This window comes from Rattus rattus, chromosome 7 (assembly GCF_011064425.1).
Source record: "Rattus rattus isolate New Zealand chromosome 7, Rrattus_CSIRO_v1, whole genome shotgun sequence".
Taxonomy (NCBI): Eukaryota; Metazoa; Chordata; class Mammalia; order Rodentia; family Muridae; genus Rattus; species Rattus rattus.
This window is the reverse complement of record NC_046160.1, coordinates 43,840,738-43,912,826: the sequence shown is the minus strand read 5'-3', so window position 1 is coordinate 43,912,826 and position 72,089 is coordinate 43,840,738. Positions and strand designations below refer to the sequence as shown.

The following is a 72,089-nucleotide window of genomic DNA, read 5'->3' as shown; positions in this document are numbered from 1 at the left end:
ATATGAACTTGGACCTGGTTGGGGGTCTCCAGTACAAGGTCTTGGGTAGAAAGTACAACTCCATCACTGCAAACTGGAAAGAAAAGGAAAGTGAAGGAATCATAGGGTCAGAGAGTGGGGAAGAGATTAGGGAAGAAAAGCAGAAGAGGAAGATAGGAGAGAAAAAAAAATAGAAATTCAGAGATTTTCATAACAGTTTTTTTATGGAAATGTTTAATAGAAGTACCGTCAAACATCATTGAACAAGCCAGGACAGGCACCTGCCCATGGGTTGGAACATGGTTGCCTGAACAAGGCCTGCATAAGATTAAGCTAATCAACTTTCTAGTATTGAGGTGTTGTAAGGGTCAGGAAGCCCAGAACTAATTGAGGAGTTATTGAAAGTTGATGGCTTCTGGGGGATGGAGAGTCAGTTTTCTTTAAAGATGAGGTCCTTCATTGGTAAGGAGTGTGGAGGTAGGAATGGACTCTGAAGTGTTTAGGGAGGAGGTGAATATGATCAAAATACATCATATGAAATTCTCAAAGAATTAATAAAAATATTGTATTAAAAATTATCAAGGTTGCCAGTAGGTTAATGGAATAGAGTATTAAGGACATTTGTGTTTGAGTGCTTTATATGATTAAGAAAACAGGCTGACCCTGCTCCTCAGTGCCTAGCAGGGAGTAGATTAATGTTTCTGTGGAGAGGAACATTAGACTTATGAGAAAATGAAGGGGCATATTAAGGAAAAACAGAGTGAGTGATTGGAAAAAGTCATTCAAGTTGATGCTCGTTTTTGCTTTGAAAGAGCACATAGGATCAAGAAAGTGAGATTATTTTCTAACATTCCTTTTGGAGCAGATTTATAATTATTGTATTTAAGAAATGTTTTTCAGCTAGTCCATGGATCTCCAAGGTGGTCGCACTCAGGCTGTGTTCTAGACAGGTAAGACCCGAATCTTGGTACAGAGGTTTCTAAGTGTATCTTTGATGGCAACTGCAGGGATAGTTGTGAACTTTGCCTCTGTAGACAGCAACCACTGGTGCAGGAAGATTGCCCAGCATCAGGAGCTGAGTCCCTACCATTGCGGTAAGTGCTGTGAGAGCTGCAACTGTTGGCTTCTGGCATATTCATGTGTATCTGCCCACCTACACTGGGAAACTATGTAGAAGGTTCTAACTAACAGTTCTCTTCTATAGAATGACTACGTGTTCACCACAAATCCAAAACTGTTATCCCAACAGCAACTTTAATTTCTTTGGCCCATAGGTGAGAAGGTAGGCTCACAACAGCTTTCTGTTTAGGGTACTGTAGGCTGATTCTAAGGTGTAGCTCTGTGAAAAGTTCCAGTTCCAGATCATTTTGGACACTGACAAAAGTCAGCTCCTTATGATGCTGGCTCTGAGCCTCGTTTTCTGTGGGCCAGTGTCTAGCCATCTAAGTTCTTCCAGGCCTCCCACACTCCTGGCTGGTGGGGCCCTATATCTTTAGCACCATATAGGGATTTGTGCTGTTTTAAAGCTCTGACCTAGTCTCCTGTCAAGGGATAGGAACATTTCTATCTGTGGGACTCTGTCAGATTTCCAGAGTCAGCTCTGTCAGTATGAGCTGACATAAGCATCAAATGAAGTCTATTACTTTCCCAGGGTCCAAACACATGTAAAGCCAATGGCAGGGGTAGAACAAGGATCAGAAGTCTGCCATGTCACCCAACTGCAGACGTAAGAGGTGGTTTCCACATAATCAATGATCTAATCAGCTTTTCATCTCACTAACTCAGTCTGTATTCAGTATGTGCAAAGAGTATGTTAGACTCCTGTCTGACTTTGAGATTAAAACAATGAAGGGCCTGAAATGATCATATAATTTGAATAAAAATTCAATAATCAGTGGTTACTTTCTGAGCTATAACCTATGCTATAGGATATATATATATATATATATATATATTTTTTTTTTTTTTGAATCTAGGTACGTGTCTTTCTAAGTGTATCCCTGATAATGAGAGATACAGGGATGAATGCAAACCTTGCCTCAATAGATAGAACTGCCAGTATATATATATATATATATATATATATATATACATGTATATATATGTATATATATGTGTGTGTGTGTATGTCTAGATGTATGTATATATGCATATATACATATGTATACACAATATATCATCTTCATTCATCCAACCTATGGGCTTCAGTGTAGAGATTTTTCTATGCAGTAATCCCTTCTCATCCTGGAATTCAGGGTTGCTGAGTTTTGAGCAGTCTAATGCTTTCTCCATGACATTTCTGACTCAAAGTACTTAACTTGGGGTTTTCCTCCTACCAACCAATCTAGCAAGCACTGACGGGCCCACCTGAAATACAGTGTGATACAATACAATGGTAAAGAATTGGTCTTTAGCATTGAGCTTCTCTCTACATAATACACTGTGATGTTTCATGTTGGTCCATGCCCTAAAAGCTAGTCACTTCCTAACACCATGGGGTTTTGCTGTATGTCTCTACTCATCAATTGAAGGAAACCCTAGTTTTCTTCATTTTCTGATTATGCTGGGTATGGTTAACTATGGTAGGGATACCTGTATAACCATTGTGAGAACATGCACTTTGTGAGAATGGGTATATACGTAGGAATATTAAGGTAGTCCATGTGGTAAACTCATGTTGTATAATCTGCTAAGAAAATCCCCCAAAGAGGTTATTCTAACGCACTCCTATTAAACTTGTGAGGGGTCCAGATCCTCTACTTCTTATGCAATATTTAACATTGCTAAATTTACTAATATTCATTGTTGTTACTTATTATTCAATTATACTGAATTGTAGTGATATCTTATTGAAACTTGAAAGGAATGGAAAGCTGGCTCAGCAGTTAAGGGGTAATGCTCTTCCACAGGACCTGGGGATAGTTCCAGCACTCACATGGCTGCTCGCAATCTCTGGTCCCAAGGAATCAGATATATTTTTCAGTTTCCAGAGGCATAAGGTATGCTTTTGATGTACAGACATACACATAAAAGCAACACACACACACACACACACACACACAAATAAAATTAAAAAATTAAAGTACATTCCCTTATTGAAGACAACAGCAATACATATTTTCATGTGCTTAATTGATATTCACATATCTATTTTTGGTGATGCATCAGCTCAAAGTTCTTTCTATTTAGAATAATCTTATCAAGTGGAAAAACTCATCTACATTGAAAACAAAAGAATATAAACATCTGTCAGATATTTACTGCTCAAATATTTACTCAATCAGATTTGCATTTTCTCAACATGATCATCCAGTCTTTTTTACTTATTGCTGTTGAATGTTTCATTATTTCTTTCTTTTATAGCACATGCTTTTGTGCACTCAAATAAATCATTGTCAAACCTCAAGGTTGTGGATCTTTTCTTATAAGTTTTCTTTACAAAGTCATTACTGTTTTGTTTCCTCATCCTTAGATGACAAAATGGCCCCTTTTCTTTTCGACTCACTTGGATGCCTTTGTGAAAAATCAATTTTATATATGCATATGGACATATATTTGGAGTCTATTAGTTCTGTGTGTATAATAGAGTCTTAAAGAACTATTTATCTAGATGACTTTTTCTCAATCAAAGGCCATGCTGATCATATTCTTAGAGATATTCAGTAAGGTTTGATATCAAGTACCATAAATATATCTCCATTGATATTTTTGTGAGATTAGTGTCATCTTTCTTGGTTGTTTGACATCTCTTTGTAAAGTTTAAAAGATATTTATTTTCCATAAGGAGTTGTGCTCAAATAACAGTCATGAATGCATTAGAACTCTGCAGACATACATTTCACATGCTTTACCAAGTTTCATCTAACTTTAATGAAAGGAGACCATTTGTACAGTAAATTTTTCTCATCACATAAAAGACCAATGCTTAATCAACACTAAGTTATTATTGCTAAGTTCCTTTCAGAAAATATCCTATGGATTTGGTAACCTGAACAGAAACACAACAGTATGAAACAGTGAGGGGTTTTTCTTTTTCTCTATGTCTTATTTAGCTATTTTATCTCACCAACAAAAAAATATGAAAAGGAAACAGAAGAAAACATAGGATAATCCATATTGTCGGAAATCCCAGATGATAAGCCCATTGTTCTAGATAACAGTAGATACTATATGGTTAATTAATTTGCACATTCCTATAGGAAGACAGCAATCTGAATATATAGACCTAATCAAATCCAGGGCAAATTGTAGATCAATACTGAGAGCAAATTATCTAATCCATGCCAGAACTGAAAGCAGCAGAATAGCTCACATGCTCATAGGAGAAGAAATGACTTCTCCAAAGCATTATTGCCATTATCACAGGCCCTGATCTAATATGCTAATGAAAAGCCAGGTCACAACAGCACTGGAACTAGTTAATATCCAAAAGATATCAGAAAGGAACAAACGATGAACTTCTAACAAATTTGCTTCCCGCAGCTGCCCACGCTCCTGTACATGAAGCTGCAAAGAGCCATATTCCACACTGTGTGCCCAATGGCAACAGCCACATGCTCAAACCAACAGTAAAATTCGTGGGTAACCTGTGGTGCTGTCACAGCAGGAGACTGTCTGGGAACTGTAAACTGCATCACATATAGTACAAAATTGGGTAAAAGAAGCTATGGTCTGTGTGCCAAATCAGAGGGTGGGAACATGGAAGGAAAGCATGAACAGGGGATTCCTATTGGCCTGAGAGTCTTGACAGGCATGTGCACATGCCCAAGGCAATGTGTGGAGGTGAAGACCAGCTGTTGGAAGCTGCCACACAAGATAATGTTGGATGCGCAGGGAAGCTCACGCCAAGTTGAGGTCTGGTATTCAGCATGACAAACTGAATCAATGCCCCTTCCTGTAACTCCATCAGCTCTTAAAAGGAGGCTAACTACATTTTCTATCCTTCAGAAAAAGGTTACCTTGTCTTAGTGTTTTGAGGGTTTGTTGTTGAACTTCATACCAAGACTGGGCAGGGTCAGTGAAGTGGGATATACACCTGAGGTTCTGGAGACAGAGGAAAGGTAATTTGTGCCTCTGGTTTCCTGCTATAGGCTTCATGGCTGAATTCTTTGGGAAACAGTGATATAAAATCCTAGTCTGTTGATTTCCCACTGTTGCACATCTGTGTTCTCTTTATGGCTATGGATGCTCCACAGGTGAAGTATTATTTCTACAGGTTTTAGTGACAGGTAACAAAAAATATTTAAGTATACAAAAGAAAGTTGTCTTCAAGTGTGTTGCTTACACAGGCAAACTTGTGGCCTCTTCCAAACCTGTTGCTGATTCTTTGCATTAGCATTTACACAAGCACTGGATAATTCTATGATATTTTTTGCATAATGTACATAAGTGACTTTACAATGACTAGCTTTATTTTCCAATATGAAATAAAGTTTGTTTATTTAAGATTGCTTATCCTTTGGTGGGATGATCCCAAACTCATAAGAGGGGATTTTGAAGGTTGAGAGTTTGTGAACCTCAGAATATGTATTACTTCTCCATTATTAAAAAGACAGCATTTTCCACGTTATTTTGTCATCAGAAATGAGCCCGTTACCTGGTCTCAAGCAAGGAAGGAGATGGACAGAGATGAGTGTTCAAGAGACTCTGGGAGTCCTGGGTAGCAGAGAACAAGACTTTGTCGGAATCTTTGTGCCCTGAAAGACCTTCTCGCTGTGGTTCCATCCAACACATCACCCATAGTCTACAGTACAGTTATTAATACAGTTGTACACAGTAAAGTTGGAAAGGAGGAGATGAGACGGGAGTCTGTAGCTTCAGGTCAGAGGGAAAACCCACTTGGAAAAAGAGCTACAGGAGCTTATGATGATGAAGCTCTGTAGCAAGGAGGATGCATGAGAACACTACAGGATGCATGCTGCTAACCTAGGTAGTCCAGGGATGGGGGCAGACTGATCAGAGTATGAGTTGGGGCTCACTGGATGGAATGTGGCAAGGGGCAAGAACAATTTCCTCATCTTCAAACCCGAGCAACAGAGGAGCCTGAGGAGACTATGTCACTTACTCCACATAACCTTGGCAATCCCTCTATTTTCAAGAATTACAAGTAACAGACAGGGGTAGGTAAACACCATACTCCCTCAAAGGCTGGGACCCAGATTCAACATGAAACCTCACACCTGCTAGAAAGATGTATTTTTTTCATGGAGATGTGTTTTCTGAAATCTCTAGGCTAGAATTCTTCTGTCTTAGCTTACTACAGGGAACATGAATGTCCAACCACATGTCCATCTTCTTATAAAGGAGAAACTCATGTCACAGGGTGGCAAAAAGCAGCAATGATCAAGCCGCCAAAATAACACAAGGAGAGCTGCATGTCACGCCACCAAACCCTGGGGGTCCTGGGTAGAGGATCACGGGGCTTTGTCAGAGCCTTTATGCTCTGAAAGACCTTCTGACTGTGGTTCCATTTACTGTGTGACACACAGTCTACAGTTCAGTTATTTAAAACACGTTTGCACAGTAAAGGCAGTAATTATATAACAATGCCCATAATGTCAATGACAGACTGCTAATTTTCTGCAAGTAGAAGTTACTTATTTTGGAAGAGCTTGCTTTTATTCTTCTGAGAAGAAAGAAAAGGGAAGTTTCCAGGACCCTGGAAAACAAGATGCACCATGTTCTGATTTTCTTAAATAATTTAACATGTGATAATATAAGCATATTGTTTTCAAAAATATTCCCTTGCACTTATGTTTGCAATTCACTGCCAGAGAGTTTCAAGATCTTGAAGGTTCCTATTTATTCATTTCCACCTCAGGGATGTGTTTTGAATATAAATTATATTTAAAATAATTTGTGAATAGGCTATGTGATTTTTGTTGTTGCTGTTCTTTGTAGATTGGCATTGTTCAAATGCAAAGTTGCTATTTAAGCTTTACGGTGCATTCTATGGGCTGAATTCAAGAGCTACCCACAGCATATGTTCCGAATGGGCTCACCCATCCCGCTTGCTTCTCCCCAGGGTTCCAGACTTAGGCTGAGGCACATGCTATGCATTTCCAGGTCGATTTATATGGCCTCATGCTCATCAGCATCTCTTCTGTTCAAAGCATTCCAGAGGTTGGATTTCCCTGCAGTATCAAAATCAGAATGCTTTGTTTAGTTGCAAGAGTATCTATAAGCTACCTACCCTGGCTAGTCATTCCAGGGCTGAGCTCCCCATGGATTGCTGTCAATGAGCAGTCCCGTCAGTGACGTATAGATCACCATCTGCTTATGCTTCCGCCCTCTCTTTAACATTCTATTTTCTTTTACTTTTCCAAGTTACATTTTTCCCTCTATGGAAAGATTCAGTTTTTGCTATATCCAGTATTTTCACTTGACAAATTTAACCGTGATTTATTTCCTCTGCTACATTCTCACAGGACTCACGGTCCAAAATTGCTAACGCTCTAGACTCTGTCACTCTCTGGCTCTGGTAGTACATGTGAATCTTTACCACTGTGCTGTGAGAAGAGGCTATCTTGCTGTAGATGCCTGATGTGACTTTAAAAGGATAGGCCTGGAGAATGCCACTGGGTTCATGTTTCAGCAAGGATTTTGACAAAATGGCTCGGAATATCTTTGATGTCCAGTTGGGGGTATGCGCACTGCCTGATGACATGTGAATAGCTTACCAAACACTCTGTAGAGATTTCCCCAGTGACTGAGGAAAAACTATGAGCTGCCTTGTGGAGTTGTGAGCAAAGACCAGGGATTTTCACAGGGTTCTCTCTGCTCAGAGGCTAGTGAAAGTCTCCAGCACTTGCTTCTCCTACGCTTTTATACCTGAGCTGTAAAGAACTCCAGATTCATTAACTGTGTCCCCATTCTACACATGGAAGTCTGGGAGGCGAGCCAACCAGGGTGATACTGCAAGGCAGCTCTGCCCTTTGTAGCACGTACAAATCACCACAGACTTCTTATTCTTCCATTCATTCAGCACTCCTCGCTGCAGTACAAATTGTCTGACCGACATACCCGTCAATGTGACACTTTCTCTGACCCTACTGATAATAACATTATCTTCATCAAACAGGGCAGAAGTTTTGAAAGTCTGCTCAGCAAACATTGAGATCCTGTTCTTCAAACAGACAGCTGGGTATTAGGCTGGAAGTAAAAGAATTAGAAAAGCAGACAGAGAGACTTCAAAATACCCGTGTTTGAGCACAGATTTATTTAATTGTCAGTTAAAACAACAACAGCAACCATCACCACCAAGCCAGAGGAACTTGGCTCCTGCCATTCAACCTGTGGTTTTCCTCCTGCCAGAGGATGGTAAGTTTGTGCCTAGAGGTCATAAGAAAGGCATTAGATTGAAGAGACCAGCTATGAAAATTCTTGGGTCACATAAAGGATGTCTGATGAAATCTAGAACAACTTTGTTCCTAGCTACCTTAGAGATGAAATTTAAAAAATTGTTGAAGATAAATCTCTTTTAAGTATATAATTGTGTGGTTAGACTTAGGTTGCATGGGTTCCTAAGGAGCAGTTCTGTTGTAGGAGAGTCTGGGTATCTTATTAGAAAGATAAAGGCTGAGTATGGTATGGTGGGAGTAGGACCTAGTGCAGCCTGGTGGGACACTGTGGGCTTCTTCAAAATACGTAAAGCAAAAATACCCTAGCCAGAGGCTCTATGTCCTGGTGCATATCTGACTAAAATAAGACTTGTGTTTTAAGGAGATATATGAACTACGAACTTATGTATTTATGTAACCTCTAGGCTGAATAAAAAACTTGGTTCAGGAAGGATCTCTAGATCTCAAAGACCCTTACAAGAAGCAGACCATCATTTTAAAATCGCACGGATATCCACCTTGCTTTGCTAAGCAACTAAATTAGCAGAAGTGGTCCTTGGGACCCTAAATTTCTCTTCTGCAATGTGTATAATAAGTCACACACCTTAAATGGGAGAGTCCTGCATTACTGTGGACTACTGGAGTCATTCACGGAAAATAAGCCAACACTCCACCTTAACAGATGGGATCACAGATGGGATCCCAGCTTCTATTTGTAATTCTTGAGATGTCTGCTTCCAGACTCTTAGGTGTCACACCTTAAGGAAGTACCAACAGTCCTGTGGAGTGCTGCCCCAGGAAGGAGTAGCTGTCCCACAAAAATGTAGTCTTCATCAAAGCCTCAGCTGAGCTCTCCACTGGTGACTAGTCCTACCAGGTAGCCACTGGGGAGGTATCATCCCAGATATGGCTAGCTGGACAGCCATGAGATGTCCCAGTCTGACATCTCTCTACAGATCATACTTCTTGGATGCAAAATAAAGATCAAGGTGAACTGATCTCCTGAGAATATTTTTATTACAGCTTTTGTTAGACACCCTTAATGTGAGGAGATTTTAGTCCTTAGAAGTCACATGTACTTGTTTTATTTTAAAACAATAAAAGGAAAGCTGCTAAGCAAGCCAAACTAAGATTTAAGATTAAAAGTATTAGGATTGTAGACATTTACAACTTCAGTTTATAACATACAGAAGAGAATCTTGCAATCTTGCAGGTAGATGTTTAGTGCTACAGCCTTTCTCAGGGCATGAGGTGTCAGTGGGGGAGGGAAACTGTTCAGAGACAGAACTTAATTCTTGAGATTATACTTTTCTAGGTGTTTGGGGGCTGGAATTACAATGATAGCACTGTGCACACTGAGAAAGAATAGTTCATCATGGCTTTAACTGGAAGAAATTTCTACCGATCTCAGAGTTTAAAATCCAGAGATCTGTAGATCCCAAAACAGCTACCAAGCTTTCCAAATGATGGATTTCCAATGCCCACAACCACTGAATGCCACACAATAACCAGGGCTCCTCCGAGAGCTCCTTTCTCTACCCCTATTGCTCATCTAGGAACTGTCATCCACTCTAGGATTCTCTTAAGAAAGTCATATGTGTGGTGTAAGAGTCGAAAACTCACAATTCACAAGAAGCACTTTACAGAATTTAAACACACTGAATTCTGAAGCCAATATCGTTCACAGATTTTTTTTTTTCAATCTTTGTGGAATCTTTCTTTCGAAGTCATGTAACACCTACTATGTAGTCTAAGTTTAACCATGATTTAATATGTTGTTTCCCAACTCACTAACTCTTTCTCCAGTAAACTAAATTGAAATTAGACTGTTTCTGGCCTGAAGGGCCACAGAAACCCCACAATACCAGGAACAATTGCTCACTAAAAGGAACTCATTAAGAAGCCTCTCTAGAAACAGAGCTGAAGGCTCACACGGACCATGCTCCCCCCCAACCCCCAGAGTGTGTGTAGTATGTGTATGGACACATGTGTATTGCTGTGTGCATGTTTTGTTTCTAGTAATGAAGAGTGCAGAGATGTTAACTAATGACTCTGAAGTGTGAGTAAGAGCATTAGTTAATTAAATAAAAGAACATGCACAGGGCTCATGGAGTCAGTGAGGTGAGAAGAGCCGCCCTGGGAGGATGGGGAAGTACGGAAGATGCAGATTCAAATCCAAGAGATTCTGGGAGACACATTTCAGGAAGAGGGCAGATCTTCATGGAACTCACTTCTGTCCTGCAAGCCTTCTGCAGGCATTTCTCCATCCCCATGTCCTTCAGTGAAAACTCAAAGTTCAGAAAGAAACCTGGATCACAGGAGTGTAGATTACAAGGCAATAGAATGGACATGGCCTTTAGGGGAACCAGCAGAGAAGGCATTGGTCACCAGGGGAGAGATGGCTCTCCATTAGAGAGTAGAGTGGTCTTCAGAGAATAGAATCAGCAGCCATTAACCACAGAAGACCTCCACTATTTTCAAGCCTGAGCTACACCTTCCTAGAAACCTACATCTAATAAAAGATGTATATTTATTCGTGGATACCTCAGGTGTAGCCAAACTTTTTAAACCAGAGAAAGCAGAGAAAGAGTTGGTTTTATTTTAAGGGGTGGATACTAACACAAGGTGTAGAAGGCCATGGTTGGAGTGGCACAGGAGACAAGGAAGAATCTTTCAATCTTTGTCAAGTTATGCATCTCTGTTAAGGAGTTTCACATCACACTGTAGCTGATTATTTAAGTACAACACGGTATAGTTTAAAATTGTCATTTGTAGACAACCCCAGACATGACACTGTGAATTCTTATTTCTGCCTCAGGGATAACGTAGTGACTTATGAACAATTATTTTAATGTGGAAACACACATTTCTACCAGGATATTTTTAATTCACCTAAAGCTACCAACTTTATTGACCTCTTTCTAATTGCTTTTTAGTTATTCTGGTGCTTTGATGATGAGTCTGATCACAATCTGCCTCAACGCAGGGCTCATATTTAAGTTTAATTGTTGGTCCATGTCCAGTCAGATGATATACCAATGAAGGTTCAACAGAATATATTAAAAAGCAATAGGTGCTGAGAAGGGAAGGCTGGAGTAGGGAGGACCCTACATCAGCAGAGGTGGTGATTCGAGCTCTGCATGCAGATAACACGCATCAGTACTAATTCCTGGAGTGAACGCCTCTAAGAGTTAGGGATGGACATAGTAACCTCACAGCTAAATATGTTCCAAAGTGTACACTGCCTTATTCAGTGTGGCATACCCTCATCCAGTATGCCACATTGTCTACAACATTATTAGTGTATTCACACTGTCGCTCCCTTGTTGCTTCTGGTTGCCTTAGGAGGAAATCATCTGCCAAATACACAACAAGACAAAGGGGACTGACTAGGAGACAGGGAAGCACAGCCTGTTGTAGAGATGTTGAAGTTTCCTTTGTCTTTGGAAGGCACTTTTAAAGTCATGGTCCCACTATTTAGCATACAGCAGCCTTGAACTCCCAGCAATCCTCTTACCTATTCCTTTTGAGTGCTTATGTCGTAAGCATGCTTATCTTACCTGCATATTCATTTACAAGGGACTTCAATAATTTGATATTTAACTTGTCTTTGAAGGAATAGAGAATTTTTCTCTCAAAATAAAAAAAAATTTGAAACATGAATCAAGATTAATGAATGGCCATAACTCATGCTTTTACTTTTAAGTTACTATCCGTAGTAGCCACATTACTGAGAGCTACAGTCACAGCCACAGCTACATACTGAAGGCGCCTTCTCTTCATGAGCTAAGCTGGACTTAGGTCTGCTTTGTTCCTTCTTGATTCTGTGTTTCTCTCTTGGGCCTCTTCACTTGCTACTCATTCTTCCTGATCTTCCTTTCTCCCCCAACACATATCAGACTCAGTAGCATCATATGCATAAGATCATTCCTCCCTAAACCCCTGCATTCCACGAAGTGCTCCACCAAGTACAAATGAACAGACCCATGGATTGATCTTCCAACACATCAGAGGATGACCCAAATGTAATGTAACCTCTAAGCCTCCAACTACGTGTATTTGTGCTGCAGGACTTAAATCTGGGAGTCAGGATAGGGAGGGCCTCAGTATCTAGGGGATTCAGGAAGTCTTAATGCCTATCATGTTGCACCCCTTCTCCAGACTATAAGAACACTGGAATAGCAGTGAGCCATTGTCCACCCCATCTGTGTGCTGCGTGTCTGCGTGCAGCCTCTCTTCACCTCTGTGATGTGACTCAGAATGTATCTCTACTCTACATTTCCCTTAGGCATGCTATTTTTTGAAGCCCATACAGGCAGAACAATCACTTATTCCATCATGCAGGAATGATTTATTCATAACCTACTACGAGCCTTGCCGATACTACCAGACATATAAGAGGACAAAAGAAACAGAGCCCGTGTGAGGAGTGTGAAGTCATGACTTCAGACCTAGCGGTTAGAGGTTACATCTCTCAGCCCTGAGTTGTGTGCGACCTTTCTGCTCAGGGATTCACAGCTTCCACATGTGCAGTCCTCCACTGTGCTGTCTCATCTACATGCTTCACCCATTCCTACTCACCCAGGGTTTGCTTTTGAATTGAATTAACTTGATGACTAATAATCACATACAAAATTATCCATGAAGAATATGGCTCTGCTATTTAAATATCTAATTTAATGGTAAGTCAACACTAATTTGTACTTCTGGACCAGTCAGGAAGTTTGACTTAAAAAAAAAACCCCTCTAGTTTATGCATGGAATTAAAAACTATCTTAGAAGGAGGGTGAGACCTTGAAGGTTCAAGTGTCAAATTGTTTGTACACAGTAGACAGAGAACATCAGGGGAGAAATCACCTGAGAAGAACCAGGAAAAAAATAGAATAATTCAAGGGTTTACAAATTTTACCCAGCAGGGCTTAGCCACATGGCCACAACAGAAGAAGTGAGATCAGAGGAAAACTTCAGGAAGCTGAGAAGCAGGAATTATTAAACATTTCAATGAATTGCTGTGGCCAAGTAGGAAGTAAAGGAATGGAACAGCAGTGGGGGAGGGACTCAGATGGCGAGCAGTGTGGAGCTAGTGGTTTGGTCTAGCTACTGTCCGGAGAGCATCACCAGAGCTGTGGCCTTTCATTGCCTTCACTTCCCAGGGCTATATGGGCTGCCACCCAAAGAACACAGTAGCTAATTTGGGCCATTTGTCCATTATTAACCTATGTAATGGATTTTTTAAAATATAGCTCGTATTTCAGGAGGGATCCCTTTAGAGTTCCATTTCCTATGAATCATCTTTCTGAAGAAGAGGAGGAGATACATTAGTGTTCTAGATTCACTATGGAGTGACCTAGATAATTTTTCTGAAATTGGGTTTTCCGCTCACAAGTAAACCACTTACTGTGACATAAAACACATATGAGAAATAAAGTCACGTGATTTCATTCAAAAGTAGGATGAGGAGTAGGAGGATATTGGTCCAAGAACAAACTCAGAGCTGGGTGAGAGAAGGGACGGAGTACACTGTGGCAGTAAGGGAATGTGCTATGCTTCCTTCATTTCGGTTGTTCCGATTTCTGAGGCAGGCTCTCACTATAGACTTCAGACTAGCCTTGAATTCAGGGCTTCCTGCCTCAGCCTTACAGGGGCTGGACTTGCAAATATGCAGCACCAAACCAGCAGTGCTAATCTTTTGTTAAATCAAGAAAAGAGAGTATTTTCCTTACCGATAATATACGATTGAGGGGATAGATATTCTAATCCTGGTGGGAATACTTCTTGATATATACATGTATCAGAATCTCACACAGTATTTTGCTTGGTTTGTCAATTAAAAATGGGTCAAAATAAGCAGAACTCTTTTGTTACTATTTGTGATGATGGGTATATTTCTATCTACAATTTTAGATACATTTCTTTTCTGAATACATTGCACATTTTCCCCAATCTTTCTGATTCTCACTGTAAACCTGGCTAAAAAGCATCCAACACTCGTCTCAATGGTATGCTGTCTTAAAATTTCTTCCCACAAATTTATCATCCAAGAAACAGCTGGGGCGGAACCAGTGAGATGTGTACAACCTTCAAAGTCCTCCTACAACAACAATATTCACTTTTAAAGTAAATATAGATAGACCGCTGTGGAAAATGTTGTTTAGGAAATGAAGAGTGCTGGTGTTCCATGAGCTTCCATTACTGGTGACCCCTGTGAACACACCTTCCCACACATTCAATCCGAGCCATGTTCTAGATCTGTTGTTTATCAGTTTTCCATTTGATGTTCACACAGGGCATGAATAGATGAAGACAATGCCTCTGGGAAAAACAGAATCGAATTTTATGAATGAGCTAAAATCTAGACCCCTCTCTACCCACGTTTATATAATGATCTATGTTCAGGACTGAGGTGCAGGGTTATCAGCCCAAGGTCCCTGAGCAGGAGGAGAAGACAGGTGCCGTGCTTGCTCCCACTCTTGCTGCCTGTGTTTCACATGTCAAATCACCCTGACAGAAAATTGAAAACTTATAAAAACTTTCCAGGTAATGCAAAAGTGCCTCATTGTCACTTCCTTCTCCAACAAAGGCCTTTTATTGTAATTAGACCTTAACATCTATTTAACTTGGGCTGGAGAGAGGGCTCGCAGGTTAAGAGGACTGACTGTTGTGGTGCATCTGAAAGGAGCAACAGTGTACTCATATATAAATGATCTAAAAAAAAAAATCATCTAATTAACTCATTCCTGTGCCTCCCTGTGTCTTGGAAATTCCATAGCATTCAGGGGACTGCAAACTCGTCCTCTTTGATTTCACTCCTGAAAATTGTAACAGCAAAAAGTCATGATGAGAATCTAATTTCTGATGAGCACGGGGAGCACGATGTCTCACCTGGGATTACTACAGGGAGGACAGGTTCTCATCTGACTCAGCACAGGGAGCACGATGTCTCACCTGGAATTACTACAGGGAGCACAGCGGCTCATCTGAGGTGTGAGCTTGGGGAAAACAGCTTCTGATATGAAATGCGTGGGGGGAGGACAGCTCAAGGAACAGTGCCTGCACCTTGCAGGGCTGTAGGATCAGTCAGCTTTTCGTCTTCAAACTGTGTGTCTGAGTATCTGTGCCCGTGCAGATTCCTCAGCCTTCATTCAATCCCTGAATGATCTCCTCGCCAGCCCCTCTCCCTTCTGAAGATATTGCCACAGGTGTGCCCTCAGACTGCTTATCAAAGGGAGACACTATCGCAGAGATAACGGGTGTACTGAGCGTCAGAGCCGGACATTTCCCATAACTGCCAGTTCACACTCTTACCTCTCCCTCACACAGCGACTCCATCACTTCCTGCCAGAGAAAGGGAGGTTGGAGGGTGGAAACTTTGCCCTTATGCCCCTCCTCTTCCTGGTAATAAAAATAAGCATGGATAATTAGATCAGTAGGAAGGGGGCTTCCTATTGGTGTTCCCTGAATTCCCTTTATCTGTATCAGCTATTCCTGTGTCCTTCCTCCAGTCTGGGATTTCTGCAGTCCCAGGAAGGCTTCTCAGTAAGACTGGAGCTGCTCGGTTCCTGGAAGAAGGCTCATTATAACACCACCCCAGGCAGGAATTTGATCCCTTTATCCTTTCCTTGTGAGCCATAGCTCCTCTGCTTGTTAAATTTTAAGGAAAAGACTAAAACCTCATGATACTATTTTTACTATCAATAAGAATTTCAAAGAAAAGTAAGAACAATATACCTATTATATTAAAACCTTTTCTGATCTTATCGTAGGTACCCAGCGGTAATAAAGAATACAGTACTTCCCACACCCGCGGATCCCGGCCCGCAGCAGCTCTCTGCTCCCAGAACCCGTGGGAGAGATACCTTACCGCCTGGTCAGGTGGGCACTCCTGAGGCTGCAGAGCAGAAGAGACCACCAACACTGCCCACCCCTGCCCACATCCCTGACCCAAGAGGAAACTGTATAAGGCCTCTGGGTTCCTGTGGGAGGGCCCAGGAGCAAGCAGGAGCCCTGCCTGAGACACCCGCCGGAACCTGAAGGAAACAGACCGGATAAACAGTTCTCTGCCCCAAATCCCGTGGGAGGGAGAGCTAAACCTTCAGAGAGGCAGACACGCCCTGCGAAACCAGAAGAGACTGCTCTCTGCACATTACTGATTCAGAGGAAAAACACGGAGGCCATCTGGAACCCTGGTGCATGGAGGCCCCGGAAGAAGAGGGATGAGATCTTCCTGGTTGCTGCCACAGCGGAGAGAGCCGTGGGCAGAACTCCATGGCGAACTTGAGCCTCGGGACCACAGGTAAGACTAACTTATCTGCTGCAAGTGACCTGCCTGGTGAACTCAAGGCACAGGTCCACAAGAACAGCTGAAAACCTGTAGAAAGGAAAAACTACAGGCCCGAAAGCAGAACACTCTGTCCCCATAACTGACTGAAAGAGAGGAAAACAGGTCTACAGCACTCCTGACACACAGGCCTATAGGACAGTTTAGCCACTGTCAGAAATAGCAGAACAAAGTAACACTAGAGATAATTTGATGGCAAGAGGCAAACGCAGGAACCCAAGCAACAGAAACCAAGACTACATGGCACCATCGGAGCCCAATTCTCCCATCAAAACAAACATGGAATATCCAAACACACCAGAAAAGCAAGATCTAGATTCAAAATCATATTTGACCATGATGCTGGAGAACTTCAAGAAAGACATGATGAACTACCTTAGAGAACAAGTAGAAGCCTACAGAGAGGAATCGCAAAAATGCCTAAAAGAATTCCAGGAAAACATAAATAAACAAGTAGAAGCTCATAGAGAGGAGACACAAAAATCCCTGAAAGAATTCCAGGAAAACACAATCAAACAGTGGAAGGAATTAAAAATGGAAATAGAAGCAATCAAGAAAGAACACATGGAAACAACCCTGGATATAGAAAACCAAAAAGAAGAGACAAGGGCTGTAGATACAAGCTTTACCAACAGAATACAAGAGATGGAAGAGAGAATCTCAGGAGCAGAAGATTCCATAGAAATCATTGACTCAACTGTCAAAGATAATGTAAAGCGGAAAAAGCTACTGGTCCAAAACATACAGGAAATCCAGGACTCAATGAGAAGATCAAACCTAAGGATAATAGGTATAGAAGAGAGTGAAGACTCCCAGCTCAAAGGACCAGTACATATCTTCAACAAAATCATAGAAGAAAACTTCCCTAACCTAAAAAAGAGATACCCATAGGCATACAAAGCCTACAGAACTCCAAATAGATTGGACCAGAAAAAAACACCTCCGTCACATAATAGTCAAAACACCAAGCGCACAAAATAAAAAAAAGAATATTAAAAGCAGTAAGGAAAAAGGTCAAGTAACATATAAAGGCAGACCTATCAGAATCACACCAGACTTTTTGCCAGAAACTATGAAAGCCAGAAGATCCTGGACTGATGTCATTCAGACCCTAAGAGAACACAAATGCCAGCCCAGGCTACTGTATCCTGCAAAACTCTCAATTAACATAGATGGAGAAACCAAGATATTCCATGACAAAACCAAATTTACACAATATCTTTCTACAAATCCAGCGCTACAAAGGATAATAAATGGTAAAGCCCAACATAAGGAGGCAAGCTATACCCAAGAAGAGGCAAGAAACTAATCGTCTTGGCAACAAAACAAAGAGAAGAAAAGCACACAAACATAACACATCCAAGTATGAATATAACAGGAAGCAATAATCACTATTCCTTAATATCTCTCAACATCAATGGCCTCAACTCCCCAATAAAAAGACATAGATTAACAAACTGGATACGCAACGAGGACCCTGCATTCTGCTGCCTACAGGAAACACACCTCAGAGACAAAGACAGACACTACCTCAGAGTGAAAGGCTGGAAAACAACTTTCCAGGCAAATGGTCGGAAGAAGCAAGCTGGAGTAGCCATTCTAATATCAAATAAAGTCAATTTTCAACTAAAAGTCATCAAAAAAGATAAGGAAGGACACTTTATATTTATCAAAGGAAAAATCCACCAAGATGAACTCTCAATCCTAAATATCTATGCCCCAAATACAAGGGCATCTACATACGTAAGAAAAACCTTACTAAAGCTCAAAACACATATTGCACCTCACACAATAATAATAGGAGATTTCAACACCCCACTGTCATCAATGGACAGATCATGGAAACAGAAATTAAACAGAGACGTAGACAGACTAAGAGAGGTCATGAACCAAATGGACTTAACAGATATTTACAGAACATTCTATCCTAACACCAAAGGATATACCTTCTTCTCAGCTCCTCATGGTACTTTCTCCAAAATTGACCATATAATTGGTCAAAAAAAACAGGCCTCAACAGGTACAGAAAGATAGAAATAATCCCATCGTGCTATCGGACCACCCATGACCTAAAGCTGGTCTTCAATAACAATAAGGGAAGAATGCCCACATATACGTGGAAATTGAACAATGCTCTACTCAATGATAACCTGGTCAAGGAAGAAATAAAGAAAGAAATTAAAAACTTTTTAGAATTTAATGAAAATGAAGGTACAACATACCCAAACTTATGGGACACAATGAAAGCTGTGCTAAGAGGAAAACTCATAGCGCTGAGTGCCTGCAGAAAGAAACAGGAAAGAGCATATGTCAGCAGCTTGACAGCACACCTAAAAGCTCTAGAACAAAAAGAAGCAAATACACCCAGGAGGAGTAGAAGGCAGGAAATAATCAAACTCAGAGCTGAAATCAACCAAGTAGAAACAAAAAGGACCATAGAAAGAATCAACAGAACCAAAAAGTTGGTTCTTTGAGAAAATCAACAAGATAGATAAACCCTTAGCCAGACTAACGAGAGGACACAGAGGCGTGTCCAAATTAACAAAATCAGAAATGAAAAGGGAGACATAACTACAGATTCAGAGGAAATTCAAAAAATCATCAGATCTTACTATAAAAGCCTATACTCAACAAAACTTGAAAATCTGCAGGAAATGGACAATTTCCTAGACAGATACCAGGTACCGAAGTTAAATCAGGAACAGATAAACCAGTTAAACAACCCAATAACTCCTAAGGAAATAGAAGCAGTCATTAAAGGTCTCCCAACCAAAAAGAGCCCAGGTCCAGACGGGTTTAGTGCAGAATTCTATCAGACCTTCATAGAAGACCTCATACCAATATTATTCAAACTATTCCACAAAATTGAAACAGATGGAGCACTACCGAACTCCTTCTATGAAGCCACAATTACTCTTATACCTAAACCACACAAAGACCCAACAAAGAAAGAGAACTTCAGACCAATTTCCCTTATGAACATCGATGCAAAAATACTCAACAAAATTCTGGCAAACCGAATCCAAGAGCACATCAAAACAATCATCCACCATGATCAAGTAAACTTCATCCCAGGCATGCAGGGATGGTTTAATATCTGGAAAACCATCAACGTGATCCATTATATAAACAAACTGAAAGAACAAAACCATGATTCTTTCATTAGATGCTGAAAGCATTTGACAAAATTCAACACCCCTTCATGATAAAAGTCCTGGAAAGAATAGGAATCCAAGGCCCATACCTAAACATAGTAAAAGCCATATACAGCAAACCAGTGGCTAACATTAAACTAAATGGGAGAAACTTGAAGCAATCCCACTAAAATCAGGGACTAGACAAGGCTGCCCTCTCTCCTACTTATTCAATATAGTTCTTGAAGTTCTAGCCAGAGCAATCAGACAACAAAAAAGGAGGTCAAGGGATACAGATCGGAAAAGAAGAAGTCAAAAATATCACTATTTGCAGATGATATGATAGTATATTTAAGTGATCCAAAAAAGTTCCACCAGAGAGAACTACTAAAGCTGATAAACAACTTCAGCAAAGTGGCTGGGTATAAAATTAACTCAAATAAATCAGTAGCCTTCCTCTACACAAAAGAGAAACAAGCCGAGAAAGAAATTAGGGAAAGCGACACCCTTCATAATAGACCCAAATAATATAAAAGTACCTCGGTGTGACTTTAACCAAGCAAGTAAAAGATTTGTACAACAAGAACTTCAAGACTCTGAAGAAAGAAATTGAAGAAGACCTCAGAAGATGGAAAGATCTCCCATGCTCATGGATTGGCAGGATTAATATAGTAAAAATGGCCATTTACCAAAGCGATCTACAGATTCAATGCAATCCCCATCAAAATACCAATCAATTCTTCAAAGAGTTAGACAGAACAATTTGCAAATTCATCTGGAATAACAAAAAACCCAGGATAGCTAAAACTATCCTCAACAATAAAAAAAGGACTTCAGGGGAATCACTATCCCTGAACTCAAGCAGTATTACAGAGCAATAGTGATAAAAACTGCATGGTATTGGTACAGAGACAGACAGATAGACCAATGGAATAGAATTGAAGACCCAGAAATGAACCCCACACCTATGGTCACTTGATTTTTTGACAAAGGGCCCAAACCATCCAATGGAAAAAAGATAGCATTTTCAGCAAATGGTGCTGGTTCAACTGGAGGTCAACATGTAGAAGAATGCAGATCGATCCATGCTTATCACCCTGTACAAAGCTTAAGTCCAAGTGGATCAAGGACCTCCACATCAAACCAGACACACTCAAACTAATAGAAGAAAAACTAGGGAAGCATCTGGAACACATGGGCACTGGAAAAAATTTCCTGAACAAAACACCAATGGCTTATGCTCTAAGATCAAGAATCGACAAATGGGATCTCATAAAACTACAAAGCTTCTGTAAGGCAAAGGACACTGTGGTCAGGACAAAGCGGCAACCAACAGATTGGGAAAAGATCTTTTACCAATCCTACAACAGATAGAGCCTTATATCCAAAATATACAAAGAACTCAAAAAGTTAGACATGCAGGAGACAAATAACCCTATTAAAAAATGGGGTTCAGAGCTAAACAAAGAATTCACAGCTGAGGAATGCCCGAATGGCTGAGAAACACCTAAAGAAATGTTCAACATCTTTAGTCATCAGGGAAATGCAAATCAAAACAACCCTGAGATTTCACCTCACACCAGTGAGAATGGCTAAGATCAAAAACTCAGGTGACAGCAAATGCTGGCGAGGATGTGGAGAAAGAGGAACACTCCTCCATTGTTGGTGGGGTTGCAGACTGGTACAACCATTCTGGAAATCAGTCTGGAGGTTTCTCAGAAAATTGGACATTGAACTGCCTGAGGATCCAGCTATACCTCTCTTGGGCATATACCCAAAAGATGCCCCAACATACAAAAAAGACACGTGCTCCACTATGTTCATCATCAGCCTTATTTATAATAGCCAGAAGCTGGAAAGAACCCAGATGCCCTTCAACAGAGGAATGGATACAGAAAATGTGGTACATCTACACAATGGAATATTACTCAGCTATCAAAAAACAACGACTTTTGAAATTAAGTAGGCAAATGGTTGGACCTGGAAAATATCATCCTGGTGAGCTAACCCAATCACAGAAAGACATACATGGTATGCACTCACTGATAAGTGGCTATTAGCCCAAATGCTTGAATTACCCTAGATGCCTAGAACAAATGAAACTCAAGACGGATGATCAAAATGTGAAGGCTTCACTCCTTCTTTAAAAGGGGAACAAGAATACCCTTGGCAGGGAAGAGAGAGGCAAAGATTAAAACAGAGACTGAAGGAACACCCATTCAGAGCCTGCCCCACATGTGGCCCATACATATAGAGCCACCCAATTAGACAAGATGGATGAAGCAAAAGAAGTGCAGACCGACAGGAGCGGATGTAGATCGATCCTGAGAGACACAGCCAGAATACAGCAAATACAGAGGCGAATGCCAGCAGCAAACCACTGAACTGAGAGCAGGACCCCCGTTGAAGGAATCAGAGAATGAACTGGAAGAGCTTGAAGGGCTTGAGACCCCATATGTACAACAATGCCAAGCAACCAGAGCTTCCAGGGACTAAGCCACTACCTAAAAGACTATACATGGACTGACCCTGGACTCTGACCTCGTGGTAGCAATGAATATCTAGTAAGAGCACCAGTGGAAGGGAAGCCCTGGGTCCCTACTAATACTGAACCCCCCAGTGAACTAGACTGTCGGGGGGAGGGCGGCAATGGGGGGAGGGTGGGGAGGGGAACACCCATAAGGAAGGGGGGGGAGGGAAGGGGATGTTTGCCCGGAAACCGGGAAAGGGAATAACACTCGAAATGTACATAAGAAATACTCAAGTTAATAAAAAAAAAAAAGAAAAAAAGAATACAGTACTTCTTCTGTACAGGAAAATTGTAATGGTGCAGTTTCCTTATTTCATGAAATGTTAAAGAAATTCAAGGAACTCTAGATTAATATGATTTGGGAAGTAGTGCTTGTGGCTGTCTAGAGGATGGGCAGGCTCATTACAGGATGTACAGCTTGTTCATGGAACTTGCCTCACAGGAAGGAAGTGTAACTGGGGCTGTTGGAAGTATCAGTGGATGGCACCTGGTTTTACAGCCACTTGGCACACTCTCTTAATGTCCACAGGAATTTAAAGGACACAATAAAAGATACATACACATTACCATGAATGGGACTCCAGATAAGTCAGGGACAGTATATGCTATAAATATCTGGTATTCAATTGCTTAAATCGTTCTGCAATGAAGAAAATGAGAAGCCATTTAACAGAGGTCACATTATTTCTGCTGATGGGAGCTGCGATTTCTAAGGATTGAATGGCTTATCACTTGCTTTACCATTTAGCTTTAGCAGAGCATCATCCAAATAGGTTCTGAGGGCCAGGAATTAACAAGTGCATATGCACATTTTTAGCATTTAAAATCTAATGTGCATATGTGGTACGCAAGATATGAAATTAAACATGTGCTCATACCATTGTGCAGAGTTGGGGAATCTGGTCATCATTACAATGTTCACTGTGCATGTCTCAGTGTTTTCTTTTTTTTTTTTTATTAACTTGAGTATTTCTTATGTACATTTAGTGTTATTCTCTTTCCGGTTTCGGGCAAACATCCTTCCTCCCCCTTCCTTATGGGTGTTCCCCTCCCCACCCTCCCCCATTGCCGCCCCCCCCCCGACAGTCTAGTTCACTGGGGGTTCAGTCTTAGCAGGACCCAGGGCTTCCCCTTCCACTGGTGCTCTTACTAGGATATTCATTGCTACCCATGGGTCAGAGTCCAGGGTCAGTCCATGTATAGTCTTTAGGTAGTGGCTTAGTCCCTGGAAGCTCTGGTTGCTTGGCATTGTTGTACATATGGGGTCTCAAGCCCCTTCAAGCTCTTCCAGTTCTTTCTCTGATTCCTTCAAGGGGGGTCCCGTTCTCAGTTCAGTGGTTTGCTGCTGGCATTCGCCTCTGTATTTGCTGTATTCTGGCTGTGTCTCTCAGGATCGATCTACATCCGGCTCCTGTCGGTCTGCACTTCTTTGCTTCATCCATCTTGTCTAATTGGGTGGCTCTATATGTATGGGCCACATGTGGGGCAGGCTCTGAATGGGTGTTCCTTCAGTCTCTGTTTTAATCTTTGCCTCTCTCTTCCCTGCCAAGGGTATTCTTGTTCCCCTTTTAAAGAAGGAGTGAAGCCTTCACATTTTGATCATCTGCTTGAGTTTCATTTGTTCTAGGCAACTAGGGTAATTCAAGCATTTGGGCTAATAGCCACTTATCAATGAGTGCATACCATGTATGTCTTTCTGTGATTGGGTTAGCTCACTCAGGATGATATTTTCCAGGTCCAACCATTTGCCTACAATTTCATAAAGTCGTTGTTTTTTGATAGCTGAGTAATATTCCATTGTGTAGATGTACCACATTTTCTGTATCCATTCCTCTGTTGAAGGGCATCTGGGTTCTTTCCAGCTTCTGGCTATTATAAATAAGGCTGCGATGAACATAGTGGACACGTGTCTTTTTTGTATGTTGGGGCATCTTTTGGGTATATGCCCAAGAGAGGTATAGCTGGATCCTCAGGCAGTTCAATGTCCAATTTTCTGAGAAACCTCCAGACTGATTTCCAGAATGGTTGTACCAGTCTGCAACCCAACCAAAAAAGGAGGAGTGTTCCTCTTTCTCCGCATCCTCGCCAGCATTTGCTGTCACCTGAGTTTTTGATCTTAGCCATTCTCACTGGTGTGAGGTGAAATCTCAGGGTTGTTTTGATTTGCATTTCCCTTATGACTAAAGATGTTGAACATTTCTTTAGGTGTTTCTCAGCCATTCGGCATTCCTCAGCTGTGAATTCTTTGTTTAGCTCTGAACCCCATTTTTAATAGGGTTATTTGTCCCCTGCGGTCTAACTTTTGAGTTCTTTGTATATTTTGGATATAAGGCCTCTATCTGTTGTAGGATTGGTAAAGATCTTTTCCCAATCTGTTGGTTGCCGTTTTGTCCTGACCACAGTGTCCTTTGCCTTACAGAAGCTTTGTAGTTTTATGAGATCCCATTTGTCGATTCTTGATCTTAGAGCATAAGCCATTGGTGTTTTGTTCAGGAAATTTTTTCCAGTGCCCATGTGTTCCAGATGCTTCCCTAGTTTTTTTTCTATTAGTTTGAGTGTGTCTGGTTTGATGGAGGTCCTTGATCCACTTGGACTTAAGCTTTGTACAGGGTGATAAGCATGGATCGATCTGCATTCTTCTACATGTTGACCTCCAGTTGAACCAGCACCATTTGCTGAAAATGCTATCTTTTTTCCATTGGATGGTTTGGGCTCCTTTGTCATAAATCAAGTGACCATAGGTGTGTGGGTTCATTTCTGGGTCTTCAATTCTATTCCATTGGTCTATCTGTCTGTCTCTGTACCAATACCATGCAGTTTTTATTACTATTGCTCTGTAATACTGCTTGAGTTCAGGGATAGCGATTCCCCCTGAAGTCCTTTTATTGTTGAGGATAGTTTTAGCTATCCTGGGTTTTTGTTATTCCAGATGAATTTGCAAATTGTTCTGTCTAACTCTTTGAAGAATTGGATTGGTATTTTGATGGGGATTGCATTGAATCTGTAGATCGCTTTTGGTAAAATGGCCATTTTTACTATATTAATCCTGCCAATCCATGAGCATGGGAGATCTTTCCATCTTCTGAGGTCTTCTTCAATTTCTTTCTTCAGAGTCTTGAAGTTCTTGTTGTACAAATCTTTTACTTGCTTGGTTAAAGTCACACCGAGGTACTTTATATTATTTGGGTCTATTATGAAGGGTGTCGTTTCCCTAATTTCTTTCTCGGCTTGTTTCTCTTTTGTGTAGAGGAAGGCTACTGATTTATTTGAGTTAATTTTATACCCAGCCACTTTGCTGAAGTTGTTTATCAGCTTTAGTAGTTCTCTGGTGGAACTTTTGGGATCACTTAAATATACTATCATATCATCTGCAAATAGTGATATTTTGACTTCTTCTTTTCCGATCTGTATCCCCTTGACCTCCTTTTTTGTTGTCTGATTGCTCTGGCTAGAACTTCAAGAACTATATTGAATAAGTAGGGAGAGAGTGGGCAGCCTTGTCTAGTCCCTGATTTTAGTGGGATTGCTTCAAGTTTCTCTCCATTTAGTTTAATGTTAGCCACTGGTTTGCTGTATATGGCTTTTACTATGTTTAGGTATGGGCCTTGGATTCCTATTCTTTCCAGGACTTTTATCATGAAGGGTGTTGAATTTTTGTCAAAAAAGCTCTAGAACAAAAAGAAGCAAATACACCCAGGAGGAGTAGAAGGCAGGAAATAATCAAACTCAGAGCTGAAATCAACCAAGTAGAAACAAAAAGGACCATAGAAAGAATCAACAGAACCAAAAGTTGGTTCTTTGAGAAAATCAACAAGATAGATAAACCCTTAGCCAGACTAACGAGAGGACACAGAGAGTGTGTCCAAATTAACAAAATCAGAAATGAAAAGGGAGACATAACTACAGATTCAGAGGAAATTCAAAAAATCATCAGATCTTACTATAAAAGCCTATACTCAACTAAACTTGAAAATCTGCAGGAAATGGACAATTTCCTAGACAGATACCAGGTACCGAAGTCTCAGTGTTTTTAAGGCCACACAGAAGGGCAAGTTTGAGCAGTATGTCAAAACTACACTGTTTGCTGCAGCCTATCCATCCTGACCAGCACTACTGTAGCAGAACTCTATTCCAAGGAGGACTCTGCTTCTCCAAGTACCTCAGAAATCCAGAGTCTCCAGTTTCTCTCAAATTTTTCTCTAAACATTTCCCATGGAAATAAATGAAGGATTATAGGTCTTCTAGCCAGCATGTGGCATCCTCACTCAGAGCAAACCCTGGACAAATCTGGGCATGAGCAAGACAAACGTCTAAGACAAACAGACCAAAGAATGTACCCCTTTAATGTTTGTTTTGAGAAAGTTCAATCTTTTTTTTTAATTTGGATATTTTAATTTATTTACATTCCAAATATTATCCCCTTTCCCAGTTTCCCCTTTGGAAAGCCCCCATTCCCATGGTCCCTTCCCCTGCTTCTATGAGGGTGTTTCCCCTACCTACCCACCCACTCCCTCCCACCTCCCTGCCCTAGCATTCCTCTACACTGGGGCATCAAGCCTTCACAGGACCAAGGGCCTCCCCTCCCATTGATACCAGATAAGACCCCTTCAGCTCCTTCAGTCCTTTCCCTAACTCCTCCATTGGGGTCCCTGTGATCAGTCTGATGGTTGGCTTCGAGCATCCACATCTGTATTGGTCAGGATCTTGTGAAGGCAGGGGATGATAGTACCTGGTCCTCACTTGAGAACTTAAACAGACCTTCAGACATCAAACCTGCCTGTTCCTTGATTGTGTGTAGTCATGTGCAGTGTGGTATAATCAGATCTCTGTTCCTTACAAGTTACCTAGTTCAGGCATTTTCTTAAAGTGGAAATTGAGCTAAGGGAAGGCCACACCCATGTACCTGTTCAGATTTCCAGGTCAGTGGATGGGCTTTATTACTTAATCACCTGCCTCATCCTTGGCAAACCACCCTGAGTTATCTGCATTTTCTTTCTACACGGCTTTACCTGGAAAAAGGTTCTACTCATAAGAATTATATCATGTCAAAGCCAAGATAAAATAAAAGCACAGCATCATAGCTGGAAGATAAGTTAATCTCTTTTCTTTTTTTTATTGGATATTTCTTTATTTACATTTCAAATTTTATTCCCTTTCCCAGTTTCCTGTTCATCCTGTTCTATCCTCTCCTCCTGCCCATCCGGTTCCTGTCAGCAGGCACTTCTTGGCCTCAGCCATCTTATCTAGTTTTGGTGTCTGTATGTGTGTGTGTGTGTGTGTATATATATATATATATATATATATATATATATATATATGGGCTACATGTGGGTCAGGCTCTTAAGGTCATTCCTTCAGTCTCTGCTCTAAACTTTGCCTCCATATCCTCTTCTATGAATATTATTGTTCCACCTTTTAAGAAGAACTGGAGCATCTGCATTTTGGTCATCCTTCTTGAGTTTCATGTGGTCTGTGGATTGTATCTTGGGTAATTCGAGCTTTTGGGCTAATACACACTTGTCAGTGAGTACATACCATGTGTGTTTTTCTGTGATTGGGTTACTTCACTCAGGATGATATTTTCTAGTTCAATCCACTTGTCTATGAATTTTATGAAGTCATCATTTTTGATACCTGAATAGAACTTCCCCAGTTGATATAGAATCTGAACTGTCACTGTCTGCAGGTGTGCCAAAGCTAACCTGGGAAGTCTCATCAACATTGGAGTCTGGGAAGGAAGAGCTGGAAAACATTCCAGGTAAGGATGAAATATCAACTCCTATCTATAACCCTGCTGCTTTGCTAAATACACAAACAAAGATGAGACACCTATCTTGGCATTGATTCTATCTGTTGTCTCAACCTTAGGGTCTGATTCTCCTACCTTTGTCTGGGTGTAGGCATGTTGATAATTTGAAAACATTTGTAAAAGACGATGTCAGAGGTTAAACTTGATCTACTACTGACAGTTAGAGTGGGTATCTGTTTCTTTACTCACCCCTAGGCTTCTCTTAGCAGCTCAAGAACCTACAGTTCTTCAACTCCATCATCCATCTCAGGCTAAAGCACAAGACAGGAGACTCACGAAGGATAATGACTGACTCTGTGTTTCAGGTGATAAACTTTTAGCTTAGCAAGCAAAAGATGTTGATGCTTACACACAAGAACAGAAGCACTGAAGCCATGCCCATGGCCAGTGAACAATTTACCCTTCTCCAGGGAGTCAATCAAAAGACATCTTCCCCCATTGCCAAGCTAATCTGATTACCTTTTGATACGTTTTAGCTTGCTTTTCACACAGGAGCCATACCTGTCTCATTCCAAACTTGAGTACTGTTCTGATTTCACTTGTTTCCACGTCATAACATTTCACTACATCAGCATGGTGATACAGATTAAATATTGACCAAGGAGAGTGTAGGGAATGAAACTGGCCTGTCACTGCAGGAGCCCACTCTACAAGAGGAATACTACCAGGAATAGAGATGACTAGGCAGCTGCAGTGGGCAAAATGAATATGACCTGCTTCTACTAGTACTAACAGAGTTTGCTCTAATAGTTCTAATGGGAAGAACCAGAAAATGAGAGAAGGCATTAAATAATCCCATCACTCTCAGACTATCCAACCCACTGCCTTCCCAATTCAAAAAACTATCCCTTACGAAGCCTGTATAAATCTCATCTCTTGTTCCTCAGGATCTCTTGTTCAACAAGAAAGTCACCTGGAGCAGGGCTCTCTGGTTATACGACATTCTTGAGCTAACATTTGCGTTTTCCCTTGGGTCCTTCTGGGCTTTGCACAATTGAAGTTCTATTTGGTTTCTGCTTAGCCCTGTGCCATACAAAGAGTGAGTCCTTTGCTCTGGGATCCTGGCTGGTTTTGCAGATAGTCATCTCTCTACCTCAGGGAGCCTGAAGCTCTTCAGATATCCTGGTACTAACCACCTGTCTTTCGTCCCTCACCATCCTTGACGATTCAACAAAGGTCTTGGGAAGCTGAGGGCGTCAGTCAGCTGTAGGAGCTGCTGCCCTCTTCGCTTTCCCTGAGGCAGAAACATCTAGCTGTGTAAAAGGTTAAGTCTTACACAGAATGCAGTCAAATGACTCTTTTGCAGATGCAGGACAATGGTTCTACTCTGCTCTCCATTTAAAAAAGAGGCACCAGATAACAAAAATAATTGTCCTAATATTAAGGAAACTAAGGACCATTCAACCTCATAAAAGCAATGTGCTGTTTCCAAGTGTTACATATGTCTGTGTTAGCTAATGCATGCCTGGAATTGGTTTATTCTGTGGGTTGTTACAACTGTTCAAAATGAGGCCTGGTACCTATCTGCCCAGTTCTATCTCCTGTAGCTCTTGGGCACTGTGCCATGGAAGTTGAGTCAGGCACTCTATAGACAGCCCTTACCACCATATAACCGCTCTGGACAGATCCCTTCTGTGAGTTGTGCCTGCCCTAGGAAATTAGTAGGTGTGCGAAGCAGGGGATCAAGACTCCTTATATAAATCAATCAGTCCTGCTCAAAGCAGGACTACTGAAATTTAAATGTTTCATTAAAATACTATAAACGTTTAGGGGCCCTGAAGATGGATCACCAGGTTTAATGAGCAACGATGAGGACCCAAGTTCAGATGTCTAACCCACATAGGAAGAAGAGCCGGGTATAGTCATGTGCCAGCAATCCCAACTTTGTAAGTAGCAAAGAAAAAAGGGTCTATCATTGGAACCTGCCAGTTTAGCTAAAATAAGGAGCTCTAGGCTCTAGACCCTGACTCAAGGAAGTAAGGTAGAAAATAGCAGGTGACCTAATGTCCTCCTCCAACCTCCATCCACACACATGTGGGAATACACACACACACACACACACACACACACACACACACACACACACACGTGCAAACCCACACAGACAGAGCATGTTTAGGAACATTCAATCTTTCCCAACTTGCTCACATCTGAAGGTAAATTTTTCCCATGTCCTCTAAGTCATTATTGGACCATTCTGAACACATGATAAAATGATATTTATATATTTACTTTCTGTGGGCTGATGAATGTCATTGTGCCATGCATTCTTCCCTCCCACAATGGGACACACTGTGAATCAACACAGTGAATGCATAGACCAGGCTAGGTCTTTTGCTAGGCAGGACTGTTACCTGCTGTATATAACATCACGTATGGAACATTCGGTTTCAGTTTTCAAAATTTCAACTTGGTATGCGTGAAAACCCGGGCACACAACCTCAAGCCTTTGTGTATTTCTCTCTTAATTCATTTTGAAAGAGGCCTCGACGGCCCACATCTCCTCAGTCTTAGGGATTTGTATTGGCTGGCATTATTTACTTTAGCTGTACCTCACGGAAGTGTGTGTAGATAATGGTTTCATAAAACCTCGCTTGATATCTCTTTAACTTGTAGAATTGCGTCTACGTAATAAACTTCAAGACACTGTGTTACCACATCAAAGAAGAGGCACTTTCACGTAGTATCTGCTTTGCTTATTCTCATGAAGGCAAAGTATTCTCTGCAGCTCGTGAGAGAATTGATGTGAGGATGTGACTGGATTCTAATTAATCCAGTTACACCTCATCTTAGAAGCAATGTCAGAACTCATTATTTCAGTCTCTTCCTTGTTCTTACTTTGGAGAAGCTCCGCGATACAGCTTGGGGCTGAGCATATCTCAAATCCAGGTGCTGAGGCTTTGGTGACAGGTGTGATGTCAGAGGAAGGAGGTGGGCCCTGGTCAGTAGAGGTGCGTTCTTGAAGGAGATATTGGGAGGTATCTTTCTCTCTTCCTCCCTCTTGAGTAAGCAGTGAGCCGCTTTGCCCCACTGCGTGCTCCCTGTCTCCATGCTTTGTCTTGCCTCAGCCCTAAAGTGGTGGCAGTCAGGAAACCATGACTGGAATCTGAAACTGTGAAACAAGGAAATGGTTTTTCCTTTCAGTGTGATTTTCGTGTACATTTTGTTAGAGAAATGGAGGCTAATTATCGCAACTCCCCCTTCTTCTACATTACGCTGTTTACCCCTGAACTACTTCTGCTTCTGTTTGGATCATTTGCAGCTGTATTATTGGCTCTTTTTATTTTAGTATCTTTGTGTATATTATAAAACTGCATTTATTGTGCTAGCAACATATCTGATGGTTCCCCCACTTTCTGGGAACCATGCATATTTCAAAATTTATAACTAAACTATGGATGCCAGTTTTTCTATATCTAGTTATACTTGGAAGTGTCCCCTAATTCTGATCCTGTAAGAAGATGTTTGAGGGGTTTTGATGCTTAAAATGTTCTAATTTTTAGATTTAAATATCTATTTCAAAAGTTAACTGTGAGTCAAATATTCGGTTTTGGTTGGTTGGTTCATTGGTTTTTGTTTGTTTGTTTGTTTGTTTGTTTGTTTGTTTTTAGCTACTTGGGATTTTTTTAATAATATGCTTGTAGTTAGAGACCCTTTCTGATCCTCTCAAGGCAGGGACTTTATTCTTTCCTTTCATGTCTATAAGAACTTTGCTATTCTTATGCACAGAGTGCTGAGAAAAGAAAAGACAGGCTAAAAGGAAAAAAAATCTTTTGCCTTTTTCTGATTACTGTGAATAATTTAGTTGGGTGGAATTGCTTCTAAGTTTCAGCTAAAATAAAAATAGAGTATTGGGGTATGTAGTTCCCATTTCCTGCAGAAAGGATCTATGCTCCTTTGAGAACTGACTGATCTATTTTGGGGAGATATGCCAAGTAACCCAATACACAGGACACAGCTCTCAAGGAGACTCTGGTGTAAGACACGGAGGACATGTCCCAGAATAGTCACAGAAGAAACTACTGTCCCTGGGGAGTGAGTTGACAATGCTGTCCTCTACTGTCACCACTGAATAGTGCAAAAGAGCGGGAGCAGACTTGTAAAACCACATGACCTAGTGCAGGTAAGCTTCACAAGCAGATCACAGCCATGCAAGCTGGACATGAGGGCTGGCACATCATTGGCTCTCATTTGCAGAGCTGCCCCAGACATTGCTGGATTGTGCTGGCCTTCCTATAGGTCAGCTGGTGTCTGAAGCCATGGGACTCTGGCCATGATCTATCTCCCTTGAGGGTCTGGCTGGACACCTGTGCTGTGCACCTTCTGTGTGATTCTTGTACTTAATAGAGCCTTCTGGATTTTTGCATCTCAGGATTAGGATTGAATGATTTAGCACCAATAATGACAAAAATAACCTTAGGGGACTCTGAGCACTTCCATTATATAAAACACCATGAATTATTAATGACCCTAGCTAATGTGTCAGATCAAAGGAATTTGTGATCACTTTGGGGACACGCTAGAGAAACAACAAATTATTTTGAAAATAGAACTGGAAAGAGCATTTATATTGCCTTTTGTGTAAAAAAAAAATGCACTTCAGGGTAGCCAGACAGTAAGTTTTCTTTTTGTGGAAATATTTTAGCCAATAAACAAGCAAAAGGTGTGACTCTTCAAACATCAGGGGACAGGGTTGTTATGTGTATAGAATGAGCAGACCTCTGTGGAGATTTGAGGCATGGTATAACCAGGGCTTTTGTCCTACCAGAAACGGTCTGGGCAAATTGAAACAAGCATTTGGACCTCCCGAAAAACAAGGAACAGACAAAACACTTTTTAACATCAAGCCTTGGAAACGTGAATCCAAAAGTCCATGAATGGGATGCCAAATTTCTAGTGGCCGGGTGGGTGTCCTGTGAAGGAGGGCTGTCCAGAAAAACCTGAAGGGATATGTCAGTCAAAATAATCGATGTGACTTTTCTGATTTTATTCCAAATGCACGATCTATGTTAAAATGCATTTTGGAATCTGTTAGAATGAATGTAGAAATATAAGGAATGGCTGGGCATCTTATAGTATTAACTTTATTGGATCATATATTGTTGGTAAGTTTTCAAATGTTGGTGTGTCTTTTAGGGAACGTGTGGGACTATTCAGAGATTTGAATGGAAACGTAACTTGAAGATATTGGCAGAATTCCATAATGAAATAAGCACAAGTCATTGTTGATACCAAGAAAGGGTGAGGTAAAAATAAATGTCTAGAGAATAGAAAATGTGTAAGACACTGATATAGTTATAGGGACACAGGCAGCTCTGGGGTCAAACTGGAGAAGTTCACCTGTGGTGTGAGGGACAGGAATGTGACAGTCTGGGAGAGTGAAGGCAGATGACCTGAGTGTAAGGGTAAATACTGAATTCAGCTAGTACCTCCTCCCAGGAAGAGATCTGAAATACTCCATAATAAGTCTGGAAAGTATAACAGCAGAAAAAGTTTTCTTCAGGTAAAAAGGATTATTGACTTTAACTTTCCATCCAAAACACTGAAATGCATCCAGACTTTTTACTATTTTGTGGGTTCTTCTTTCTTCCACACTTCTCCACCATTTTAAACCCCTAACATTAGATAGGAGAGAAAAATGATGGGGGAGGGGTAAGGAGACATGTTATCGTTAGACTACTTCCTGCTGATTAGGGGCATGGAGTTCCTTGGGGCGTATCTTCACCAACAGAATATCTAATTTCTTCTTTTCTTCTTCTTCTTCTTTGTGCTCAACTACTTAACAAACCGCAACCAACAACAACAACTCTGTCTCTCAGGGCTTAGCATTCATACACCATCTCAAAAGTCTCCAGAATTCCAAACATCACACAATTGCAGAAACTATCTGCGGGAGACAAAGTCACACTGCCGCAGGGGACAGACCATAGTCAGGTGCTGTGGGCTATCTGAAGCAGCCCCCATCCCATACCTGGGATTAAAAGGAAAACATAATTGTTATAATATTTCTTTAACTTTTTAAAAAAACAAAAATGCCCAAATTGTGACTACATTGAGATCTTAGAAAATAACTTTAAAATTTGAAAGACTATATCAGCCAAAAAAAAAAGAAACTTGACCCCAGGAGAACAATCAGTTGCCATGTGTGTACACAAGCGTCAGCAGGAAAGGCTGTGGTTACTCCTACCACAGAACGTCCTACAGAACATCCAGCAAGCTCTCCAGGTCTACATCAGAGATCATTTTCCGTGTGTATCTGTAATCATTTGCCTCAGGCCTTAGACTATTGTCCAAACCAAATCCCCCACTCCATCAGGAAGACCTTCCATGTACCCCATGATCCTCCAAAGCTCCTCTGAGTCCACTCTCTTGATTTTGATTTCTTTTTATTATCATTCTCATGTCCTTACAAAGAATCCCTGTCACGTCTGAAGAATTGAATTCTCTAACACATAAACAAAACTGACAGGACTTTAGCACGGTTAAGAGGAGAAAGGAAAGACTGAAAAGCAGAACTGGACAAGAAGACACATTACAACTGGTGGCATAGACACACAAGGGTTACTAGAGACACTCATAAGCAGCTGGGTGGCCTAGGAGTGGAAAGGCTTCTGGATGTATACCACCTTCCCAGGCAGACTCACAACACAGGAAGAAATCAAAGCAAACCACAGGATCACAAAGAGACTGAAACTCACACATCCCCATCAAAGAGAAGCAGCCAGCTGCAAGACTGGATTTCCAAGCATTCAAAGAGCCATCCTTCTCGTACTCTACTGAAACCCCAAAGAAAATGGGGTCTTCTGAACTCATTTTACGGGGCCACCTTCATTCTTACACCAAGGCAGACGAGAATGCTACAAGATGAAAAGTCTTTGGACTTTGAACTTCTTAGTCAGCCATGACTGGTAGTGTCCTATCATCCTTCTTGCCATTTGGGGACAACTCCAACCTTCTGGCTTAGAAATGAAGTCCACTCACACATTTCAGAAGAGCACCAGACACTCCAGTCTGACCTGACTGCTGCTCTTCCTACTGTTTTCTCTCTTTTCAGTGCTGCACAGTTCTGCTTCTCCCTCACCTGAGGCCAGCATCCCAGCTCTATCCCCAGCCCAGCAAGGTGGAGATAGTTGTGGTAGTTGGACTAGGTTTGGCCCCCATGGACTCATGCTTTTAAATGCTTGGCCATGGCGAGTGGCACTATTAGTAAACGTGGCCTTGTTACACAGGGAGAAAGTGTATCCCTGTGGGGGTGGGCTTGGAGGTCTCAGGCTCTTCAGGCTCAAGCTCCACCCAGTGTGGAGAGAGAACCTCCTTCTGGCTGCCTGAGGAAGACATAGTTTCCTCATTGCTGCCTTTGGATCAAAATGTAGAACTCTTGGCTTTTCCAGCACTGAGTCTGCCTGCATGCTGCCATGCTTCCTAACATGATAATGGACTGAATGTCTGAAAGTGTAAGCCAGTGCCAATTAAATGTTTGCCTTTGTAAGAGTTGCCTTGGTCATGGTGTCTCTTCACAGCAATGAAACCCTAAGACATAGTAGGTGCTTAGTAAATGTGGCCTGAGAGAATATGTATGTGACTCATGACTAGCTCTCAGATGTGGTAAGAGTAGGGTAGGGCATTTAATGGTTGTTCTAGTCTCTGATCCTGGGTCTCCTCTGGATCACTGGAGTCATGGATATTGAATACCCTGACTGCAGATGTTCAGGCTGGCCGATGAGTGCATCCCCAGGAGCACGCAGAACGGGCTTCCCACACACATTGCTATTGGGCTCCTTGCCCTTACCTCCATGCTCCTTGCTGAAAGTCTTATTAACTTCAAACTCTTTGAAACTGCTGCCTATGGCAACGGACTTCTTAAAGTGGATTCCATCCTTTGAACAAAGCTATCACCACAGAAAAACAAAGCTCCCGCAGCTTTCACAGCCTCCCGAGAAACTCCTCTGCAGAAACAGATCTAGGGATGGAGGACTGGAGCTGAATTTGCAAACCAACTTGACCCTCCTGAGGGGAGAGGAGCTCATGAGTTCATAGAGGGCTATGGAAAATAGCCTCTGCTCTCTGGCTGAGCATGTAGCTGAGGACCCATGAGTATAACCACTAGGGGTTCCCCAGATGAGTCTATGTCTTTTGAGCCCTGGCTAGGTGGGAATCTGATCAACTAAACTTCAGAAGCTCATTCTGACTTGACTCATATAGTCAATCCTCCAATCAGTATTCAGACCAAGACCAGTCATTACTGCTATCTCTTTGAACTTGGTCTCCAATGCCATATTTCCTATTCTCAGAGAAGTAATCTGTCATAATATGCTATTAATATCATTATATTATTATCATCATCATCATCATTCTATTATTATTATTATTATTGTTGTTGTTGTTGTTATTATTTCATTCAGAAGCAGCCTTGTGTTCAGGGCTGTAGGCTTCTTCCATTCTAAGCAGCAGGCTGCTCCTCATTACAGACTTGGGAATGCCAAAGCTCAGGCAGGGACTGTGCAGCATAGCTTGAGCAGACACCGAGTCCTGGGTCCACATTCTCTGCCTGGAGTCAGGTTGTTGCCTGGAGAAAGCAAACTCTGGGTGCCATATTGCCCTGGCAAACTTTCACCATTTGTATGAACACGTCAGTCCACTTGCCACAAAGAAGCATAAGGAGTGGCAGGTCTGTGAGCCTGTATTCAGTCACAGAGCCATGACATGGAAGCCAGCCTCCAACAGGAAAGGAAGGGCAGTGTCACGAAGAGATGGGCCCACAGAAGCTGCTGAGAGAACCATTCAGGACACGTGGGAGCCAATGGTGATTGAGAGAGCATCTTTATTCTGCAGCTTCCCAGGTCAAGCATGACACTAGACCTCCTCTTCACATCTGAGGGTCAGTAATCTTCACTCCCTTCCTGGCCTCTCTGACTGTTTTATTGGTTGAGTCAAAAGCGTCTCTTTGTTGGGCTTCCTGGTATGCCTTTGTCATAGTAATACTAAGCCCAGCTCTCGGGAGGTGGCAGCAGTTCGATCTCAAGTTCAAAGCAAGCCTGCAGGCAGATAGCAAGAAGGTCTCACAAAAGCGAAACAAAGGGAAACAGAAAACTCAGCACTTTTCTCGGGGGCTTCTTCTTCAACAGTGACCTTGAAAGTCTATTTCCGAATAGGAATTGCTTGTACGGATTGTGTTACCTGGGCCTTTGTTTCACTGAGGGCACCACTTGATGCACACAGCCCCCCTTTGGCATTTGCTGGCTAACTATATCATCTGCAAGTCAGCCTGTCACCTTCAGCAAAGTGTTCATCATCTCTTAGGATTGTAACCCGCTTGCTGACCTACTGCTGTTTTTCTTGTCTGATCTTTAGAAAGTGACCATCTGGCTCCCAGCATCCCCCTGCCCCCTTCACCTGCCAGCTCCCCAGGTGATATCCAGCACACAGAAGTCGTGCAGTCACTGTGAGTCATTAATTAATTAGATAGTAGTTGTTTAGAAGCTTGAAGATAGTTTCTCAGGAAACTATCATTATAATTTTGTCAACATAGGCTCAAATAATAGTTTTTATGGTTATAATATCATACAAAAATATTATTGATGGGATTTTAAAGGCCTTTTACTTTCCATAGGAATAAGAACCTACAGAACCTTCCCCAGGACCATAGAGGCAGAAAGGGAACTTTTTAATTAATTGATTAATTAGTTAATTGATTAATTAATTAACTTTACATCCTGATCATCACCCCCTTCCTTCCTCTCCCAGTCTCCCCTTACAACCTCTTTCCCCCAGTCCACTCCTTCTACCAATTCATTCTGGCATATCAAGTATTAAGTTCATCCTCTCCCACTGAGGCCAGACAACATAGCCCACTTAGGGGAAGGGGATCCAAAGGCAGGCAACAAAGTCTGAGTTAAAGACAGTTCCTGCTCCATTCTTTAAGGGACCCACATGAAAACCAAGCTGCATATATGCTACATATGTGTAGGGGGCCTAGGTCCAGACCATGTATGCTCTTTGGCTGGTGGTTCAGTCTCTGAGGCCCCAGGTTAGTTAGCTCTGTAGGTCTTCTTGTGGTCCTTGACCCCTCTTCCTCCATCAAACCTTTCTCTAACTCTTCCACAAGATTGGTTGAGCTCTGCTTAATTTTTGGCTCTGGGTGTCTGCATCTGTTTCTATCAGCTTCTGGATGAAGCCTCTCAGAGCACAGTTGTGTTAGGCTCCTGTCAGAATGGAAACTTAAAATGTTCTCCTTCAACCCACGACTTGAAGGACCCTGTTGTAGTCTTTGTGAACAGGTTCCCACTGAATAGATACTAATATCTCTGCACTGGAAGCCCTAACTTCTGTGTCTGTCTCCTGGAATTTATTTCTTAGAGTCACACGTCAAAGCACCCCGTAGCTGTAGAATTAATGGCCAGTAACGAAAAGGGAAGTTTCTTGAAGGACACAGAGTTTAGTTGTCTTTGGATGTGGCAGAAACAGATTTTAAAATAATCTGTTTGAATTTCAGTAAGGACAAATGTAAGCACCGTGGTTTTACAGTGAGGTACACTTGTGACACTCACCTCTTGGGGCAGCATGAATAAAGTGAGTGACCAGACACTAGCCATGTTGCCACTGTGTCTAAGGCTTCGATCAGCTCAGTGCTAGCTCTACTGGTCACAGTGGCTTCATATGAAATAGTTGTATAGAAATGCCCTAAGTACATGTGAATCCTCCCCATCTGCCTAACCTCCTTAATGACACATTTTTAAATTTAATTACTTTATTTACCTTACAACCCAATAAAAGCTTGCCCTTCTTCTTCTCCTCCCATTCTCCCCATATTCCCTCTCCTCCTCCCTCTCTCCTCAGAGAACGCGAGGCATCCCATGGATATTAAAACACACAGACACACAGAGACACAGACACACACACACATACACACACACACACACACACACACACACACACACACACACACCCTGCATATCAAGTTGCAGCAGGGCTAGGCACATCTATTGAAGCTATACAAGGCAGCCCAGATAGGGGAAGAAGATCCAAAGGCAGGCAATTGAGTCAGAGACTGCCCCTGCTCCAGTTGTTAGTGGTCTGACATGAAGACCCAGCTGCACATCTGTTACATGTGTGTAGGGAGCCTAGGTCTATTCCATGCATGTTCTCTGGTTGGTGGTTCAGTCTCTGTGAGCCCCTATGGACTCAGGTTAGTTGATTCTGTAGGTTTACTTGTAGTGTCTTTGACCCCTCTGGTTCCTTCAATCATCCCTTCTCTTCCACCAGATCCCCGGAACTCCGTCTACTGTTTGTCTGCGGGTCTCTGCATCTGTTTCCATCAGTTGGTGGATGAAGCCTCCCTGATGACAGTTATGCTTGGCTCCTGTCTGCAAAGATAGAAGAATATCATTAATAGCATTAGAGGTAGGTTGTCTCTCATGGGATGGGTCTTATCATCAGTCGTTTGTTGGCCATTCCCTCTGTCTGTGCTCCGTCTTTATCTCTTCACATCTTGTAGGCAGGACAAAAGTTGAAGGTTTTGTGGGTGAGTTGATGCCCTCCATCCCTCCATTCAAGTCTCACCTGGTTATGGGAGGCAGCCATTCAGTTTCCAAATCCCCCGTTGCTAGGAGTCTTAGCTAGGGTCACCTCACTGATTTCTGGGAGTTTCCCTTGTCCTAGGTTTCTAGTTAGTCCCACAGATGCCTCCCCCAGCCAATTCTATCTCCCAATTCTCTTTCCCTCCATCTTCCCCACACTCAATCCCTCCCGATCCCTCCTCTTTAATACTATTTTAACCCTGTGCTATTTGTTCACAAAGTCATCTGTAAGCCTGTTTCTGGCAGGATTGATGGGATTCTCCTTAATATGGTTGAAGTCCATGAACATACAGGAACACGTCCTGTGTAAGCACCCAGGACTGGAAAAGATGAATAGATTATTGGAGAAGATGCTGGTATGGATTCTATTCCCCATTCCCTTCTGGCTAAGCATGTTTTCCAAATGTCTGTATTGCTAATATTCTTTCCACTCTGAGATATGACATGAATTCTCTCCCCACACATACAGAAATTGTCTATCCTGACCTCTACCATGAAAGGCTCCACTATTGTATCCGGGTCAGGCAGGACATCTGTCTACTTGTCCTTTAGTCCTCAAGACTGTCTGTCCTGCATGAGACATCCATCATCTGCCAAAATCAAAAACCAAATAACTGCATTTCCCAAGTGAATTCGTGAATTTGCCACCTGCTTGTTGGCTACTTTGACAAGTCCAGGAGAATAAAGAGGAAAGAGACATGGTACTTAAGCTGAGGACCTCACACATTAACAAAGAAGAAACATGCATGTAAACGTGAACTATATATGGCAGACTCTCAGTGAGAAAGTGAATGATACCAACAGGGACAGCTTAGTGGCAGACAGATTGTAGGATTTTTAAATTGTGGGATTGGATTTTATTAAGAGCTAAATAAATCTGAATGGCATTTGCTCTCCAAGTGATCCAGGCAAACAATACACAGAACTTAGGCAGGTGGGAATGAACGTGGAGAATTTTTTTTTCTAGTAAAAGTAAGTACCTGGGGTCAACTTTCCATCCAGGACTCCCAAGAAGTCAGGAGGAAATAGCAAAGTTTGCCTTCTCTAAGTGTTTTCACTTGGAAAAAGGCTAAAAAGGTCACCCAAGCAGTTGAATGACACAGGCCCACTTGGTGTTAGATCTAAAGTTCTCATATAAAGAATGTATAGTTCATACTCTCAGAACTTGAGAGGAACTAGATAAAAAGAATCTAATCCAGAACAAAGCAGGTAATTAAAAAAAGACTCAAGACCATCAGTGATTGTTACAGTTGTAAATGAAGAAACAATCAACTTTATAGACATGTTTTCTCTAGTAATTAAAAAGTAACTTACAAAAAAAAAAAAAAAGTAACTTACAGACACACTCCTACACACAGATACAGAAACAGTGAAAGTATCTGTTGCTTTGACTGGCTTCAGGTCTATGGTGCTTAGGAAAATGATTCCTTGACCTAAGGGAGATTTGTCATTGTGACTCAGGGATGGAGAAGCCAGGAGTCAGACTGACAGGACCCACTGTCTCCAGCATCATCTTGTCTCCTCCATAGCAATCTAATTAACTGTCCCAGCTAAAAGCTGCTGCCTGTAAAGTGAGCTGATCTCATACATTCTGCGGAATGGGGTAGAGGAATGATGGGATTACCAGACAGAAGCTGATAAGTGAGGAGTATGTCTACTCCACATGCAGCACGGCCAGGATCTGAAGTTTCCCTATGAACGATCTCTTCATAATGAAACAATCATTGCTCCTTTGGTGTTTGTAGTGGTTTAAACCGGATAAAAATAGTCCCCATAGGCTCATAGGGAGTGGCACTTTCGGGAGATCTGAACTTGTGGGTGTGGCCTTGTTGGAGGAAGTGTGGCACTGGGGCTAGGCTTTGGGGTTTCAGAAATCTAAGCCCGGCACAGGGGCTCTCTCTCTTCCTGCTGCCTGCTGATCTGGATGTAGAACTCTCAGCTACCAGTCCAGCACCATGTCTGCCATGCTGCCATGCTTCCTGTCGTGGCCCTAATGGACTAAACCTCTGAACTGTACACCAGCCCCAGTGAAATGTTTTCCTTTTTAAGAGATGTTGTAGTCACGTTTGTGTCTTCACAGTGATAAAATCCTGAGGCAGAAGTTGGTACCAGGGACTGGGGTATTGCTGTAATAGAATGAACTAGGCCTTTGTCTGAAGGAATATAAAATACTTTGGGGCTAGAAAAGCAGTTGAACACTTTACGTGAGGCTTTAAAACCCATCCTTGAAGGAGCACAGAAGACAATGATGCTGAGCATGATTTGAACGGTGGGGGTCTGGCTCAAGAAGTTTCAGAGAATGATATTAATGTGTGGTCTAGAGACCAATCTTGTGATATTTTGGCTAAAAATATGACGATTTTGTGCCCTTGTTCCCTGCCTCCTTCCACTCAAAAATCTGCCTAAGGCTAAATTGAAGGGTTATGGAAAAACAGCCTTGGCAAAGGAGATTTCTAGACAGCTTAGTATTGGCTGTGCTGATTATCAGCGACCATGCTTAGGCAGATCTATAACGAAGAGAAGCAAGCCAAGCAAGGGGGAAAAATCAAAATGTACCCTTTGTGGCTCAAAGGGGCACCAGGACGTGTAAACAGATTAAGGAAATCCTGTAATTAATTGGAATATAAGAACTAGTGGCCACAGAGCAAGAATCCATCCAGATAAGTTTCCAACTTCTGGAAAGGAATTAAAGAAAAGCTCAGGACTCCATAGCATCCAGAGGCAGAGTCAGGGGGATTTCTAAGTTTGAGGCCAGCTTAGTTTACTGATCAAGGTCCAGGACAGCCAAGCTTAGACAGTGAAGAAAACCATTAAAACAAACAAACAAAAACAAAAACAAAACAAAACAACCAGAAAACTGTTGAATGAGGGGGGCATGTTTCAGCCTCAGCAAGCAGCAGAATGTGGCAGTTTCAGTCACACATGGTTCTGGCTTTAGAGTCAATGATACAAAGAATTATGGAATCTCCTTCCATGACTAAGGAAAGCTCCTGAGGAAAGGGATGTGTCAGGCGTGTCCATGTACAGAGACCTAGAGAGGACATTGCGTGAAGCTTTGAAGGTGAAACCTTGATTGTGTTGGAGACCCAAGGATATTGGAGATGCCCAAGTCATGGGATACCTGCTGAGGAAAGCAGATAACAGGAAGTGTGGCCAGCCCCACAAGAGACTCGTGTTACAGTAAACACAGCTGAAAGGAGTTGGAGACTGAAGAGCACTTTGACATCAGACATAAGGATGCAGAGTTTGGAGTTTCTCAGCTGTTTTCCTGTCTTGCTTGGGCCAGTATTTCCACACTATGCTTCCTTTCTTCCCTTTTGGAATGGTAATGTATATCCTGTGCCGTTTTATGTTGGAAACATAGGATGTGCTTTTTGATTTTGAATTTGCAGGGGATTACAATTAAGAGATTGTCATGAGTCTCGGAAGAGACTTTGAACTTCAGAATTTTAAACAGGCTTGAGATGATAGACTATGGGGAACTTTTGAAGTTGGACTGAATGCTTTTTGCATTATGATGTAACTTCAAGCCTTTGGGGGCCAGGGAATGGAATGTTGTAGGTTTGAATAAAAAAAAATGCCTTCCTAGGCTCATAGGGAGTGGCAGTATTGAGGGTTGTGGCTTTTTGGAGTACATAGGGCCTTGTTGGAGGAAGTGTGTCCCTGGGGATGGGCTTTGGAGATTCAGAAGCACAAGCCAGGCCCAATGTCTCTCTCTCTTCCTGCTCATCTTGATGTAGAACTCTCACCTACCTTTCCCCTTGCCACTACCCTTACCCACATGATGATAATGGACTAAACTTCTGAACTGTAAACCAGCACCAACATATTTTTCCTTCATAAGAATTGCTGTCATCACAGTATCTCCACAGCAATAAAACCCTAACCAAGGCAGCATTCTTGTCAAGGCCCCACAGTAACTTTGCTAACTCCCTTGGTTACTTTGTGCTTATGTGACGACTTACAGACTGAAGAGTTTATCGGGGCCTCACAGTTCCTACTCTTCATATCACACAACAAGGCTGTCTCTCCTCATTTTCCCCAGACAGTTACACTGACTGGGGCACAAGTATCCAAATGTATGAGCCTTTAGGGAGTATTCTCATTCAAACCACCATAGTAACAGATTCTCCATAAATACTGTGGCAATTTTGAGTGTCCAGAATTCCAACATGATCCTCTATAAGCAAATATCTTGTAAACTCTCCTTCTGCAGGCCCTGTTATTTGCATACTGATGTGTCTATGGATCTTTCTAGGTATTCCTTGCTTTCCTTAATTGTAAGATCTCCCTCTGCCTTTCCCCTCCCTCTCCCTCTCTCTACCTCCATATCCTCCCTCCTCCGTGTGTGTGTGTGTGTGTGTGTGTGTGTGTGTGTCCTATTGACCTAGAGAATAGCATTAACTGCTGATCCTTAGCTTGGGGTCAGCTCCTCCTGAGTACACCCTACCTCTTGTTTCCAGGAGTTGATCGTACTCAGCATGGCCTGACTGTGACACAATATTCTTCCCAGGGCATGATAAGTGTTGTAAATCCAGGGACCCTGACCAAAATGATTCCTTTGCCTCTCAAGAACCTTGTATAATAGGCATGTAATACAAATGAAAATGAATATAATGAAGACAAATTAAAAAGCAGAGAGTGTCCAGCATAAGATGATTGGAGAAAGGGATAGAGCTGGGAGAAGTTGGGGAAGAAGGGATGACCATAATCCAAATACATTGCATGCAGTTCATAAGGAACTAGGAATCATTGAGAAACTGAAAGTCAAGAAGTATTGAAGAAAGTCAAAGAGAGAGGAAGACTCATCTGCTGTGGAAAAATAAACAGTGTGTATACTTCTGCACCCACCGTGGCATCAGGTGTGTAGCAAGCTACATTCTACATCCTCAAATCTTGCAGCTCAGCAACACTGCTCTACATAGCTGCTTCTGAGCTGGTCAAGGTTCTTACAACATTCCTGTCTCCTAAGTCATCAGATGAGTCAAGGAGGGGGCCTTTGTCTTTATTCCTGCTGACATCATATCAGCCAAGTAAAGATTTCTATCCCTGAAACTCACACTTAAAATTAGATCATTACCAAGAAGAAATTTGCCTCCATTTGGGTGCTGAATGTAATGATGTATGTTACGGTTTTGATTTAAATGTCCCTGACAGGCTCATGCTTTGAACTCTTCATCTCAAGCTGGCTGTTTCTTTGGACATAGCAATGTAAAAGTAACTAACACAGTCTTCCACGCTGTCTGCAGGCTAAGAAGGTGTTCAGCTGCCTCTGTCCATCCTCCATGTCTGCAGGGTGAGATTCACAACCTCCTGACTTTTAAACCCAAGTAAAGGCAATACTACAATAACTACACAATTAAAATACGTGTCCATATGGCTGGAGAGAGGGCTGAGTCAGCAAAGTGCCTGCTATGCATGAGGTCATGGGTCAAAATCCTCTAAAATCCACATTAAAGCCAGACATGGCAGCCCACATCTGCAACGCAAAGGTGGCTGGGGAGAGGCAGGCAAGGGGATCCCTAGATCTCATTAGCTAGCTAATCTACCAGGGTCCATATTGCCCCCTGCCTTTAAAGGCTCCGTTCCTTGGGAACTCCACAGGATCCCTGTAAGTCGTGCTTTAATCTTCCTTTTTCTGTGTTTTTGTGCCAGAGAGTTGAAACCCTTCTAATCTCAATATCATTATCCTATCCACAGTCTGACAGACATAAGTCCTCAATGAAACTGGGACGTTTTCTGGAATCTCTCAAGCATTCAGCCGTCTCTTGCATTTCATCTACCCTCTCTGCTGAACCACACACATACAACTATAGGCTTTTGTTTGGCTAGAAACACAATTTTCTAAACAAGTTCTATTCAGTGATGTAAAGTGGACATGTTATCTAAAGGAATGATAGAGGAAGGATAGATGGAATGGAGGAAGGCGTACACACAGCCAATCATTGAAGTCAAACACATTTCTTTTAGAGAGGACAGTGCCACTGTCACACGTGCACATGAAGAGATGCGTGCACAAGCTTAAAGCATTCTAATCTCAGCCCCCATAGATTTAATTCTTGAAGGAAGAATGAAGCTTCAGAGTCAAACTTGCCATGGCTGAATAGATGGGAGGCTGTATCACTTCAGGGAGGAGGCCTTCTGGGCTCAGCTGAGCATTTCCAGGCTGCCTTATCTCTGCCCTGAAAAACCATATTACGGAATTCATTGAAGTGAATTATGAGATAAGCTTTGTTCAGGTATCTCTAATGTCCTGTGAACACCATGTCCACAAATCTTTCCTGCCTCTTCCCTCCAGTATAGATGCCTTTCTGCCTGAGCTTGGGAGGGTACAGGGTGGGAATGAGCACCTTCCATTTCAGGCTACTGTGAGAGGTCAGATGACAGGTTGGTGGGACTGATGTGATTTCAGTATTAGGTGTTCACGTCCTTAGGGAGTCTAAGTGATGGAGTTTCCTCCTTTTCTGAGTCTTGCGTTATTCTATGTCTGATAAGTTCTTAGGCCTGTTTTCCTGATATGATTTTAATAAACCTTCCCTACAGTCTTAAAATCCTGAAATTTTCCTTCAGTCATTTTTCAGTCTGTGCTGTATGAAAGTCTGGACTGCATATATCTGCAGTCCAGATATATGGTAGCATCCACATGTTCAGCTAGGCATCTTCTATTCTCAAAATGAAATTAAAAGCTGCTTGCAAATTGGAGACTCTCAAATTCTTGAGAAATCACTGCTTTACACATTACATAATTACTCACACCAGAGTGTATTCTGATCTCAACACACCAGCATAATAATTTTCCCTTCCATAAAGTTAAATGACTTTGGGGGCTGGAGAGATGTATCTGTAATTAAGAGCATTACTGCTTTGGCAGAAGACCTGAGCTCAATTCCCAACACCCATGTCAGGTAGCTCACAAACACCCCTAACTCTAGCTTCAGAGAATATAAAACCTCTGGCCTCTGTGCCCACTTGTGTTCATGTGCCCTTGCCCTCCACAGACATAGGCACACAATACACATACTTAAAAATAAAACCTTTTAAATTCTATTTTTGACATTCATTTCTCTTTGGAGTAATAGGCTGCTTCTAAAATACATGTTGACTCAGACATCACTGTGGGAGATGTATAGGTCTTGTCAGAATGACCCATGAATCCCATAGTGCCTTTCGACGCTTCAGTTGCAGCTGAGAATGCTTCAGTTCCCTTTCCCTTCACGGGTTCAGTGAAAACAGGCTTTAAACGTGTCTGTCAAGAGCAGCTAAACTGCCATTCACTCCCTACTATAAAACTAATGCAAATGTATGAGAAAAACACAGCCATGAAACAGCCCAAAAAAAATCACCTTTCTTGCCAAATGAATTGAGCACCACGACAACCTTCCTAGGACACCCATTCCTATCGATTCAAGAATGTCTGTTTGACTTACAGCATTCCCTGTCCTATGTTGTTTGTGCTCAACAACAATCAGGGAGCAACTGACAGGCCACAAGTGAATGCACCATCCGGGTAGATTTTGTTCTTGCTCTGCCGTGCTTGTCCTGACCTGCTGGAAAAGGAATAAGAACAGAGAAGGAATGCGACTTCAGAGAGGATCTGCGGAACACAATGGGCTAGCTCCAAAATCAGGAGTTTCCAGTGACGGTGACAGCATAAGGAGAGAGTGGAGCCAGCTATGTGGTTCTCAATATGGTAACGTAAGGCTGGAGCACATCACTGCTCTCTTCTCTGTGCTCCTATAAAATCTCTCCATCTGCTGCAAGTCAAATCAGCCAACAGGAGGCACTAGCAAAGACGATGAATAAAAGCAACACTCTGCCCTTCCTATTTTACATCATTTGTTTGATGTGATTTCTTGAGAAAACATCTCAATATACAGTCCTGGTTGGTGTAGAACTTATTGCATGGGCAGGGTTGGCTTTGAACTTTGAGAAATCCACTTGATCTTCTGTATGCCGAGTGGTGGTATTAAAAGTCTCTGTTACCATACCTGTCATATTTTATGAATCTTTTGAATCGATGTCAATAATTTTGGGTAGTAATATTTTGCCAATGTGTTATGATAATGTTTTCTATTCTATAGGAAAAAGCATGGAAATCTGCTCACACCAGCATCCCTCACTACCCTACTAGCAAAACAATTCAGCAATTACATTTATAATGCAGAGATTTGCATCCGATTTACTTGTGAAGTTGCATCAAAATTTTAATTTCATATTTAAAATAAATCATTAAAAACTAATTTATAAGGAAATTTATATATGGTTATGCAAAAGCATGGCATAGGGGTAATTTAAAGTCATATTTCTAGATGCTGGACTGCCTATAATTAAATGCTAAACACCTTTGTTTAACTGTGTGTAAATAATTTTTATTTCAGACAGAAATATTAAATGTGCCTAGCTGCACTACATATACTATTAACAATTTTATGAATTCTTAATATAAAAGGAGAGAGAAATTCATATCTCTTACAACCTCATTATTTCTTAGAAACTAAGTTTGGGTTAATTGTTCCTAATTTGCATGGATATCATAGTGATACTTGCAAGGAAAGAAAAGTGAATGGAGGCCGTAGTTTTAATTTTTAGAATGTATTTCAAATCTGAATGATATTTCCAAGCTAAAATTATCACTCTCATTTGTACTTTATAAAAATAATTTAGGCTGCTTACTGCTTTTATTTTCATTAGGAACACAGAAAACTTAACTTACAATACACTACCTTTAAAAGACAAATGCACTAGATAAAGTTCAGTGTCCGTTACAGTCCATCCTCACAACGCAGCCTATCTTCAGCAGGCTACAGTCTGCTCTGAGACAATCTGCTGTCTTTGGTACTAAATGGAGAGATGTTGCCAGAGGAGCCTGCTCTGCAGGCTCTGGAGGGAGCCTCTTAGTGGTGCCACTGGCAAATCTTGGAGAAGGGCTGGTACAGGTCATGGGCTGGTACTGTGTTGGGAGGCAGGGACCCTAGTACAGAGGAGTCTGGCTGATCCCTGGACCTGCCCTGGCCTGTTTTGGGGCCTGTCCCTTGACTTCAGCTCCTCCTGTGTTCTACTGTAATCCTAAATGTTCTGACAGGGGACCAGCACCCACATGCATGACGATAGAGAAAGAGAGGAGTGATGAGAGAAGACCGTGTAGACCCAGGAAACAGTTTGCAGGACCAGCCCAGGCTGCCCTGCTTCCCTCCTTCAGACTCCTTCCCAAGCCTTGCCTCATAAGGTTATGAGGTTCCCAGGTAACCTTTAAGCCATGCAGACCCCTGGTGGTGGCTTTCTGAACATGCAGGGATCTTCATTCCATACCAACCTTTGAGCGGAAGTCTCCTTCCCAAGCAGAGTTTGATTCTTGGCTAACCAGTGTTTGAATCCTCTAAGCTCTGATTTGCACCCAATGTACTTTATTTCTTTTTGTACTTTATATTATTTTCTAACACCTTAAAAGTCAAATTCCAATCTAATTTAAAGATCTTTACATATTGGTATTTCTATTTTTATCACGTTTATTGTACTTCCTAATAGAAGTATTAGATTTAAAGGTGTCAATATTTTAAAGGTTCTTAGAATATGATTATATTTGCTTTTTAATTGTCTAAAGGTATCTTTACCATGACTGTATAACACACATATGGGGAATATTTTACTACACTTATGTATTTGATTCTAAAACACTATTATAAATTTTGTTTTACAGTTTTTTTTCACAGAATTCACATTTAATAGATACTTTTAATAAAAAGGAAAGAAAAAAAAGAATTAACAGGCTGGTTTCTGTGACTGCTATAAGATGGTCTGCCCATTACCAATAGTGGAAGAAAGGCTAACCACCCCCAGCCCTGTAGGAAAGGCTTATCTGGAATCATACCACATCATGTGTTTAAGCATGAGGAGAGTACAAATTTCTTCTGGCTGCTCAGTGCTGCCTGGCAGAAAACTGGTCCAGTGCTCACTTCTGCTTTGAGAAATACTCTTTGCTCTTATTGATGTCAGGCTAGATGGTATCACGGCCAGGTTTCCAGCCAGCTGGGCACACTTCCCCATGTTTGTCAGTGAACTGGAAGGCCTGGAGTAGTCTCAGAATCTCATCCACAGAGAGGCCAACAGGATGATCATTTATTGTTATCTGGCGAAGGATACCTTTATCATCAATAAAAAAGAGGCCCCTGAAAGAGATACCTTCATCAGCCTTTAAGACTCCATCATCCTGAGCAATGGTGCGCTTGGGATCTGATACCAAGGGAATGTTCATGGGTCCCAATCCTCCTCGTTTCTTGGGTGTGTTAATCCATGCCACATGACAGAAGTGAGAATCCACAGAAGCTCCAATCACTTGGCAGATGAGTTTCTTAATTCTCCTGCTCTATCACTGAAAGCAATGATCTTCGTGGGACATAAAAAAGTAAAGTCAAGAGGGTAAAAAAGAGAGTACAACATATTTTCCTTTGTATTCACTTAGGCTGATATCTTTGAATTGTCCATCTGGCATAACAGCCGTGGCTTTGAAGTTGGGAGCAGGATGCCCAATTTTCGCATTTCCTGAAGAAATCTTGCTATCAGCAGGGTCGAGCTACAGGTCTCACAAACAGAACCAACAGTGAGAACGCAGGAAGACATCGCCCTGTTTTACAGTTTTTAATGTTGGTGAAATGCCTTTGTTTTCATTCTGTTTGTAAATGTATCCACTGGTACTGAGCACCTTAGGGCTATTAGTGGGGCAGAATTTCCATGTATGTGAGACCCAGGGAAGCAAGACAACAGGGAACCTAAGATCGCCCAAAGGCTTCAAGGCAGGAGAGCTGCGAGGGGTGTTAGGGAGCCAAAAAAGATGTATGCTAATGCTTGGCTCTGTGAATTCACTTTGTGAGTGATAGAGGGTGTTTTAATCTCCTGAGGTAGGTAGAACCTATTTTAATGGTAATCTATCCCAAGTTGACTTTTCAAAGGCTAAAGACCACATAGCCTGGGAACTCTGTAACCTGAAGCGATATTGATTAGGATGCATAAATTTTCCTGGGGCTGTGACTTATTAGGAAACCCTAAACAGCGTTCCTAACTATGACTGGTCTGCATTTCCCCATTTGCTCCTTTGTGGGTTGTCAGTTCAGGATCTTTAGATTTTATTTTGTGTTTTTCTGTCAGCCTTGGTGATTTGTGCTTTCCATTGGTCTGTCTCACAACATCTGGCTACTGCTCTGCTCTGTGTCCTTTGGTCACTCAGTACACCTAGAAAACCCCAGACTCTGATGACACTTCCAGTGTCCACTCCATACTGCTTTACAGTGTCTAGACCTTTGAGATTCCATATTTCATCATCAATATTGTATTGTCTTTGTTCTATGTACAGCATAGAGTTGTCACTGAATGACACAGAAATGAAAGAAGCTGTATAAATCGAGCTTGTACTAGCAGCTACAGATTGGAGAAGTCAAATCTCTTTAACTACAACTTGAACCTGATTTGAACTATTGATAGTCAGACAGAAAGAAGGTAGAATAATTCCATGGAAATTGTGTATGTCCTATTGATGCAGGTACAACTTCAAATAGTTAAATTAATGCTATAAAGGACTTACAGATAATGTTGCTTAGGAAATATTAAGCTATACAAAGGAGAATTTAGTTAAAGGGATGCTGCCTCCCATATGACTGGAAGAGAAATAGTATAGCAATCAGACTTGTTAGAAACTGTAGGGAAAGTATTATACCGTAGTTGAAGTTTGGGGTTGCTGAGAAATCGTTTCTGTTAATGCTTGTTCACCAAGATGGACTTCCACTTAGGCTCCACTCCGACAACAAAAGGAGGCGAGCCATTTGGTCCATCCTTCTATCAGAGAACCCAGACAGCTCAAGGGACAGCACAGGGTCACAGACGTCATTAAGTCAAGCTTTGCCATTAAATTCTCTGTACTCTTATCAGGAAAAGCATAATTCTACCAGGTGGAAAAGATAGACCTAGGTAATAACTATTCAAACACACACACACACACACACACACACACACACACACACACACACACACACAACCAACCAACTGACCAACAAACAAACAAAAAGCCACTGGTGTGCTTCAAAAATAACTCTGGCTACGTGTTTTCCTTATAAAACTCCCATCTTGCCAAGTGCCCAGACTTGTAGTCTCCTGCCTCTGTTTAAATTGTCAAATGCAACCTGGGACTCAGACATAAAGGAAGATTTATAAATGACATCCTATGTGAAGTGGATAATGTTAAGGTCTATATAAGATGGTAAGATTTTCTATTTGAGGCTGGCTCCTTTCTGTGCATTAGCCCAAACCAGTCACATGCTATCATTAAAGAATTCATTTTTCCTTTATTAATCTCTAAACTGGCAGAATGATTTCTCAGTGCAAAGTCATATTAATTCTGCAACGCTACCAGCCCCTTAGCTCTAACAAGTGAGCATACTGCTTCTTTCAAGAAGTACATTCTGACTCTACGACACCTATGCACAGATTCTCCCCCACTCCCCGTTTGTGTGTGTTTTAATGAAAAATGCTTGACAGTAAAACCCTTCCAGACAGCATAGCAAATTTCCAAGACCTATTGATGATTTGTGGAATAAAGGAAATGTCACACTGCTTTTTGGCAGAAACAATACATATACGAGTACTGGCTTGTGTCAGGGTGGAAACAATGCCTGGTTTCCTGGGAGAACTGTGTGTGAAGACCTGCCTATCCCAATAGTGACACCCAAACATTTCAGATGTTCCAGTTGATGTTCATCAGATTGATGGTCACTATTAATTTGAGAAGATGTCTTAGTTAGGGTTTTATTGTTGTTTAAGAGGCACCGTGACCTCAGCAACTCTTATAAAGGAAAACATTTACTTGGGGCTTGCTTACAGTTCTCAGGTTTAGTCCCCATTGTCACCATGAGGGGAAGCATGGTGGACATGTGTGCAGGTAAACATGATGTTAGAGAGGAGCTGAAAGATCTAAATCTTAATTTGGCAGGCAACAGGAAGAAAGAGTAAGACACTGGACCTGGCTTGAGTTTCTCAAACCTCAAAGCCCATTCCCAGTGGCACACTTCCTCCAACAAGACCACACCTACTCCAACAAGGCCACACCTCCTAATATTGCCAGTCCCTATGAGCCTGTGAAGGCCATTTTCAAACCATTACACCAGATTTAGAAATCACCTGGGAGTTAGTATTCTCCTAGGTGTCTCAGTGAGGGTGCTTCTACCGACAGACAGGTTTAACGATAGAGAGAAAATTCTCCCTGAACATGAGTAAAGGAGAAAGAAAGCTGAGCCCCACATTTCCTTTCCTGGTTTATGATCCATCCAGATGTGACCAAGCACCTGCTCCCTCAGCCATGAGATGCTCCTGGACATTGTTTCTCCCCCCACTAAGGACCCTATTCCCTGAATGGGAATCTTTCGTCTCCTCTCTAGCATCATGTACACCTGCACACATGTCTGTATGCTTCTCCTCATCGTGACAATGGGGTCTAAACCTTAGAACTGTAAGCCAGCCCCAAGTAAATGTTTTCCATTTAGTTACCAAGGACACAGTGTCTCTTAAACAACAATAAAACCCTTGCCTTCCATTCTATGAATTATGTTTGCAGGCCTCTCATTATTACTTCCTAGTCATACATCTATAAGATGCTTCACAGCATGTTGGTCATATAAACCCAAATAAACACTTCTCCATGGAGTTACTTTTTGTCTACTATTTGGCCACAAAGATAAGTAATACCTTGGGTGTGAGAAGTTGTCAAGGAATTTTTCTCTTGTTTTGAGTTGTACCGTAAAGTTCACTATGGGAGCTGGTGTCCTGTGCTTAACACAGTGGTGGAGAGAGTTCCCAGAGGTCTTTGCTTCATGAAATTTGTATTCACTTCCTGGTTCATGGTGCATGGTAATGCAACAATAAATATTCATTCAACAACAACAACAACAACAAAAATACATTGAGTACAGACATGCTAGCCAGTGTGTTCTGACTGACAGTAAGCTACCAGAAGTTCTGTGAACAAGTTTTGTAGGACAGGAAACTGTTGAGGAAAACTAAACTATTCTAGAAATATTAAAGAAAAGTATTCAACCTATATGCTTAGAGTTTATTGCAAATAAGAACTAAAGTGTTTCCTGTGACCTCAGGAACATACATTTAGAAATCACTTTAATTTACATGGCTGTATTCTGATTTGATTTGCTTCATCAGACACCTCTTCCAATAGTCTGCTCTCTGTTTTCTGTACATCAGCCATTCTGCTTTCTTGCCTCCTAGTTTTTGACCACTGAAAACATTGTTGGTCAAAAAATAGTGAGCTATCAGAGGATTTGTTCGTTCAACAGAGGATTCTTCTGGAACCTGGAAACATTGGGTGCTGATGTCTTTATCCAAGGCAGGGCAGTTCTTGGAACCCACATTACCATGAGGTGGCAGGTTAGAAATGAATCCCACAGTTACCCTCTAATATACAAAGGTGGCATAAAAAAAAAAGAAAGAAAGAGAAAAAAGAAAATATGCACACAATAAATTTTAAAAGTCACGTTTTTAGGAAAACAATTAATTGGAAAATAACTGGAGTATTTTTAATGGAAAAAGTAAATTAAATTTGATTATTTTGAATTAATTTATTCCATATCATATTTTACTTAGTCACATCCAAAAGCATTAGCAGGTATAAAAACTTATTTCCCTTGAAGTTACATTAAAGTGCTGTTTTTTATACGAATTTGTTGTTTGTATTTTACATTTCCATTTGCCAATCAGGCTGCTGGATTTTATTTCCATTAAATGAGATTAGAGGAAAAATTGTAGAACAGCAGAAATTACTGGAATTAATGAATTAGGAATCAGGTCCTGAACCCTTGCCACAATCCTATCTGCTCAAATTTTGGAAAGTCATATGTGGCAGGAACTAGCATCTTAATGCTCAGTGCCCTGGTCTGGGACTCACTGTATTTCTGATAAAGACAAGAAGCCAGATATGAGTATTGTTTGAATTTTGTTCAAGCACAAATTGCCATAAGAAATAAATCTTGCCTTTTAAAAGCTTTGTAGAAAATTCTATTTTGATTTTTTTTATTCTAAGCAAATCTGAGACTACTGTAATAAAAACAGCTAGCATTTAATGAGCCTTCACTGCATTGAGACCACCGACAAACTATATTCTCAAGAACAAGTATAGTCTCTGTGAGGAGCTAAGAGGTTCAACGTGTGATCCTGGCAGGCCCATCTCCCTTGTGCCCTTCTCCCCTCAGGGTTCCCAAAACTCCATTTTCCTTCTAATATGAACACTTGCCTTGGCTCTTTCTTTCCTTCCATTCTTTGACTTGGACTTGTCGGCCTCTCATTATTACTTCCTAGTCACACATCTGTCAGATGCCTCACAGCATGTTGGTCATAGCCTGTATCATAGTGGAGCTGTCTCCCGGGTACCACACACCACAGACAGTGAGTGTCCCCAAGCTTCACAGGTTCACAGCTGGCAGGACTGGGAAATTAACACTAAAAGGAGGCCCTGTTTAAATGCGGTGGCTTGCTTGTTAAACTCTGAGTGCGTGCATTCTTTAAAATCCTGACAAGACTGCCCCAGAAGGACAGGGTCATGGATTACAGGTTTTTCCTTTGAGAAGTAGCTCTTGGGACCTGCAGTGGGGCAAGCCCCAGGGAGAGCGAATAGGCAGCCTGCCATAGCTATGTCCCTGTGGTGAATAGTTTATTTCCCAATGTGATTGCTAGTCACTGCTGTTTCCCATTTCCCTCTTTCCCCCGATGAACATTCATTTCTTTTACCCTGCCCAGTAGACTTCCAGAAAGCATGCATGAGCGTTCCTTCTAAGATCACCTCCTTCCTCACTGGCTGTCCATGCTCAGACCCCCAGGAACCACCGATGCCAAATTCGGGGCTGGTGTATTTTCAGCTTCTTTGCCCAGCCTAACTACTTCATCCAATATGGACCTCCTTGTTCTTCATGAGCATGTGAATTGTGTTATGAGGTGAAAGCTTAGATGTGTATTGCGTTTGCATTCTTGGTTACTAAAAGCTATAATAAGTAAATAAGTAAACGTTGAATGAATGCGTGCTCAGATTAGTCTCAGCCTTGAGCAGCTTCATCTTGAAACTAGAATTATTGCATGGAGAAGTGTATGGGGTAGTATGGGAGAAGGTTTGTGTGTGTGTGTGTGTGTGTGTGTGTGTGTGTGTGTGTGTGTGTGTATGTGTGTATGTGCACGTGTATACCACACCATGTAAGACAATGTACAAGAAAGCCTTTGATGGAAGGATTCTTCATAATAACTGCAGATGCTCTGCCCATAGGTGGCATCGTAGAGGTAATGTCTGCTTTTAACTATACATGCAGACATCCTCTGCAGGGCAGTGTGGAAGTGTGAACTGGGATATGACTTCACCATAGAGGACCTACAAGTGTGACTCTGGAAAGAGCACATTCCGTTCTATCATTAAACCTTACTAGAAGCACTGTCCTCAGTAAGGTCTTATCCCTGCCATCTTCTCCCCAAAGTGCACGATCCCACTGGCTGCATGAAAAGAAAAATCAGAAAAATCTAGTTTAGAGACAATACAAACCAGCAGTGTGTCCTCTAAACTTAAAGAGACATATTTATCTGCTTTCCATAGCTACATAATACCATAGACAAATAAATTAAAAAGAAAAGTTAATTTGTGGTCAAATTTCCAAAGGCCTAAGGTTAAAGGTGGTACCTGGTGATGAGTTTTTTTGGTGGAAGAACCATGAGATAGTGAGGGCACCCACCTGATGTAGACTGGCAGCATGTGCACAGGCATATGCGATCTCCTCTTCACAAAGACACATGGGGCTTCCCTCACAATCCTAATTCTCTCCAATGTCTCCGCCTCTAAACTCGGGAGCCAGATTACATTACAAACCTTTGCGTACCTCAAACCAGGGATGAAATCTCAGCCCTCCAAACCTCAGGGGATGAGCACATTGTATACAAACCACAACAGCTCTGACTGAAAACGAGAGAAGCCTGAGAGGAGAGAGGACTCCTGTCCTCTGACGCTCTGGGCACGGTGTTGCATCCCAACAGCACATTAGGGGGAATTAAAGGAATCTGACATAGTCTGCTCTTCAGTTCACAGCAATCTCAATGCTAATTCACTAACGCAGTGTTGTGTGTCCTGTGTATCAGTATTACCAGCAATGTTAGCAACTGGGTGTGAGGCCTGTGTGAACTCACCCCTCTTTTCTCTGTTGCTTTTCTGCAAATCTGAAACCAATGTACAAGGGAAGCTGGACAGTGGTGGTACACGCTTTTAGTCCCAGCACTTGGGAGGCAGAGGCAGGCAGATCTCCTGTGAGTTTGAGACCAGCCTAATCTACAGAGACAATTCCAGGACATTCAGGACTGTTACACAGAGAAACTTTGTCTTCAAAAACAAACAAACAAACAAACAAACATTAGAAAATGTTCATTCTTAAAGATGTTTCATAACATGAAAGATTTTAGAGATATAAATTATTATAGAGCCCACTGGAAATTATAAGTCTCCCTTGTTTGTTTTGCTCTAACGTTATAAACCAGGTAGATTCTTTCCTAAGGCATGTCATTCTAACAGGCCAGGAGAATTTGATTTTACTGTTATTTTTTTCCTGTCCCCAGAGGCTGACAAGGGAAAGAGATGAATTAAAACTCTCAGTTATCTGCAAATTTCCATATATCACCATGCAATAAAAACATCAGCAAAAAATTAAGGATTGTAATTTAGTCTAGCTTTATTACTAATGCATGAGAAATGCATTTAAGCAATTTAAATTAATAGCACGCACGCTACAGCAATGAAGCTGTTGCTTGTTTCCAAGTCAAATGTTCATGTTATAATGGAACTGTGGGGTTTTTAAAATCTCAGTGGTCTACAGAAAGACTAACTACATGTGCTTTGCCCAGCCAATGAACTCATCCTGTGGCCCAGGGTTTTCTCCTCCTTACACTCATTTTCCCCCTTCTGGTTATGATTTATATGAGATTTTTACTCTTATACTTCACCGTTGGGTTGAAATGTCATAGGTTCCCTGCTGTAAAACACATTTCTTTTGCAGGTGTATAAGTCAAACAGGAAAAATAATTTCCCAGAAATTATACCTTGAGCACATATGCATGGGCCTGTGTCCTCCTGCACGGGCTCATGTGGGTCTTCAGCTCACCCTTCAGTTGTCAACACAACACTTCAGTCTCAAACCCATCTGTGAGGTCATCTGAGGACTCCTGCAAAGGACAGTACTGCCACACGTAGAGTTTCAATGGTGCCAATGGGTTTTATCTGTGACTCAGGAATCAGCAGCATCTACTCATCAGAACATTGCTGTATGGGAACTTGAGATGGCAAAAGCAGCAGTGTAGCGGTGGAACGGGCCCTGTCTTAGCTCCTTTAAGCTACTATGCTAAACGCTATACATAGGCCACTTTATAAAAAGCAGAAACACATTTCTCAGAGTTTAGAAGACCAGGGGCAAGATGGCCATGGGTAGGATATCAGTTAAGGACTGCTGTCTGCTTTCAAGATGGTGTTTTGGTGCTTTGCCCTCACATGACTTAAAATACCTAAACATGCTAAGGGCTAGCCTCGAGCTTTTTCTGGAAGGGGCAATGCCATTGTGCTCTAATTAGGCCTCGCCTTCTGTATTGATCATCCTTTTGTTGTTATTAACAAAATATGAAACATTCAAGGAGGAAGACTTGTTTGTCTCACAGATGACAGGGTGTCTAGGCCTGTGGTAAGGCAGAAAGAATATCAGGGTGGGTGCCATATGACATGATAAATGTGTTTACCTCATGGTGGCCAGGAAGCAGAAATGCAGAGAGGAAGGGATCAGGTACAAAATATCATCCTCCATGCATGACCCCAGGGACCCACTTCCTCCAATTGGTTCTGCTTTCCTAACAGGTTTTCTCCACCTGCTGGGTATCAATCCTTAAACAACTGAGCTTTTGCAGTTACCCAGATCCAGACAAGACTGGCATAATTGTATTATGATTAAGGTTTACTATCTAAGTTTTGGGGGACCCATTCAGACTCTAACCAATGATAACAGACTCTTTCCCATCTTTTCTCTTATATGGGAGACGTGTGTGTGTGTGGGATTTCCTTACTCTGCCTTTTCATGGGAGCTGGGCCTTCTGATAGGCTTCTGTGAATTTCTCTGCTATATTTTCCTCAAACCAAAATGTTGGGTCCTAACATACAGTGGGCTAGAGTGAGGCAGGCGAAACCATGTGTGCTCCGTCCTCAGCAATGGAGTGAGGTTGCTTACAGAAGAGTGAAGGGTGAAGTTCTTCCCTTTTCTCAAACAGATGCAAAATAGAACTAGTTTTGCTACATGAGTTCTAGAAACACTTGCATGGTTCCAAGACCACCACAGTCTGCATCTCCCCTCCTGCTTGCCCATAGTGTCCTGCCTTCACTGAGCCCTCCTTTGTCTCTGCCTGGGATGCTCTCCTGGATCCCTGTAATATTCAATATTCCAGAGAGACTGAAATCTGTACGTGTTTTTGCAGACCACTGCTGAGGGCCATCCGTCTCACCTGCGTGCAGCCTGAGCAGCCAGCAGCGGAAGTCAGCTGAAGTAGCAAAGAGAAGGATGCAGAAGCACGGCAGGTTCTATCAGAGTGAAACCTCTGCTGTGCTCTGACGCCTGCTAACACTTGATACACAGATAAGAGGGCGAGGACAATGGCAAACTTTCACTTGTTCCTAACACCGCAATCCTCCAGTTCGCACAAGTGACACTTCCTACAGAAAGCATATCATGTCCTTTCTTCTAGAATGTAATTTCAATCTAGCTCCCCGCCCAGGCAGTGCCGATGTTTCCTGGTAAAGCATTGAATAAGGGCATCATGAAAAGAAATGTCTGAGTCAGAAATGAGTAGCTTTAAAGGCTGCCAAATCCCCACTGAGTGGAAGGACCAGAGCTCAGTGCTTCACTGTGGAAGAAAAATGTAACAACTATTCTGCTCTCCTTGTGTACAGCACGTCTTCCCCACACCAAAATCAGTATCCCAGACTCTGCTGCCCATAATCCAATTCGCCCACAAAGCCTGCAAGAAATTGAAGCATCCCCCAGAAACCTCCCACACGCTCTGTCCAGGCTTTAAGTGGAAAGAGGTTCCTGTTTAGCCATCTTCTTCCAGTGCCGAGGATGGGGTTCTACGGAGAGTGTCTTGTTTGTAAATGGTAACAAATGTCGTCATCATGCATTCTCTATAAACAATTGGTGAACTCTGCAGAATGCACAGGTGTATAATGCCTGTATCTGGTCAACTGCAGCGTGGCGTGCTCCCAGAATTCCTCCTTTGCTTCCTCCATCTCCCTCTTCTTCCTTCACACGTGTTTTTGGTTTCCCTTTCTTTCCCGTGGACGATGGGTCAAATGTTTGTACAGAAGAAGGGGATATCAAGAATAAAATGCACACAACCAAATGCAGTGCTCTGATCTGTCCACAAGTATGTCAAGCCTCCTACATCACCCATTCCAGAAACAAGTCTCTAGAAGGGAACTGGGATCATCTGTGGCACTGCTGAAAAAATTCACATCTCCATATCCTCAGTTTAGAAGTAGCATTCTTCTCGCAGGCTGCCTTTCAGTCCAGGGAACAAGTTTACTCTAGTTTGACCTCTATGCAAGTATCTACCTGCCGTTGTAGGTAACAATGTGACCCATGTCCTGCCAGAGCAGGTATTTGAACACTAAGAGGAAGAAAAGATGGGCCAACCAGTCCAGTCCAGTGTAGGAGCACTCACCTCTGGCAGGGGTGAGTTATGCAAAGGAAGGTGATCCACAAAATGGCAATGGTTCTTCCTATGCAGTCCTCTCAGAAGCAATGCTAATGTGAGATTATCAGGTTCAGGACAAGGTCCATGGTGGCGTGATGGTATGTAGGGACTCAGCAGAGATCAGCAAGTGAAATCTTGTCACTGTGATATGAGGTGAATAATCACAATGAGATGAATAAGCAGGTATCTCTTTAATTAGACCATTATAAATGCTGCTTCCTGGTGTTGGGCAAGATCATCTCCATATTAAATCTGTGCAGCTGTGAGAATCCACAGGAGCCAACATCTCCCTCCTGGAAGGGGGTCTCATGAGTTGTCTCAGGAGATGCTAATGAGATCCTCAACAGGCCTTACCATTTCTGTGGGTTATAGAGAAGTAAATGATTGCTTGGAGGTGGTATTCCCATATGCTGTAGATGCCTGAGAAGCATCCATACTTCTACATGTCATTCTGAAAGAACTCACTGGATCACCAAGCTGGACTTGGATAGAAACCTTACTCTGATCTCTCTGTTCTCTCTATATCTGAGATGATAAGACATTTCTTTATCTCACCCCAGGAAAAATTGTCAAACAACCATCCATTCCCTTAAATAGTTTGAAAATGTGTAGCCGCCATGTCTATAAACAAGGCCTGACAAAAGTGTATCTTCTGAATACTAGCGTATTTTTAGATGACTGTACAAAATTGCTTTTATTGCAATACTCTAGAGGGAGGGAAGGGGACACAATGCCTTCGTGTGTTAAACAGTCACAGCCCTTTTCCGAGGTAGCCTCTCTGTGTGTGCATTTCTGGCCCTTCTGTTCTTTTGATACTCAACTGGTCTTCTCACATCTGCATGCTCTGTGTTCTCACTCATCACCTGTGCAAACACATCATTGGATGCTGGCAGTGCCACAGTTTCAGGATAGCACTCCTCTTCCTAAGCAGCCTTGTTCCAACAATACCTAGGCTGACCCTTAGCCTGGGTGTAACCTTAGCTTGTCACTACATGCTTTCCCACTTGGGCATATGTTGAGTTTTAACTGCTTGGTGTGCTGGTTGACTTTCGAAGCTACTTTTTATTTTACTTTCTAGTGAAGGACTCAAGGGTGCAATACAGAGGATGCCCTGGAGTTGGGGTATCAAGATACTGGAGCACAATAGGGTTAGGCTTCCCAAACCACCCAAGACTGGCACCTCAGGGGATCCTGAGCCAGTCCAAGGCCCCGGAGGTTACCCATGAAAATCATGTCGAGATCTGTTTACTTCCCTGACACTGGATTCTCCAAGACAGTTTCCTGTCTCAGCGAGCAGAGAGTAGTTACTGTTAAGTGAAGGTCGAATATATCTCTCCTGAGGTTTTCATTAAACTCCCAACATAACATGCAGTATCTACAATCCACAATTACACAAAACCAATTTTCTCAGATGCCGGTGTAATTTGAAAAGAAAAATGAGTTCATCTTACTTCATTTTCATGAAAGAAAAATGTTGGTATCAGGTGTGTTATCAACACCTACAGCAGCTACAAGCAAGGCCCACTAGACAGCTTCTCTGAATCAAACAACAACAAGTTCAATCCTATTCCTAAGTGAAGATGAAGAAAATTCACAGGTGGCGAGCTTTTGGCATCCCGTGTTTTTAAGTCAGGGATAGACAAACTGTAATCAGTCACTCTGAAAAGTCTCTCAAGAGTCTGTGTGACTGTGGACAGACCATGGGATTGCCATTGTGATTTTGAAGTCTACGTTTCCATCCTGTTTCCATCTGAACCCAACCAAGCAATACTCAGCGTTAGGAGACAGAGCATCCTTCAGCTCCAGATTTGTGTAATCTGCTTGTTGGGAGGTTCAGATAGCATCGTGAGAATGATGTTGACCAGAGCAGGTTCCCCATAATAGTGATAGTCTATTCACAATCTCTCCTCTCTTCATCCCCTCTCCTTTACACCCCATAAATAATCTCCCACTCCAACAAAGACAGATGGATATTTGGCAACTTATAAGCCAATATGAAGTCTGTCTCTGTAAATTATAATGGCTAAGTCATCCATGAATCAGAAAGACTCAGCTCAGAGCTACTTGTGGAAGTCAGATGATGTTAACAGGAGACCTGACTAATATCTAGACCCCGTTTCCAAAAACCCAGCTAGAGAGTCAGACCCTCACAGAGCAAGGAAATAAACTGAGAAGCCATGCCTTCCCTGTGGGTGGGGAAAGGGGAAGCTTAGTTAGAATTACCATAACCAAAGCAACGTGGGGAGGAAGGGTTATTTGACTTGCATTCCCACATCATTGTTCATCCTTGAAGGAAGTCAGGACAAGAATTCAAACAGAGCAGGAAGCCAGAGGCAAGAGCTGAAGCACAAGCCGTGGAGGAGTGCTGCTACTGGTTTGCACCCCTTGGCTTGTTCAGTCTGCTTTCTTATAGAACCCAGGACCAGCAACCGAGGGATAGCTCCACCCACAGTGGAATGGACCTGCCCACATCCATTATTAATTAAGAAAATGCACTACAGCTTACAGCCATTTATCATGGTGGAGGCATTTTCTCAATGGAGGCTCCCTCCTCTCCAAGAGCTCTAGTTTGTATCAAGTTGACATAAAACTGGCCAGCATACTGCCCCCTCTCTGTGTTGGGTAAGATAAGGAAGCCATGCTTTCTATGAGGGTAGGATACAGGTACTCTCACTGGAATGGAAACAGGTGTTAGAAGCCACATTCTTCTTTTAGATTGGGACAGGCCAGTAAGGTAAAGTGGTAGCCACAGTCCCTGTGAGCAAGGCAGGAATCACTCAACTCAAAGCCCTTTTCTGTATCCAGAGGCCTCAGGAAGACCAGAGTTTTCCAGTGTTTGTTAGAGAAATAAAATACAAAACCCCATTGCTTTTATGTGACATTTTCATCTTTAAAAGAGATCCCAGTTGCCTATCAAAAAAGCTCAAAAGCGCAAAGTGCCATTGGTCCTCAGCTGGCAGGCTTCGCTTTAAGGGCCTCAGCCACTGGAGGGTGTGGTAACAAACACACAGAGGCAGGTAGCTCCTTTGTGTTTTCTTTGGCTCTTTTTTCCCAAATCAGCCTCGAGTACAGCAATTCATTTGGATCATTTGTGTGTCTATATTCAGATGTCAGCACAGGACTGGTCAGAGGCCACTTGCCCCGTGTGAGCTGCAACAGCTGTGCCTGGTGCTGACCATGGTCCTGAGGCGCTACCAACGGGAACCTGGAATCTATTCTACTTTGAAGAATTGCATTGAACACTGACAGCGAAGTCTGCAAACTTAGCCATAAAAAAAGCTTGTTGTGTGCAAGCCACCCACCAGTGAAATACGTCTAATTTTGAGGTGTCTCATTAAATAATTTGTACTCCAGGCTAGAATCCTACTTTAGGAAATAAGGTAAGAAAGATCACTCTACTATGCCCATGTTACGCGGAGAGAAACAAATCTATTTCCTTTATTATGTGGGGAGCCTTTCATCTCCTACTCAGAAATATGACCAGCTGTTCACTGGTATTCTCAGAAGACACTTAGCAAAAATGTTTTCTCAAAGAGAGAATGATTGTAAGCAAGGCTGTGATCAGCTTTTAAGACTGCCACCTCATAGCCAGTTAAATGGCTTGCTGACTTTCTTTGTAAGTGAACAATGCCATTTTTTCCAGTAGCATTCTAAAATTGGCATTTTTGAGGCAGTATGTATTTGAGGGTGAAGTGGTTCAGGCTGTTGCACACAAGATGAGTCTTGCACAACTTTAAAACTGAAAAGTGCATTGTGGTTTCCTTTGAACACATACAAGAGTAACTTTGTCAAGGAAGACAAAGTTACTACTGCTTTGACAGTTGCCATTTTCCCTATGATTGTAGAGACTCTTGTCTCTCCCTCAAGGCTAAAGTAACTAGAACTGATTATAGTGAGGACTATGGGATAATTAGCAGGATCTATAGGGTTCTTCCCCTGGGTCTTTCTATTCCTCCTCAGGCTAGGGAATATTCAAGAGCTCCAAGTCATATGCTTTCCTCTCCTTGGTGCTCTTCATAGGAATATTGATACTGGGTAAGTAGAGTACCAGGCTTCACTCATGGCTTCTCAGAGAACTGCAGCACCTCAGGTAGCCAAACAAAACTGATTGTCTTCATAAGAACACATTAATTGGAAAAGAAAAGGCAGAAATATATTATAGCCTAAGCATTCATCACTTCAGTTCCAGAAAACAGCTAGTTCAGAAGTCCAGAGTTAGCTGTCAGAACTAGCTAGCTGTGTCTTTTGGCTATGTGTCAAGGTTTTGAGTCTGTACTGGTTAAAGGTATGTACCTTGACAATGTGCTGACCTAGGTCACCCATATTGAAGGCCTTTTCTGAAGACAAGAAGTGGGATTGAGAGCACATGACAAAGGCAGGAGGGCCTTTTAGCAAGGCAGTGTGGTGTCACCCAGAAAACTCCTTCTAGTGCACATGAACTGGATCTATTTTGGCTCTGCATCTCAATGGAACCCATCATACACATGGGACGGGATTCCACCCTGCCCCTGGCTACTGTTCTCATAGTCTCACAGCTCTCCTTCATACTTCATAGGCATAGAACTCAAAACTTCCACACTTTAGGCTCACTACTCTCCAAGGGACAGCCCTGAATCCTCAAAGAACTACACTTGTCAGAGAGGACCAAGAAGGACATGAATATATGGCTGTGGGCCAGCACTGTCAATGACCAATGATATTACTTTTTATACAGGTAACCTATTAACTATAGACATTTAGAAATTAAGTTCCCACCATGATTTACAGTCCAAAGTTACAAGAGGTGTTTGAAAGAAGAGATCAAATGAGGCTAGCACACCGCAATGCTACTGTTTACATACTCTCTGTAATGCCTGGGGATAACAATGATGTCTATGCATTCTCCTGAATTCAAGAGTCCTTGGGTCACTGCTCAGTTCTGAGTCACCTCATCTCTGTGAGCCCCACTCTCTCCTTACTGAAGAAGTCCCTGTGAGGATACCAAGTGAGGTTGGATGTTACCTTCAGCATGGTTAGATTGCAGTCCTAGTTTGGAGGTGTGAGGTCTCCATTTTTACATTGCTGTTCTTCTGAACCTGTTGCCCATAGTGAAGGCTGAGACATCCTGGAGATGAAAAGAACAGAAAGAGACTTTTATCCAGTATTTGTAGGTTTCTGTAACCATTATAGAAGAAAGAACTCAGAGAGGAGACACAGTAAGAAATTGGGAGGAAATGTGTCACAGCAGGAAAAGTCAAGCTTAAGAGGAAGTTTGTGTTCTAAAGAGCATTATAATTTAGCTTCTCTTGGGGACTTGATACAAAACTGGGAGCACGGTACAAGATTGCATATGTTAATTTTGCTTAGGAGCAGTTCACAAGGGATATGTAATTTCTTTGTCAAGACTGTGCAAGCTAAAAGATCAGACACAATGTATAAGGTTATAGCTGTTATTTTTTCTTAATTTTTAGTTAGCATACCAAGTTTTGTTATAACATTTTCCACACGTGTCTGGCTTACAGCTTAGCATTATTCTCTCCAGCAATGCATCCTTGTTCCCACAAATATCATTATTTTGCTTTTCTTTGCAGATGAAGCTGTTTTTCTTCCGAAGCAAGGCCCAGCTTGACAGTCTTGATCCCACCTCCAGACACCATGTGGTCGATGGATGGTACATTTCTGATGTTTACAGTAGGCTTTTCTCTCTTTAATCTTCCCTCTGACCCTTCTGCCTGTGGGTCAGTATGAACCACAAATCCCCAAGGCAGATTGATCTGCTCTTTGTCTCCTCCATTCATCTGATGAGCCTGTTCATCAAGCTTCACTGTAGCTCTTAAGTTATACCATACTGATTGTTGCAAGTTTGTTCCTACTTGGTCAAATATTCTTCAGTGAAAAGAAGAAAAGTTAAAAGTCTTTGGCATTAATCAATGAACAGTGATACAACCAGAGCTAGGTTCTGGAGGGGAAATGAGACTTGCACTGAGGTTAGATTATAGGAAGTGGGACAAGGGGTGTGAGCTTTCTCAGGGCTGATAATTCTAAAGATTTGATGTATAGCATTAGTAACATTGCATTGTGCCCTGGAAAAATGCTAAGATTGTGGATTTGGGTTCTTCTTACATACATCAAAAGGTGGCAGCTATACCAATGTGCTTATCTGCAGTCATTTCACTATTTCCACGTGAATGACGTGTGTGTACAGATCACAGCTTTAAATGCATGTGACACAATGAAAGCAATAAAGAGAACCAGACAGAAATATGCAGAGATAAGACAGAGCCAGAGACCAGGGAGAAGGAGAATGGAGAGGCAGGAGTGGGGGGTCTCAGGGTGGGAAGGAAAGGACACATGGAGTCTAATTTACAGAGTTAGAATTGAATTTAACCATTTGTTCTACCAAAATATCTCAAATGCATGCTAGAATAGTTCTTTTTCACCTCCTATCCTCTACTAGAAAGAGCAGCAGCAGCAGCAGCAGCAGCAGCAGCAGCAGCAGCAGCAGCAGCAGCAGCAGCAGCAGGAGCACATTACCACAGCAATGCATTACCAAAGGATCTAAGGATCAATACTGCTTAGCAGTGGATATTAACTGTTTGCCTAGAGAAGTCACACTGGAAAAGTCTCACCAGGACTTACCGAAAGACAAAGGGGCTTCTGGGCAAAGGATCCAGAAACCTAAAAATCTCACTGCCAGCTATGAGAAAGATAGTATGAGTTTCAGTGAGGAGTGAGAGACTAGGGATCCACACAGAGGGGCTGGCCCAAGAGCAGAACATCAGGTGGACCGAGTGGGAACAGGGCCAGATGCTAAGCATGGGCTGCACAAAGTCAGTAAATATTTCCTCAGTTCTCCACACGTTCCTATTTGGAGTCTCCCTACACAGGTAGCCAGATCTCTGAGAACCTCCCATTAAGACTGGCACTGCTCAGCGCCTCTAGCAAACTTAATCCATTTGAACCATCAAGGCAATCCTGGCTGGAGAGAGACAACTGGACCCCGGTGCTTCTCCTGCCCTCTGTTTCCTGCAGCAGTAACATCTGGTCAGGAGGCATCATTTGCCTTCTTCTGAAACCCTCCCATAGAGAACCATTCTCACCTCTCAGGCTCATGTCTTAGCCACACGCCTGTGAATGCAGTGGAGCCTGTGCCTTGCTCTGCACAGCTGAAGTCAGTGGAGTTAAAGTGACGCTCTGCTAAGTTGTAAAAGTTGATGTGTTACCTTCCTAGCTTTTAAAGTCCTACTTTATTTGGTTATTTATAAGACAATTTAATTTCACTTATAATTGCTTTATGGATTAATTATCACAATGATTATATGAATATTTAATACAAGTTTATGTGTTTACAGAGAGTATCTTGAAAATTAGTTGCCATGTATCAGTTGGCTAATCTTAATAATTTATATTCATAAATGCAGTTCACTTTCATTAGCAACAACCGCTGGAAAATAATGTGAACATATTACTGAAAGTACTACCACTGGGGGTTGCTGAAAGTAATTATTTATGCAAATATTCAAACAGTTTAAATGTCTGAGAATTACTTAGATAAAATCTCTTTCCTTGTAAAGTTGGTATTCTAGAGTCTCAGGAGTATCCAAAGATGATAGTCGTCACTGCTCAAACCCAGACTTCAGTGTGACCTGACACCACTGTGCTCTGGGACCCAAATAATTTTAGTGGTTTTCCACTTTCTATTTTGCTTCAACTTAGCATCGTGGCAAATTTTCCAGGATTCCAAGGGGCTTGGGTATGCATGATTCATTTCAATGATGATTTTCTCAGGGTGACAAGTCTGTAGTCTAGGGTCCTCTAGTCCTTTCTCGCAAGAGTCTAAAATCAGTGATGCTGCTTAGGACTGTAGAAGGTCCGTCAGCCTGAGCAGTCTGCCTTGGGTTGCCTGGGTCACGTTCTATCTGGTCAGACCCAGCTCGTGTCTTCCAAGATGGTTTATGCTCTGCTGGGGTCCCTGGAAAGTCCTTAACCCTGTGTCATCAGAGGCCTGATGTAAGTTATCTGAAGCTAAACTCCTGTTTATCTCACCTAACTTCACCCTGTTCATCTTATTTGACTGCCCTAATTCTTTTTATTTCTAAAATTTATTTTTTAAAAAAATCTGAAAATTTTCAAAATTTGAATACCTAGTAAACCAGAATAAACCCTGTACAATTTAATGACCTTTCATACAGTCAGAGTAAGCGTTTGAAACAGAAGCCTGTGAAGCTTCGTATTGGGTTACATGCTTTCACCATTAAATATATTTTATGTACTTATCCACTACCAAAAATATTGAAAAATCCTACCCAGAATGCTCTGCATAGCTTCTGGTCAACTCAAATCATCTGAGAAGAGGGAACTTCAGTTGAGAAAATGCCCCGCCAGACTGGCTTATGGGTAAGCCTGTGAAACATTTTCTGGATTAATGATCAATGTCAGAATGCCTAGCCCACTGTAACAACTGGCACCCTGGCAGGTGGTTCTGAGTTGTATTTTTAAAGAGCAGTGCAGGCTGAGCAAGCCAGGAAAAGCACGTCAGTAAGCAGCTCTCCGGCATGGCTTCTGCATCAGCACCTGCCTCCAGGTTCCTGCCTTGTGGTCCTGACCTGACTTTCTTGGATGATGGGCTGTGAGCTGTAAACTGCAATAAACCCTTTCTGCCTTGAGCTGCGTTAGGTCATGACCTTAATTATGGCAATAGAAAAATCTAATGAGGACAAAAAATTAGAATTAGAAAAATAACATCATTATCTCTTTTCATAACTTACATTCGTTGGTTGTATTCATTCCTCCTTCATCCCATATTTGTTCTTTCCTATTCTGTTTTTCACATGTTACATTGCACCCAATGTACATTTGTTTACACACACACACACACACACACACACACACACACACACACACACACACACTGAGGAATATGAGTGAGAACATGTTTTCTTCCTTTGTGTAATTATGTGACTTTGCTTAATAGTATACATTCTGAGTTCATCCATTTTTTCTGCAAATTTTGTGATCTAATTTCCTTCAGAGTTGAATAGTACACCCATGCATGCATGCACGTGCCCTATGCACACACACACAGACACGTTTTCATCATTCAATTATTTGATCTGTTGATGGGCAACTAGGTAGAGTCCAACTCTTTCCTATAGTGAATGAAGCAGGAATAAAGATTGGGAGTGCAAACATCTCTACGGCAGGGCACGGAATCATCTGGGTATATTCCCAGCAGTGAAATAACAGGATCAACAACCTTAATTATGCCAAGCAGGCATCTATGCTGTTGACTACTGTATACACAATGTATACTTTAGGACCTGGAATCCAGTAAGTGTGCAACTCAAGTCCATTAACTTAGTACTGAGACCAATTGCTGTCTGCAGCCTAGCCCAGCCTCTACCTCACTCCCTCAGGTGGCTGCCACTAGCCTAAGGTGAAAGGGACAGTTCCCACATTGGCAGATTACTGACGATGGACATGAAGACCAAGTGTAAGTGGTCTTGTGTAAGTTTTATTGGCCCAGAGGGTGTTAGGTGTCTTGTGATTTCTGATGGCCCATTGTCCCACCTTACCATTACCTGCCCCTAACCTTCTTACTCACCCAGATCATGGTTATGCATCCTGCAGCAGTCACCATACTCCAAGGGCTCTACACACTTTATGCTATTAAGCTTTCCCTATGACACACGCACCAGATTGTCTCCTTCTGGATTCCAGGGCCAAGCTCTAGATTCAAACTGCAACTCAATACACCTATTCTCAAACCTTTCTGAAGGAAACAAGAAACAAGTGTGTTGTTTGGGTGAAGGACCTGATCCTTCCCATGTTCAATTATGTTTACTACTTTCAGATCTCTCTAACATTTTACTGGTAAATCATTGCAATGTGTAGGTTGATGACATTACGCAGGTAAAGGCAGGTCCAGGATAGAACAAGGCCTGTCATTGGATGAGAAGGAAGGTTGGGTGGGAGAAAAGTTTTAGAGAGAAGGCCAGAGGGAGGGGAGAGGGAGCAGCCGAGAGAACATGGCAGCGGATGTTAAGATTTCTCTCTGCACATTTACAGGTTGTTATGACTACTCTTAAGAGATGGGTGTGTACTGGATTTTGTGTGTCTAGAGGAGCAAACTATACTTATCTAGGTGGGTGGCTTATATCCGTATCAATCGGTTGAAACTTAATGGTGTGGATAAATTGCGCATTGAGTAATTAACATATAAACCTGGTTGTTGTGTTTGTTGAATTCATTGAGTCATGCTTTCCCTGGGTTGTTGGGAGTGTGAGCAGAGTCCATGACAGGAAACTGTGGTAGGCTATAGAATGCTTGGGGCTAGCGTGGCATGGGGCTAACGAAATGTGAGTCTCAGGCATGGTAACAACCCCCAAGGGTTGTGTCAATGTGTGAAAGCGGCTGACAGAGAAACAGCAAGAATACAGGGATCCGCGCGGAGTGGGAACTAGCAGGAACCGGTGACGTCTTATCCTGACACAAGCACAGTCCCTGCATGTGGCCCCTCTTGACCATTCAAGGACACCATCAGGTATAATGGACACTAAGCACCTTCCAAATGGAAGCATCTTTAAAATGAAGGCGAGGAAAAGGTCTTTTTAACTTTCCCTTGAATGAAGGGTAATGGCATCACCTCAGCCAGAGTCCGACTGCTACTGCAGCTCCTTCCCAGCGCTGGGGATTCATCAGAGATGAAAAGTGTTTTGCATCAACCTTTCTGAGCATAAGCAGCCACAATTCTTTCACTCCCTGTAGCTGCTTCTTTATTGGTTTCATTTTGTTTGAGTGATGAAATACATTTACATTCTCTCAAAAGAACCCAAAGGAATTTAGAAACCTTTTTATGTGTAGGAGAAAGGCAATAAAAAATAAATAAATAAGGACTTAGAAAATTTAACAATTCTACTTCTACCTTGGGAGAATCTGAGAACAATGGGGTGGCATTTGGCTCCTTTGTAAGAGGCTGCTAATGTTTCCATTTTCATCAGGCAGATAATAGAGTTTACTAAGCCCACAGGAGGCTCTGTTTATCTTTAGCTGAAAACCTGCTTCCTTGTGCATGTTGAAGAGCCCTGGAACCCCACATGTACACAGCATCATCATTGTCCAGGGGAATTTAGCCCTTGGACCCACCAAAAGCCCAGGCAGATGTTCCTCCTCTGAGAGGCAATAAAACATTACCTGCTGGTCCAGGGCAACGCTTAGGAATGTGGGTTTCATGGCACCACACCTCTGAACAAGTGCTCTCTCCTCCTTTCTCTTCCCCTTGCTCTTTTTTTCCCTTCTTCCCTCTCTGCCTGTGTCCTGAGCAGCTGCTCCTTTCTAGAAATTGACTTGAAGAGCTGCTGTCCCTCAAAGGCTCTGACTCTTGACTGTCTTTCAGGCTCTAAGCTGTCCTCACATGACCCTTGAAGCCCATGGAGGTCACAGGTTAGTGGGAATGCTTCTATTTGTCACACCCCAGTATACCTGCTATTGGATGACTTCAAAATGACCATAGATGTTTAAGACTTTATGCTGTAATGGATGGGGACAGAATGTTTCATTTGGCTTGTGATTTAGGTGTCTTGTTCCCTTCCTTAGCCTTAGCTTCC

At 42.0% G+C, this 72,089-nt stretch overlaps 1 pseudogene; it reads right to left on the bottom strand.

Annotated features, from left to right (window-relative positions):
• Positions 1-49,654: 49,654 nt before the first annotated feature.
• LOC116906041 lies at positions 49,655-71,715 on the bottom strand (annotated as a pseudogene).
• Positions 71,716-72,089: the final 374 nt, after the last annotated feature.